Genomic DNA, 54219 nt, shown 5'->3' with positions numbered 1-54219 from the left:
CCATTCAATTGGACTGGGCAGGAAATCCCAGAATCCTGGAGGGATGTATCTGCCCCATCTCATCCATGAGTCATCCAGGATGAAGGGGTCACAATGGCAAAAGTTCATGTGTTCCCATTATGTACCCACACAAACATCTCTGAGCGAAGGCCCTGAGGCACGCGGCTCCCTGGCACAGCCCCCAGCACGATAACACCTGTTCCATCACCACCTCGGCTTCATTTCCCTCCCCTCTCTCTGCCCTGGCTGCCTCCCAGCCCCAAACCACCCTAAACCAACTCAGGACTGCACAGCACCACCCTTTTCTGCCACAACCCACAAGCACCACTGAACACCACCTATGTTTACAGGATAAGAGCCTGCGGCTTCACCACCAAAACCCAACAGGAAGACACCTCACTTTCCTGCACCGTTGCACCAGGTGAGTTGGGGCTGCAGGGACTGAGCGATGGTGGCTGGGGATGGCCACTCGTGGTGATGCCTTGGAGGAGCTGGTGTGTGTGAGCTGTGCCCAGAGCAGCTGTTCCAGGTGTGCAGGACCACCACCCGGCTGGCGGTGGGCAAAACAGGCTGGGTGCAGATCTGGCTGCCTGCACACGGCCTAACGGGCTGATGGTGGAAAGCGATGCCCTCAGTCAGTCTCTCAAAATAAGGGCAAAAAACCAGAAACGGCAGAAGGGACGGAACTGAGGGCAACAAAGGGAAGTAATGAGAGCAGGGGAGCGTGCTGCTGAATGACTCAGTTATGCTTTAAATGTCTTTTTTTTTTGCAGTTTACATTGTTGGAATGCGCAATCCATTGACCATTACTGAATGCTATTCTCTGCTCACAGTGTTGCAACTTGTATGTGAATTTTAATCTTGAAAGGATTCCTGTGCAGGGAGAGGGAGGTAGCTGGTAGTTTGGATTGTATTGCTAATATATTTAATAAAACTAATATAAAGTAACACCACAGAGTTTTACTGAAAGAACATCTAAACTGAATGAGAAATAGGAAAGCAACAGGAGAAGGAATTGTGTGTGCTCAGTTCTTCTCAAAGCTGTGCAACAGAAAGATGCTGAGCTTCAACCACTACATTTCAGTTTTATCTTCTGTGCAGTTCAGGTTGTTTCTTCTCACTTCTTTGGTTATGAGGGTCCCAGTTTATCAATAACAGTGGGGAATTTTGAGGAAATGTTGACTGTAGAAAAGCATATTTTTTATGGATAAAATAATGTGACATAAGCATACAGGCACACGTGCACATATAAACAAATTTTCAGATCTGGAGATGTAAATTGCTGTCTTCTGTGCTATGGATATCCCAATAAAACATATCAAGCAGCAGAAGAAATGGAACAGTATTACATGTAGTAAACCCCATAGATTTAGGAAAAGCACCATGGAGGACATGAACAATAGGAATGCTGAAACAGCAAAAGAAAATTCCTGTTTTCTTGTCCTCCACCCCTTAACCTACCTCTGTAACCCTATAAGGCAATGTCATGTTAACCCCTTACCCATTGGTCAAGCTTGGATCCTTTCCAACCCTATAAAAGAAGCATACTGTACCCCATTAGTGGAGAAAGAAGAAGAGCAGAGACCCTTCACGGACTTCCCCAAATAAAGCCATCTTCGTGGAACAGCCTGCGCCTTCTCCTTCTCCTCTCTCTCCGTCTGCTGCAGCCTCAAGCCCAGGGCACCACTACCTAGCAAGCAGAGCTGAAATCCTGAGAGCTTGCAATCACTATAGAGCTGATAATCACCATGCTTGCTGGATGGTAGCCCTGCGGCCTTGGCATGAGCGAGCGAGCTTTGGGCACCCGGTCCCTACCCAGGGACTGAGCTCCTGAGCCCTAGTGCTCTACATTATGATAAGGCCAAATAAGAGGCTTTATTAATTACAGGTAAAAATTATAACACATTAATGGTCTAAATTATCAGGAAAACCCACAGAAGCAAAAGCTTGAGGCTTGGAAATTTTAAAAGGTATTTTATGGACATACAGCTCCTCTCCTATTCAAAGTCTTATATTCTTAGGAAGAACCCCAGTCTCAATTCCAGGGTCCTCTCCAAAAAGGCATTACAATATTCCTCATTTTCTTCACTGATCATAAAGCTCTATAATGGGTCTGAGATCCAGATTCAGAGGGCTTAATTTCACATAGGTCTTTATTCTTCCTACTTCATGGACATCTCAAGAGTCCTAGCATGAATCAAAGAATAAGAGGAGACACATGAATTTAGATGGATGTTATAACCTCTGAATGTGGGCCTTGTCAGTGATCATTACTTGACTGACAGTGAACTGACATCTCTGGATGCAAATGACACATCTCAAAGTAGTGTCAAATGACACTAATTGTCAAGGCAAAGTTTTTTTACATGGCTCACTAAAGAGAAAATCAGCATTACAGTCGTAATCCTGAACTTTTTGACTCCTGCAATTTTCATAAAGCATGTGATTACAAGGATTGGATGTGATCTGCCAGGGTAGATAATATACAGATACCTGCCACAGCAACCAGATGGATGCCAGCTGTCTCTGCCAGCACTGCTTTATAAAGGATAATCCCTATCCTTGAGTGGAACACATTAACATGCTTTCACTTCATCAGATCAAAAAGCTGTCTCTCAGCAGGTACTTAATGCAGAAGAGACAGTTCCATTGAGAGAATGTCCTTCAGTTTCACCTGCCAGTATCTTCTAATGATTTGAAAGTCATGTCATCTTTAGATTTGCAGTCTGGACAGTGCTGAACACTAAAGCTTGGTCCAGTTAATGCATACACCCACACTGATCTCGATCATCAAACATGAGCAGTCAAGGCAACTCAATTGACTTAACTATGGTTATGTTTTTCTTGATGTACAGATTATAGAGCTCAGCAGAGAGGACTGAAACCTAAGGGAGCAGATATTAGTATCCAAGAACACATGTCCACTGCATCCAGGAATCCCTTTAGTACTCATTTCTCCTCTTTCGTCTGTATTACAGTCTAGGGAACAGCCAAGGAACATATTCCAGCTCTTTGACAGCCCCTGGAAGACAGTCTGTGTAAGGGTGGTAACAACACTGTTAAACAATTCATAAACACTGGAGAATGCTGAAGAGCAAAAGGTCTGAGTACAGATGATACCATCTCACCAAGTTGCCATATGCGTAATACTTGCACAGAGAGTACCTGGCCTCAGTTGGTAAATTAAGTATTTCAGAAAGTATCTTTGAAATCCTGTTTTGTTTTTATTTAGCTCAATACATGGAATAAATTAACATCAGCTCTATGAAACTCATGACTTATAGAAGCTGTCAATTTTTTGAGGAGCCCTAAATATTTGACTGAGTTCTATTAAAGCCAGTGGGCTTTTTTACCCTGAGTGTCTCTATGCCAGATAGAAAATAAGTTGTGCTGTTTTGAAAGTTCAGGGTAAAATTAATCCTAAAAAATGCACCAAATTTTATAATAATTTTTTGCTGCTTGCATGTTGCAATCTTTTAAGATCATTTTCCAACCCACATTGACTTCAGGAAGGTAAACCTCCTGAAATCACTGGCTTTTTGTTGTTATTGTGATAATCTGTATAGTTTAGATTTGGTACAACATATCCTCCAATATTGTTTTGCAAATTAGAGCCTCGTCCTATTTCATTTGAAGCTGGCTAGCAGAAGTCTGCTGGTTTCAATGGGAGGATAATTCCCTTTTGTGAATAAGGAAAAGCAGTTATGTAAAATAACACTGTCAGAAATTAAGAATTCCCCAGTGGTGTCTATAAACTCAAAGAATTGAAATTCTTACCAAATGTTTATCTCAGAAACAATGAAACACTACATGTTTTACACAGACTTGCTAAAAATTGAAAGGAAACATCTCTGTGTGTTGGTGATACAGTCAAATATATGTATACTTCTATGTTGATCATTATTTTCAATTATCATTGCTATTACACATGAGCACAGAAAGTTTCTTTTGTCCAATTCCAATTTACATATCTAATTTGTTCAATGCCCACTGGCTTCACATTTAAGAGCATGGAAATTTGAAAGGAAAAGTGGTATTTCTTATGTTACATAGTACCTGTGCTTATTGCATTACAAAATCAGCAGTTTTAATTTTGGAGTTTCTCGTAATTTCTATAAATCATTGCTATATATTGGGTTGTGATTGGATATCTCTCCAATCACAATCTAACATTTAGCAATGATTTATGACATATTTCCTTGAAACTGATGACTTCCATGAAATGATGATGTATGCTTCCAAGCAGCTAGAAGGGACCACTCCTGGGGACATTAACAATGCTCATGAGTACAACATAATGAAACCTCTTTTCATCATGGGCGTTCATGCTTTTCTGCTATTCAAGAGGTATAAAGGACCTAAATACAGGCTATACTGAGTTTCAGTCTGAAGGGAACTTCCAGACTGTCTGACGATCATAGCTGGACACTTCCCACCCTGCTGCCTCTGGGAAGCCCCAGCCAGTCCTGAGCTGCTCCTGCAGCAGGTCAGCTGGCACAGGTCAGAGCAGGACCCAGGCTGCTCCCCTCTTTGGTGGGACTAGGGCTTGCATTGGACATGCAAAACCACTAGGCAGTTGTCACTGTCATCTTGACAGACTACTGCACCCCTGGCACTCAGCAAGACCGGGACTCTGATTTAATCTACTTAAGTGAAGTTGCGCAGAGGTGAACACATGCCAGGACAATCTTTCACTTCTCCTGGCAGGCAGTCAAGGGCACCCTTCATGTTCCCTATGCTGCCAAGCCCCTCTCCTAGGCCCCTTCTGCCTCTTGCTGCTGCTGCATTCCCACCCCTGTGCCAGTCCTTACTTGCAGCAGGTCTGTCGCGCATTCCTACGCATGGATGTCTCTTGAGGCATCCTCTCAAATGTGAGAAGAGCTATATAAGTGGGTTTCAAACTGGCGGCATGGAAGTCAGCCAGGGCAGTAGCAGATGTCCCTCTGTCCCTCTCCTGCATGTTCAGGTAGCCCGGGCATTGCATATTCTGTGCCAGCTGGGGGAAATGCAACAGCACTTCAGAGCATAAAAACAACAAAAACCTGCAAGCTACAAATGTAATCTTGCTTCTTACAAAGAGAAGACCACAGAATTTTTGTGCTTTCCACATTTAGGATAAAGGAAGGGGTTACAGGAAGAAAACGTCTGCTTTTTTTTTTTTAAATGGTAACAGAGTGAAACTTCCTTTACCTTTTCTGCTTTGGAATAGCCACTTTCTGCATTCTGTGAAAGAGATGTTAGATTCCATGCTCCCAGACTTCGATCAATATCGGGCTTCCAAAGATCAAGAAGCCAGCATAGATGTTTCTTCTGAATGCTGCAGGATTCTTTCTGTCTTTTTCAACCCTTCTGGCATGGTGCTGGCTCCTGCCAGGATCAGGGTACTGCACTAGGCAGACTTGCCCTGAGCCAGCTGGACACTTTTGCTGATCCTAAAATGAAGGTGTAGTGATGTAATTAGAGAGAAACTTCTGTTTTTAAATTCAAGTCAGAGAAGCTAAGGCTGCAACCTCAGGGCAGAGTGTTCACAGTCTTAGGAAGAAACCTTGCAGAAATCCAGCTTTACACACAGGCCCAGTGAGTTAAGAGAAACCAAACAAGCATCCTCACCAAAGCTGGTACCTGGGTATCACTCCATCACCTTGACACTCCAGAGTTAGTTGCCTTTGACAGACCTGAGTCTTTGCAGGAGCCTGCCAGTAAAACTGTACGAGCACATGGATCAGCTTCTGTGCTAGCACTCCCCCAGAGGGATGGGGCTATCGGCTCCTGAAATTCTGTGCCTTAATATTGCTGTGACCACAAAGAGTAAGCCAAGATTTCAAAAGGTCTGTGTGTTATCTTTGCAGAGCAGACAACCGCAGCTGTAACCTGCACCTTAAGAACAGTCCATGGGGAGGAGACACTGAAGCAGGGCTCTCACTTGAAAGCCTTTGTGTTGTTCCAGAAAACTGGCCATAGTGGAGAGCTCCAGAATGATTCCACCCCACATAAATTTCCCATTTCTGCTACAAACGACCATCTGCCTTCTCTGGCCATGCACTTGGGGATGGCTTCTTTTCTAAAGGGAGCATATGATTCATCTTAACCTCAGTAAAATTTGCATATCTGTGTTTAAGTATTCAAGCTGTCTTTGAAAGAAATAACCCTTACTTTAAAATGAAAAAAGCGTAAAACCGATGCATTCTTTGTATTTCAAAGATCCCGAAAGCAGACACGAGGTGTTCCTCAGCTCTTGGCGCAGATTTGCAAGTGAACCACAGCAGGACTGGGCCCAGGAAGGTTTCTCAGCTGCAAAAACTTTGTGGAGCAGGCCAACAGCGCCTGCCCATGCCAAGGACAGGCGGCACCTGGGTGTGACTGAGTTTTTCTGCCAGCTCCACCAACATGGAAACCCGACAGGAAACCCTCGCCCGCTTCGTGAATGGGGAAAATTAGAGGTTTTCTGGAAAAACTTTCCAGACTTGTATTTGGTGTAGGCTTTCTCGAGCCCCTGCCCGTCGTCCCTGCAGGTGCACACACCAGACCCGCGGGGCCGGGGCCGGGGCCGGGGCCGGGGCCGGGGCCGGGGCCGGGGCCGGTGCTCCGCCTCGCCTCAGCCCGGCCCCGCGGGGCCCAGGGGCTCAGCCCGGGGCCGCGGCGGCGCGGGGCTCGGCCCCGCTGAGGCGCCTTCCAGCGGCCCGGGAGAGCCGCGGCGCAACCTCCGTGCCCCCGGCGGCCAAAGCAGTGCCCCTAGCAACAATCCCCGCCACTGCCACCCCGGCCCCCTCCGCGGCTCTCGGGGCGGAGCGGGGCGGGCCGGGCGGAGGAGCCGCCCCACGCCGATGCCGCCGCCGGGGCGGGCGGCGGGGAAGGGGCGGAGAGCGGGGGCGCCGCCACCGCCCCCCGGCCCGCCCCGCCCGCCGCGCCCCGTGGTGCCGGCGCGGGCGCGGGGCCGAGGCAGAGGCGGTGAGGCCGGCGGCGCGTTCGTACCGCGCCGTCGCCGCCGGGCATGGAGGGCGCCGAGGCGGCCGCCCGCGCCAGCAGTAGTTCCAGCTCCAGCCCCGCGCAGCCCCCCTGCTCCTCCTGCGGCCCCGGCCCACCCGGTGGCGAGGCGGCTGCGGCGGCCATGGAGGAGCCGGTCCGGGCGGCTCCGTCCCCGGAGGTAACGGCGGCGAGGAAGCAGCAGGGGGTGAAACGGCATCACCACAAGCACAACCTGAAGCATCGCTACGAGCTGCAGGAGACCTTGGGCAAAGGCACCTATGGCAAAGTCAAGCGGGCCATCGAGAGGTTCTCTGGCAGAGTGGTAAGGCAACAGAGCGGCTTCTCTCTGCCTCTTTCTCTTATATATACAGGTGTATATATAAGATCATATTCCAGCGCCGATTTCGAAACAGAGCTGGCCGGGTGCATCCGTCCTGTGTACGGGGCCGGCGGGTGGTGCCAAGGCGGGGACCCGCGCAGCATCCCACCCGTGCCTGCAGTCCGCGGCTTTGTTCAACCCTGCAGAGAGACTTTCATCTGAGAGGAGTGGTAGAGGCATTGTAGTAGCGCATTGGTACATTTTGGAGAAATGTATTATTATTGGAAAATTAGGGTGACTTATTTTTTTTTCTGGGGTTTTTTTCTTGTTTGTTTTGGTTTGGGGTTTTTTTGGGGGGTTTTTTTTTGGTTTTTTGGGGGGTTTTTTGGGGTTTTTTTTGGGGTTTTTTTTGGTTTTTTTTTTTTTTTTTTTTGGTTTGGTTGGTTGGTTGGTTTTGTTGTTGTTGGTTTTTTGTTGGTTTTTTGTTTTTTTTAACACGCGTGTCCACTATGAATAGTTTTTTGTCCAGTGGAAATTCACGTTTTGGAGAAACCTGTCACATCCCCTGGCTAACCAGCACTGCTCACAAAGTACTGTCAGAAGGGAAAACGTTTGCTTCTCTGTTAAAAATGCTGTGATTCACTCATACTTCTCTGAGCTGAACTTTGCTGACACCTAAAAAAATTGCAGGGACTGCAGCCCACCCCATTGTTTTTTATGATCCATTTCACCACTCTGGTGCTGGCTGGCTTGAGACTTCAAGCAGCCTGGGGATTGTCCATCAATAACTCAGCTTCAGCATTTCCTCACTGGTGCAGTGCTCTAGCTGGGCGCAGAAATGCAATTGAAGCAATGTACACGTTAGTCAGAATTATTGTCATTTTTCCTTCCCAGAAATACGTAACTATCCACAGAGGGCAGGGGAATGAGAGGTGGGCATTTTTGTGTTAAAGAGATAGGGTTTTTTTTACAGAGGTCTTTGTCCTGAAGTGCACTATATGAGTTTTCACTGGACTTCATCTAAAAGCGAGGCATTTCCCTGGTGATGTTACATTTACCTTTCCCTTTTGGTTGCTGGGGAGCTCAGCACGAACCCAGAGGCAGAAGGATCTGTAAAAGAAAATGAACTTTCAGATGCTATGACTTTAATAAGGAACACTTTGCAACTGAATATCTTTGTGTCGACAGTGAAAATGAGAGTTCCGGACAAGTTGTAGTCATATCATATATGCTTTCAGTTTATTAGCTCATTTGGAGGCTGGCTAAAGAGAAACTAGAGATGGACATCTCTGCACATGCTCACTCTAAGTCCATGATTTTTAAAGTTTGCTGTCTTGGCTGTTTTAGGACTTCAGGCTTACAAAAGCTTCAGGGCTATATTATATGCTAACTATTATTTTTTAAGTAGATTAGTTTTGAGTTGCATTATGTAATGTAGTAAATAAGCAAATAAGTTGAAAACATCTCTTTTCAAGGAGTTGAGAAATAAACAAAAAAAGGGTGGCAGTAATGTACCATGAGATTTGGCTTTGGAAAGAGCTCTCACAGAGGAACGGATGTAGAGTAGATAGATGTGTGTCTCATCTAACTTAACAACACGCTAGGTCTTTCCATATTTTGCTAACTGCCAAGCTCTTCAGCTGCACAGTTAGAGGATACTTTGATGTTGTTGTTAACTGAATTTGTATGGCTCATGCCATCTTGAAATGGAGAGAGTGAAAATCAGAATACCTATGCAATCTTAAATGCAATAAAAATATATCATTTGCTGTATCAGCTGGTATGTAGAAGCTGAACAAGTCCTTACCAGGGTGTGAGTTTTTTACTGGAGTAATGCAAGCCTTGGCGTGTGGCACTCCGTAATTATTGACTAGTCTGCAGGCGAGCTCTGGTGTAACGTGTCTATTTGAACTGTAACATCTGTGAGTGTATGTAAAATATCCAGAGTTTGTCTGCTTGCAGAGTAAAAGCTAGTTGTCAGAAATCCAGCCAGATCTCGGTGAATGGAAAATGCTTCTTGTTTTCTGACAGTTCCCTTGTCTGGCTGTTATTGATCACTGTGAACATTGATTCCTTTCCATGGGTGAGATAAGGGAACTGACTGGAGATGACTGATCAGAGAGGGGCAGTTTTTCTTTGCTTTTTCCACCCCTCTTTCTCTTCCCTTTCCCCTTCTCAATTCTTTTTAGGGGCAGTGTTTGTGTTATCCATGAGCAGGTTGGACCAGCTGCTGCCGTGTCCAGCAGGGGATGCGATGTGGCTGGCACTGTCTGTTGCACCATGTCCAATGCCAATCCTATTGCAACCAGCAGCAAGAGTCCTAAGGGTGCTCTTGTGCAGGCTGTTTGCTTCCTACCTTGTTACTGGTTTAGCTGATCACCACTTTCTTTACTCAGTGGTAAGCAGGTATTTGAAGCTGAATGGTAACAGATTGCAAAGTTGGACCTTGTGTTCCCATTCATCAGTGTTGTTCAAGCAATTCTTCTGTTTAGCCTTTCCACTTCTCTTGTCTGTCAAGAATTTCTTTAGCTGTATGGAATTTAATAAAGAGGTTTACATGAATAGCCAGGCTTTTAATATGGAGCACAATCTTTGAATTTGATGTCATCTGTATAAACAGAGCTCAGAAATGAAATAAACTGTTAGGTTTGGGTAAATAAAGTAAAACCAAGGTGAGAAGACAGTTCAGTGTGAAGTACAGATGTGCTTTAATGCTATGCCATTGGAAATCAGTAGCAGGATTTCTGTTGACTTAAATGAAATTGGTATTTGGCATATGTTAGCAGGTTACAGGTTTATTCAAATTGTTATTCCTCTTAACTTTAACTTTGTTGTCTGTAATGCAGTGGGACGTGATCATAAAGTTTCCTGCCATAAAGCTCCAGGGTAGATTGTATGATACATTTGGTTTGTTACTGGAAACAACTTAGGTGAATTTGTGCATTAGTTACCACAGTGACTACAGACAGTATTGCATGCTGCATGGAGCAGTTAAAATATTGCCCAGTATATGATGTATGAGGTGCCTAATTTTGCCAGCAAGGTTTCTTCATTAGTGCTGTCTCAGTATACACAGTTGTAACTTTCGACATTTTAAATTTAAGGCACCTGTTAGCAACACTCATGTTTCTGTGGGTGTTTTTTCCACTTGTCATCTTGCACATGTTAAACCAAAGAACGGAACTTTTGTTAGTGTTATGTATTCAATGTTTGTTAGCCAAGAAATCCAGTTATGCTTATTTCAGCCTTATTTAAGGTGCGTATTGACCACCTCTGGCTGATTCTGTGCATGGTGCATGAAGATGGTAAATGCTGCTGGATTCTTCTTTGGGTAAATGATTCCACTGGAGTAAATAGTCATTAGATTACAGATAGGTGTTTTCTGTTTGCCGTTTGCAAAAGCCAGGAAGTTTGTCTCCCTTTCTCTCCCTAGCCTGCACTTGGGAGGTGATGGGGAGTAGCTGCAGGAGCCTGCCTCCCCTCCTCCTTTATCCCTCTCTTTCTGCCTGAGCCACGACATCTTTTCTTCCTCCTCACCAGCAGGTGGAGGAAGCACTATTCTCCTCCAGCCGTTCCGGAAAGGAAATTATTTTGGGAATTGATGACAAGCAGCAGCCCAGCATGAAGAACAGGCACATGGTGCATATTTGGACAGCCATGTTATGTGTGGTGGCTGCCGTGTGTTATTTATCTCTTTTGCATAATAAGTGCAGGTAGAAGGATGTTGCCAAATGAAATTGGTTCCTGGATCAAAATCTTGTAAAAAACCCTCAAACTTCAGAGCAACCAAATTTTTTATTTACAACTGCAGTGCAAATCTTCACTTTGAAACAGGTCTGCTTCTTGACGAGTTTGAAGGGTTGCACAGGGTCTTTGAAACCTGGAACAGCAACAGATTACGTGAAAGGAGGACTTTTGCTTTGCTGGTTGTATTTCTCCATATCATGACAAAACCAAAATATGAATATCAACAATGATGGCTCTGTCATGTCAGTAATTAAGGCCTTGTTGGGCATACAACCATTTTTTTGGAGTGTGGTTTTTAAAAGTTCCTTATAACAGGATAAAAGTGTGCTCATGGGTCACTGAGGGCAGTGAAAGCCAGGTGAAACATTTGTTCTCTCACCTATGCTGCCAATATCACAGAAAATGTGAGTATCCCTCTGATGCATGTGATTTTTTTATCTTTAACAATATATTTCCATTTTTTCCCCTGAGAATTTCTTCAGTTAGCACTTGGGTCACTGCTTCATATTGATTTTTATCTTGGTTGCTCGGTTTGCATCTTCTGCAGGATAATGTCCAAATCTGACACAGAATCTGTTTATTTCTTTTGAGGTTCTTTGTTGCTCTTACTAAGACATCTTCCTTTGTGGCAGACACAGGAATAAGTATATACACAATGTTGATGTGATGTGAAGTGTCTGTACAGTACTTTGCTTAGCAGGTTCCTGATTCATGAATGTGGCTTCCACAGCTCTAATAATACACTTCAATTATAGTAACAATAGCTTGTGTTACTACCCCATTTTATGCATGAGAAATGAAAAACTTGCCAATTAAAGCCAAAATCAGCAGAAGTTTCAGCTAGTTTTGAGTGCACAACCAAGTACCTGATTTGTCCAGACACGTAGACCATGTAACATCAAGGTCCTGTGGATGACACCCTCCTCTTGCAGCACTCAGCCTGTCCTGCCTCCTGGCCTCTCTCTTTACCCGGGGCTTTTGTCCCTGTGTGACATCCAGCTTTGGTCTTCATTCCTGGCCCTTTTGTACTCCGCTGCCTCCCACTTTGTTGTGCATGCCAGCGCGATGACCCGCGCAGGGTGTGCGGCTTTGCTCCCTGCCCCCAGCAGCTGCCAGCAGGATCTGTGCAGCCTGTGGTGGCTGCTGTGGGCGCCTCTTCTGCCATGCTCACATGGGCCAGAGGTTCTTCAGGGCAAAAGGGATTCTTGCAAAATATGTAGCCTAAATCTTATGCATGTACGTATGTATTTATTTATTTATTTAAGATGTTCAGCCTGAGTTCCTTTAGGGACTCGTAATGTGACTAAATCTGGACGGTGTTTTCATGGTGCTGAAGGCATGTTAGTGAAACTCGGGTCATCCTCTACATGCATGGAAATTCTAGATCTGGAATGAATAGAAGTTGGAAAGAGTATATGGGCTTGAAAACAGTTTTGCTGTTAATTTGTTATTTTTTCCGCCCTTAACTATTAGATATGTTCTGAGATTGTGGTTAAAAAAAAAGCAGCAAATGGAAAGAAAACCACTGGAATTATTCTAATGTGATTCACAGTGAATATTGTGGGCTTTGTTACCATAGGAGTTACTACCTGGTTGTATCAAATTGCTGCAGTCTTCATATAAACACTTGGATAATTGAAATGCCAAAGAAGACCTTAACATTAAGGGGTGCAGACAGAAATAACTGATTACAGCATGAAGGTCATCAGGAGAAAGACACTAAAACAGATTACTAGTTTTCTGCACTGAGAATTTCTGTTGGAGAAGCAGATTTGTTCAGGGAAGTATGGGTCAGTGGTATGAAAGTCTGAATTAATGACTAGCCAGTAAGGGGTCATCTGAATATATTAGTTTGTCAAGTATTTTCCTAAATTAAAGAACAGCATGTTCTTTGAGCTTTGAGTAAAGATCAAGTGATATTTTCTCAATGATGTTGCACTTCCTTACAGGTGAAGAAATTAAAAGTTTCTAAGAGACTGTTGCCTTATTTTTTTTCTTCTGGATTTGATTGAGCAATTTTGGGCCGATAATTAACTTCCCTGTGTCTCAGTGTATTCCTTTCTGGAAGGGTTAATATGGGAAACTTAGACTAATGAACAGGGCACATTTTGGCTTGATGCATACATAGTGTGATTCCCTCTACATGTGAAATTTCACAACAGAATTTGAGCCAATGTTTTTAATGCAGCTTTCAGCTAAAAACACTATAAAATGCCTAAGTGTTTTTACAAATGGTTTCACAGCACCACGTGCTAGGTAACACAAGAGAATGGAAATTGCTTGTACAAAGTCTTTCATTAAATATTGCTAAAATGTACTGCATTTTTTAGTGGCATGTGTTCTAAAAATTATTATTAGTTTTTTAGGAACCGCAGTGTGGATTTGCCATGTGGAGACAGTTACTGTATATACTGTAGTTCGGGGTCATGCATGTTGAATGAAACTGTGTGGAATGTGCAGTTCCTGTGAACAATTGTTTATTCTTTACAGAACTGTAATTGTAGTTAGTCTGTGTTTTGTCTGGTAAATAAGTAACTGGAGAGCCTCTGCTGGAGTGAGGAATTGGGAGGAGGCACCCAGTGGCCATAGCAGTGCCAAGGAAGAATGACAAATGCATGGGTTGAAAACCAGCTCTGGATATATCAGCCCTGAATACCAGCAGGTGAACATGTGTATAGCCACGATTATCCAAATGTAGAGCCTATGGGACATGTTTTCAAAAGCTGTGTACCAGGCATTTAGAAACTGGTTGATGACCTTTGGTTTGACATGGGCATCTGCCTGGTTCTAGTCTCTCCCTCCTGTATGCACTCATGTACCCTCTATCTACATGAACTGGGATGCTGATGTCAAAGCACCTCCTCTTGCTTGCAACTGTGCTCCTCTCAGCAAGACACTGTTCTCCTTACTGATGTCATTTATGTTTTCCTCTAAAAAGCGGGACCAAACAATGCTTTCTGCTACAGCTCTGAAGGATTCTCTGAAGCTAGAGGTGCAGGTTTGCCTCCAGGCTTGGGGTGGGATAGGAGCATGGATAGCAAAAGCCATTGGTGGCTCCTCAGTGTGCTGGCCAGAGCCTTAGCAGTTCCTGACCTGGGCTAGGCTGGAGGCAGCTAGTGTCCATCTCGGGTGTTCTGTGTTGATGGTTTGCACACCATCAGTGATGGGCACATTGGCATGGGAATCTCTGACCTACAAGAGCATGTCCTTCTTGCCTGCTCCCTAAATTGCCCAGGTATGCACCAGACACTTTATAGAAAAACCTCGTCATTAGCACTGATGGGTCGATGCACTTAAGATAGTTGATATGTCAGAGGAAATGTCTCAGATAAAAAGGTCTCCAACTAAATATGTAAATGATATTTGTCAGTGTTTCCCTCAAATATCTTCCAGCAGATGTGAGTACCATGTGTATCCATTTAATAAACTAAACTCAAAATAATTTCCACTTTGCTAGATATATAAAGAATAGCTGGGGAGGGTGGGGAGCAAACTACAAAGCAAGGTAAAAACTGCATATGTGTGTTGTTATATTTGATGACCAATTCATTAAAGCCATAAGTGTATCCAGGCTTTCAATAGTGTTCTCCTGCTGTTGCTTCCTGTACTCCCTGGCTACAAAATCAGTCTCTATGGCTGTCATTCGTCTTACCCACATGAAAGACTTTGAGCATCTGCAAGTTATGATTTGAGAAGTATCTGCTTTTAAACAGAATATATTTTATCACCGTGTCTTCACAGGCAGCATTGTATGTTGTATAAATTAGGGGATCCTAGACCTTTGAACACTCAAAGGCTGGGTGAGGTACTCCGTGTGTGTACTGTGTCTGGCCATGCCCCTCAAACATCCTGGACCCACACCAAAAATGCCGCATGTTTAGTAGATGTGGAGGCCCTCCTGTAACCTTTACTGTGTGCTGCAAAGCATGGAGGGGGCAAGGTTGTAACCATCCCTTGATCTTCCATGGTTCTTGTACTCTTATTTGAGCTCCACAATTTCTCTATTTTCAACTACAGACCATGGGCCAATCCTCAATTCAGAGTCTGTTAAACTATTGCATGGTATAAGCTCATTGTGTCCCTCAGCTCTCCAAAGACGTATGGAACTTCCTTAGCTCTGATGGTTTATGAGCCAGCAGTCCTTAAGGCTGCCATTGGTCCATGATGTGATGGAAGTCCTGGGTCTTGCTCAAGTATGGACTTTTCCAGGCTCTATGCTTACCAGTGTAGGAGATAAAGGAACCACCCCTTGAAATATTTTATTCACTTGAAAAAAACCCAGTCACGGGGCAGCTGTGGGACAATGGGTTAGCATGGCTGGCCTGTGTGAAACCATCCTGGCCAGTTGTAGATGAATGTGAAAATCACAAAATAAATGCATGTCTTGTTTTTTATAAATATTAAGAAAACTGCAGCTGAGATTGCTGAGCTTAACATGCTCCTAATGTAACTCTTACTTTCTGGATTCCTCCTCAGCCTTCCCTTCTCACTGTCAGCATTTCCCACTTCACCTCACCACACCTTCAGCATGGTGCCTGAGAGCGCTTGCTGCTGGGTCCGGCTACCTCTGTGACAAAGCATTGGTGTTTGGCAGGCTGTGCTTCCCCTGTTGCCGCGCCTTCCTGGGGAACATTGGTGATCCCAGAGCCCCTCGGCGACTCTGGTGCAGCAGTCACCTGTGGGATGACTTAAGGCTGGAGCAGTGTCTTTGTTCTGAGGTCTGGCTGCTTGATGGACTTGCAATTATCTTAATGTCTGGCTGGGCCATGGAGCTGAGTCAGCGTGTTTGGCCTTGAGCAGCACTGCTTCAGAATGAAGACACTAGTTAAGGGACATTAGGCTTAAAAAAATAATAATTTATTGTTCCTGTGAAAAGATACCAAGTTCAGGGACTAAATTTAGGTATTCCTTGGTAGATCAGAAAAATTGGGGTCCTGCTGTTGCTGGGGTCCTGTCAAAGCTTTCATATCATGATTCCTGTACACAATAAGGCATTTAATCTCTGATGGTATTTCTAATCTCTATTAAATGCCTGATGGTGAAAGATATCTCCTTTTATTTGAGGTACATGTGTTATTTTAAAAATGAGTATGAATATTTTTTTAATCACGAAAGATAGCAATAGAGGTTGGGTAGAAATACTTCTTTGAGCTGTGTGGTAACTAAGCAAGTGTTTCTTTTTGTTTAACGGTGCTTTGTTGTTGACACAAAAAGGTTAAGTCTTTTGCACACAAGTCTGACAGGGGAAGACAGCAAAGCATTTGTTAAAGAAATAGCTTCCAAGGCATGTGTTCAGAGCTGTCACTTATTTGCATATTTTTGCCACTCTGCACAAATCAAACATTATGGCTACGCCAGCAGAGTACAGCTCAGGAAGGAGGAGCAAAGGTGCCCGGAGATGCCTGGGGACAGCTAGCGCAGTGGATTTGGCAGGGCAGAGCTGAGAGGTGTTGTTTTGGTGTGAGGAAATAAAATAGCCTTTGGGACAAGAAGAGGGGAGAGTGCAACCTTCCCATTTGGTATGTGCTCTAATGCCATGTGGTCTGGAACCTGCAAAATTCCTGTAAATACCTGCTGGAGGCAATGCAGGCTTAGCTGACTTGTGTAGGGATGTAACTGAGAGATGTTCACATTGGCCTCTTGGGAAGATACCTTTTTAATCAGGACTATACATGAGCAATAGCATCCTTCATGCTACTTCCTTTTTCATGTTTTTATTCTCTTCAGGGCACCAAAATGAGGTGAAACAATTAAATAGTGATCTGTGGGTTTAAGCTCCAATTCTTGTAGGAGCCAGCTGTTACAGCCATGCTTTGGGCTTCCAGGAGGGTGAGTGGTTTCCCTGAGGTTCATCCAGAAACTCTGCGGTGGAGCCATGGGGAGAGAGCTGAGGTCAACCACAGCTCCAGCACTGTGCTGAGCCATTCCTTGTGTGGGTATAACCATCTCAGGAAAATTGCTCTTAAAATTAACATCCTCTTCCATGGTTTCAGTCACACTTTGAAGGCATGGTGCCAATTTTTCAAAAACCCACCATCCCTTGTGCCTTGGAGACAGCTCTCACTGTTGATCACCACCTGATACAACTCAGTCGCCATTGTGTCAGCACAGCCTGGGAGGAATGAGGGCCTTTAGGCTGGACTGTGCAGTGCTTTTGCACCCAGGCCAGAGACTAGCCATCCTTTTCAACTATGGGGTTTTTTTCTGTGTACAGGTTGAGAGTTTTCTACCAGTGTTTCAGTAAAACAAAGTATTCCTCCATTCTGTCTGGCATTGTTTTATGTAAATGTGGTCTAAGGGAACCTGTGATAGGCCTTGTTTTGGGTTATGCATTGCTCACAAGGAATTCATCAGGGAGAAGGATTTCATGCTGTACTTCAACCTCCTTCAAGCCTTTCTTAGATGAAAGGAAAACTCTGCAACCGTGAATGTAACTGGTTATCATTATTGGATGTCATTACTCACTCATTCTGAGCGTAAGCCAAAAAAATTGCATCCCCTGTGATGTATGTGGGTAAAATGCTGCTCTCAGTTGTGTTAACACTTGTAAGCTGAAGAGTAGAGTTTGGCCCTTTGTTTTAATTGAAATATTTGTTTAACACAGGCAAGGACTAAACAATACACTTGAAAGCGATTTGTGTTATTGTCTGTAGAGCAGAGCTTGTATTTTATGAACTGGCTCATCATAAAGACAGCATAAATCATGTAGAGCATTCTCATTTGCCTTTTCTTTCTTTCTTTCTCTTTTTTTTCTTTTAGCAGATGGGGCTTGTAGAGTAGAGTTGCAGTCAAATGTCTGCTCCATGATATTTTAGTTGAACTGTGTGAGTCCATTAAACAAATGTAATGGATTTTTGGAAAGAAGAACTGCATGTTTCAAACCAAATGTTTTACATAGAGAACATCTGGTTAGCTCTGGATGTTTGTATGTAGAGCACATCAGACAGCAGCTGTAGTGAGTTCATCTGGGAGGTTGCCTGGGATGTAGTTGTAGGATATGACAGTTCAGTTGTTATGGGGAATAATTCCTATGAAGTATTGCCATAAATTGAATGCTTGGCACAAACAGCTGTATTTTTGTTTTACTGCACACCCAAGTTATTCTTATCTACCCAGCAAAACTCTAGATGCTGTTTAAATAACCCAGTAAAAGCTGGCACTTCAGAGCTGTATTAGAGCATGCCCAAGGAGGGGAAATGAAGCTTGCTCTGTGTTCAGGGAAGCACTATGGATTTCTGCCGTGGGCAGTGCAGCACGAGTGAGCAATAAATGCAGTATGTGCAAATGGTTTGTGGGGCTGAGTTGGAAACGATCAGTGTTCCACTGGTGTTGTGTGGTGTTTCTTTGAGCAACGTGAATATGCCAAACTGGTGAAATGCATATAATTAGCCTGACATTAGAGTTTATTAGGGCTACTGGAAGAACTTTAACCTGGGTAAATTAATAAGTCTGCTTTTATTTCACAGCATCAGAAATAATATATTTCCAGGAAATGTAGAAAAATGTCTTATTTGGGAGTTGGTTCTTAAATTATTTTTGCAGTTCAACTGAGGAATACGTAGTTCAAATGAGATTAAAGTTGTAATTTCCAGAGCAGCAATGCAGCTTCCCCTTTCAGGATTGTTTAACTAAAAAGTTAAACAAAGTGGGTTAGGCAGTCTCTTGGTCTGGTCCCTTGTGGACAGCAATTCACATTATGCAGCACTGCTTTAATAGTCCTGCTTGGTCTGACATGATTTGTGGTATTTGCTGAGATGAGTTTCTGGATCGAGCAGCATGAAAGGGAATTGCTCCTCACTCTGAGGAAGGGGGTATGTCCAAGTGTGTGCGAAGGTCACTGGCAGGGTGAAGTGGGAAGCCTGGGCTGCTGTTGTTACACTACCTAACAGCTTAGCTTCTGGCAAGGGGATCCCAGAAACATGGGTTCTAACTCTCTCATGTTCAACTGACTCCAGCCAAAACACATGCCAAAAAAGGTGTTTGTGCATGTTGAAGAAGGGGGCAACAGTCTTGGAGCTCATAGGGTCTGGGGGAGTTCTTAGGCAAAGCTTTCCATCCTGAAAAATAATTGCATTGTGCTTTTTCCCCTCCAAAGTTGAGTTTCCTCATAACTGCTTAGAAAAACTGTTTGCAGTTGTGAACTCCTCTTCTAGCAGGGAAAGCTGGAATTATGCATTTAAGGCTACAGAATAGCTAGATGGCCCGCCACTTAATTGTAGGAAAGTGTAATTCATTCCTCACCCTCTCACATTCATTCCAAGCCCAGCTGGCTGCAGGGAGCAAGAGTGTTCCCGTTCCTGTTTTACTCTCTCTCCTGAGCCATTAGGGTGGCCCTGGTAATTAACTTTCAATAAACAGAAAGGAACAACAGGAGGTTCCTCTACCTTCAGGGGTGTAAATATTTCTCAGAAATCAGAGACGGATGGGGAAGAAATCTTAGCAAACTCCTTTCCTCCCACTGTAGTAATTCCACCACATTCCGTCATAAATTCTAAGACGATCCCTTCCCAGAAGGAACCATTAAATAGGTAATGTCCAGGCAGAACAATGTAATACTGAAGCAGTGTGTTAACAAAAACAAATTTAATATTGCAAAGCGATCTGTAAGCCCTGGAGCAAAATAATCTGGGTGAGGCTTTGATACATGATTGCCAATCTTTTTGTATTCCAAGAGTATTTTTCCAGATAGGATATGGATTTATGGTTTGTTAGATTCCCACCAGGAAGTGGTGTTTATATTTTGATCCACCTTAGATCAGTTTAGCACCTTAGATACAGGTGCTTCTTATATTTCCTTGTCATTAACCCTTCCAACTGTGCTGTTTAAACACATCTGTGCACCCTCCATCATATAGTATCTGTGGCCCACGGTCTTTGCATAATGAATTCTTGCTCATCAATGTAAATCAAAAAGACTAAAGTCTATAAATTCAGCTTTAAAAATCTCTTCACACTTAAAAATTCCGTTCTGTTAATTAGGAATCTCAGGTGGTCAAACAGTATGGTTTTTGGTTTTAATGAGTGTTGTGGTGCATGAAAGTACAGACATTTCTTTTAAAAAATACTTTTCCCAAGTTTTTTCCTTGTACTACTGTAATTCTCATGGTGAAACAGCACTTCTCTTTTTTCTCTGAAGGACTGTAGGACCAGAGAGCAAAATCAAAAGATCCCCACAATACCGGCTGACTTCACATTTGTGGTGGAAGAGGCATTGTAAAGATGTGCAAAGCTCTCAGTGGTTCTGAGGTTTCTCTGAACTCACAGAAGCTTCAGTGAACAAGAGAGAATAATCCAAGTTACATTTATTTATCCACAACTTTCTCAAGCAGAATGTACCAATAAATGAAAATGTGCTGTGAGATGGCTTCTTGGGAAAAAATGGTTCTAAGAGTTCAAACAATGTCTAACCCTCTTCCTTGATTAATGTGAATTACAGCCTTGCACTGATGTAGTACCTTTCACCTAAACCTGCAAAATCACTTCAGAGACTCTGGTAACAGCTGAGGTTACCATTATTTAGCAGCACATTGTAACAGTTTGCAGCAGTTGCTTAGAGGGTGTGAATAACCCCATTTCCAATTTAAATTGGAATTTTAATTGGAGGAATTACAGGAGTAATTTTCAAACTGGAACTAGATCCAGGCACCAGGGCTTTATACCTGTCTTCTTAAGAAAATCATAAAGGGCTTTTTTTATGACACAGCCAAGATCTTGGTTTTATGTTTCATCCCCAAATTGATGCCTTGAACAGTGTGCACTCCTACTTTGGAGGATTACTTCTGTGTGGTTCACTGCTTATTCACAATGAAAAAACAACATTGAATTAAAGTTCCTCTCTGCTGCCTCAGGTTAGCATTTTGCATTACATCAGCAGCTGTGGTAGCTGTGAGATCAAGCCCCAAAATTACTGTGAAATCTATCTTCCAGGTTTTGGAGAGTGGATCTGTAATACCCATGTAACACTGAGAATAGTGAACTTGGGGCTTGTGAATTCTTTCAGTCCTCTTTATCCTGACTTGCCAGTAATTTAATTAGTGCTAAACAGTCTGCACACAGACTTGCAGAAATTAAAAGACTGACTGACACAGGATTCTCTTTCAGTGACTTTTCCTCTTGCTTATGTGCTGGATAGAGCTGTGCTGTGTTTGGAAGTTGATCAATAATGATTGCACAATTCTAACCTCATTTAAACTATGATATAAACAGACATGATAGAAACGGATGCTACCAGTTTTTTTCCTACTTAAAAGTGAAGTCAGCTTTTTTTTTTCTGTTTTTTTCCCCCCCCTCCTTTTTCCCCCTTTTTGGTTCCAACAAAATTGTAACCTGGAAGAAAAGCAATTAGACTTTGTGAAATCCCAACTCAGTGTAGTATTTGGCTTTGGTAGTTGTGGAAGCCAAAAATAAACATCTGCTTGGCAACTTCACTAGAAGTTAACTGTAAATGCAGTTTTCGTCTTTTGAGTGAATGTGGCATTCAGTGCTGGTTAACATCTCTTAAGGAGAATGATCCATAGTTGAGGCTGTAAAGCATTTTTTTTTCTTTTTAATTACAGTTATGAACATCCATTGCCTTGGGGAAATCCCCTACCCCAGTTTCTTTCCAGACCTAATTTCTTATGAGCCAAAGCATGAACTTTGCATGAAAGTTTGAAAGTAGTTGGATGGGATATTTGTGAGTTATTAGACATTGGAAAGGAGATGGTCTTCCATCAATCTGTGCATGATATGGAGTTACATTTAGAAGTGTATTAGAGAAAATGTAAGCAGTCCCACTCTTTTCTCCAGGAGGGTGAAGTCTGCACGTGACAGGGACTCTCCCAGGATGCCACACCAGCCTTAGGCTCCAGTTCTGATAGGACACAGCTGCAAGCATCTTTAATAACCTGGTCATGTAAGGTCTTTGTTTTTCAACAAATCTTCTGCAACCTCTGCTCCTACCACAGCAAATTTGTTGTACTGTGGGTTAGGGAGGATTGAAGTGAATGCAGATTTGTGGTAGCATGCTATTGGGACAGTGGGGAGGGGTGAGAAGGAGCAACTTGAGGCATCACTAAGGGAAACACATCATTATTGTTAGGGATGGTGGTTATTTGTAGGATCTTTCTTCTAGGACTGAACAGTGCTATGACTTAGGACTTCAGTAATGTGGTGTAAAAATCTTCTGGGAAGGGAGAAGTTTTTTGGTATATTTCTGACATACATTTCTTTGAGGCAAGGATTCTCAGCATTAAATGAAGAAAGGTCTGCCAGGGAAATTTGTCAGAGAATGCATGGTGTAAATGTGCCAGACTTTTTAGACATAGCTGAGGGTAGTGGGTACCAGACAATGAAGGGATGCAAATTTCCCAGTTAGGCAGTAGTTACTCAAAAAATGTGCTCACAAATCCTGATAACAAGCACCGTATGTGGGGGTGAGGAAAGAAGTGGAGGAAGGGTGTTGTATATTCCTTCTGTCACCCACTTTATATATGTACAGTATAAGTGTGTTCATCTGATACCTTCTACTGTTCATAAAAACTTGATTCCACAAACATCTTTCTCTGTGAATAAAGGGGGAACTAGAGAGAATATGTAATCCCCTTGCTAAGTGTTCGTGAATAGTTAATTTCTCTTCTCCACTTGGCGAATCATTGTTTATGATATGATAGCAGCAACTATATCCAGCAGAACCTGAAAAGGAAAATTAAACCTGAGGTAATCATACCTTCATTCTCCCAGAGACAGCAGCACATTGTCCCTCAGCTTATGCAAATAGAATTTTTATTTAGCATTTATCACACTGACTCAGGACTTCTAGTGCCTTGGCACAAGAGTGAGTTTCTCTACAAGTAGTGACATCAGCTTTGGTTTTTCGAAATATAATCTGTCTGGTACATTGTGAAGAGGGGAATGAAACAGGGAGACGCTGATGTTTGCTGTATGCTGTTACCATGCACAGTGAGGCAGCTGTAAAAAATACCTTCATGTCCCACAAGCACATGGACCTGAGAGGTGCATCGAAGCACGTGCATCATTGCCCTTTATGTGTGCAGCTGCTGGCTGGCAACAACAGTAATGATGTTTTGTTCTTGGTAACATCCAGGACATGAACAAACATGGTGGAACAAAGTAATGAGCAGAAGCTGAGATTTAAATCAGCAAAGGCTCACTTGGGTGCAGATGGCACCGGTTACTGCTTTGAGCAACTCTCCCAATTACTGCACAGTTTGCCAGCATATCAAACAATGGAGTGGGGCTGCTGATAAATAATTAATAAGGATTTTGTTGAATGCTTGTCTCCCAGGCAGTATCACCATGGAGATGATCTGGCTTTTAGGATGTGAAAACTAACAATCTCTGAAACAATGGCATTGTGTCAACCTTACTCTTTCCCTGAAAGGGAGAGCTCTGAGAGATGTGTTAGCAGGTTGCACAACATCAGGCACTAATTTTGCTTACACTCACAGTGGCCTTTTGTCAACTTTTCAGTGACTGCATGAAATGTTTTCTACGACCATGCAGAAGCTTGTTCTTAGAATTACATGTCCTGCATGATGCTTTTTAGTACTGCATCTGGCCCAGGGCTGGAATCTCAAGGTAACTTTTTTTTCAGCAAATGGACACGGCAAAGGTATGATCATGTGGTAGGAGGATTACAAAAAGAAGTCTTTATAAGTGTACCTTTTCAGAACCCTTTGGATGCTTCGTTTTCCCCTTTTCAGAACCCTTTGGATCCTTCTTCCCACCTGGAAGGTCCAGAGGCCAATTAGACAGTTATTCAGCCCACCCCCTGCCTTTCCTTTTTCTCCTTTGTGCAACCTCTGGAAGTGCCATTTCAATGCAACTGCATTATCAGCATTCCCCTCCTTATCATTTGATTGCAGCCACCTCAGGGACCACATAATTTTGTAGCTTTGTTTCTTTTCCTCTTGGGTTGGTGATGTCTGGGCTAAGAGCCATAGGCACAGGCTCCCCTGGAAAAAACATTATATGGTGCCAGACTTTCTTACTTGGCTCTTTGGAGCTGAAGAAAGAACAATGTACCTTTTCTGTCCCCACCCCTGAACATCCTCTGCTCTCCCTTTCTCTTCCTCCCCTGGTTGATCAACCTATTCTTTACCTCCACACCCCATTGGCACTTGGCACATTGCACTTCCCACCTTCGAATCTCAAAGAAAGGAAGCAGAGCTGTGAAACTGGCTGGGCTCACCCACTTCCTATTGCTGGGTAGGGATGAATTCAGTTCACAGCTTTCAGAAAGAAGAGTTTTATGTGTATTTAACCTTCCCCTCCCTCTTCACCCAAAGAAAATGTTTGTAAATAATTTTCTTTAAGCGTCTTTTCTGACATATTGCTCAGTGGCAACAAGCTGGTTTCCCTTTCTCAGGGAACTTCGCTCTCTGTCCTGATGGTGGTTTATTGACTCTCCATAATAGTATTGCTAGAGCCCATTGGAATTTGTTTGAGCATGGATGGTATGTACAAGTGCTGGAACCAGCTTAAAAGTCACAGCCTCCCTCGGTGGAAAAAACCAGTTCATATCTCACTATGGTCCTAAAAATAGCCTTGGTAGATAATAGAGAGTGGAAGATAGTTTTCAATGGGTCTGAATGTACTGCATGCAGAAATTGCTGTGGAAGGGTCAGTGGTTTGTGGCATTTAAGTAGTCAGGCTCAGCTACAGCACTCACCAACTTAAAAATCTGTGACTGCACTGTGGCTAGTTCTATCTTAATTTATATTCACACAACTCAGCTGGAAATGAGGCAAACTTAGGTTCATTAGACTAAAACAAACACATGAACCAACTTCCCAAAATCAATTAAAACAGATTTTCACTTTGATGAAAACACAGCTTTTTTTTTTGCTCAGCTGTAAATGATGATGCCAGCAGAGACTCAGTGGACATGAGACATGGAGATTTGATATGGAAATGGGCACCTATTGCCATGCCCTTTGCCAGATATTTGGACCTGGAGATACTTTTTTGTACACAGTGGTCTTGATCAGGCTCTGTAAAAATAAATTCTACCTGTTTTGCTCTGCTAAGCAGCCAAGAAGCTTGAAAAGGAAGAAGGACATTTCTCTCACAGATACGACTGAATGTGCAGAAATGTTTGCAACTGTCATACTTTTGAAGTATTTATAGTTCAATTCCAGTTATTTGTATGAAACAAAAGCAAAGAAGCATGAAGTGTATTGGAAAATACTTTATAATCTCTCTACACCAGTTCAGGGAGTGAGTATAACTCCTCTTTCCAGCAAATGGAAACCAGTAATTTATTGGAGCCTTGAAGAAAACAATTTATTTCTCTACGATTCCTGCCCAGCACACTCTGCAAGCTGACTCATGGAGGGATGGGAAGCCAAAAGTTCTGCTCCCTCTTTTCTATCTGTTTCTGGAAGGCAGAGCAGCAGTGAAGCTGGGGCTGTGCTTGTGCAGAGCAGTTTGGAGGTGCCTGGTTGTATTAGAGGTTCACACCCCCTGCCTGTACCATGCCTGTACCAGATTTTGGGGAGGGTATTCTCTTTACCTCCTTCTGAGCAGAGACTGGTACCAGAACTGGCGGTGCAGGTGGAGGCAGTTTCATCCCATGTCTGATGGTCTTTCTCTCCCCCTGACTCGTGTGTGGGACCATGCAGCCATCAGAGCCGCAGAAGATACTGGGGATGGTTTTGGTGCACACAGCCAGTAATGATCCCCAGAGGGAAACTTTGCATGGCCTAGTTTTGAGCTGTGACCTTGGTGCTCATGCATGTATTTAACTTAGCATGTGTGAGCTGTCCCACAAAAATCAATGGCCTGCTCACATGTGTGAAGTTAGGCATGTGCTAAAGTGTTTTGCCAGATTGGATACTGTGTCTATAGGGGCTTTGGGTGAACTTGAACCTGTTTTGTTGGGGTGAGAGGCTTTAGATTTCATGATTAGGAATCTGATACGTTACTCTCTCTGAGTGCAAGGTCTTGGAGTTATCTGAAATTCTCATTAAGACAAGAAGCTAGGAAAAATACAAATTCCTCCACTAGTAATGTTACTAAAAATACTATAATTAAATTATCTAAGGCTTAAACCCAGTAAAATATATTGAAAAGTGTGGTAGAGGTATAAGTAGAGTGTTTTGAGAGTACCAAAGGGACTAACAGCACTTTCTCTGCAGATATTGAGCAGGAATATTTGGAGTAGTTAATGTAGCTGATGTAAAAAGCGTGTTGCTTTTTCTGTACTCTTGATTCATAGGCTGTAACCCTTAATAAATTTTGATGTTGCTCACAGTGAAGCCACTGCTTTCAGAGAAGCAAGAAAGCAGGCTACAAAGAAAGAAAGAAAGAAAGAAATGAGCCTTAAGAATGAACAAACAAGTTCTTTCATAAGGTATTTTTCAATTTACCTTATTTCCTTTTATGCTGAAGTTATTCAGGTCCATCATGCAGCAGTCTTGTAAGTGGGGTCTAGAAAAATTTGAGCCGGCTCTGTCTGGTATTAAAAGCATAAGCGCTCTTTGAAAATGTATTTTCTGGAATATATTTCTGAAAGAAATAAATTTCATGAGAGAAGTTATATTATTATATATTTTAGAAGTCCTGGAAGGGAGGCTTGTTTTATAGTCCAATACCATAACATACAGCTAGGGGTCTTGTTTTGCTCAGAGATATGAAAACAATGAAACATGTAATAAATACCTGGAATGTGATTGTGATTTGTAATGTTTCCATGAAATACTGAATAAAACCCAACTGGGCTGCTTTCTTGTTTGTGTTGGTTTTTTTTCACATCAGTAGACTTGAGCACAAGAATTCTTGCTGACGTGGTCTGAGCAGACTGGTGTAGGTGAAAGAATTGACTGGCAGAAATCTGTTTCTTAGAAGGGAAGAGCTGGAATGAATGCTGTCCTGCTCCACTAATCCTGCTCTGGGATGCCACCTCTGACAGTGACAGTCTACTGGCACCAATCACTCACTGTTCGGCCTTTCAGACCAGGTCACCAGCAAGGCTGTGCATGGCTGATAGCCTTTGAAGTGTGGAACCTATCCACTTGGGGATTGTGCAGGCCACCAGGCAGATGGCATGGGGTGAAAAGTATTTTTTGAGATGCCTTTTAACCTTTCACTTTCCTGACACCCTTTTTGAGGAGAAAAATAACAATTGAACATTGGGAAAGGTATCAGAAGTCATCCTTTAATAACAAGATGGTTTGTTGAATAAGGCACTTCTGTGGTGTGTTGTGCAGTTTGGAGGAAGAGGCAGGCAGCAATTTCTGAGATGACACTGCCCTTGTTTCCTTAGCGTCCTTGTTTCCTTTAGGAGTCGTGTCACCTTTCTGTTTTGATTCCCTCACCTTCTGAAAGTGGATAAATTGTGCTGTTTCACCACTTGCTTATCAAGGTTTATCTAATAAATGGCTACAACTTAAGTGCTGTGCAAACAGACAGTGATACTACTTTGTGAGCATGTGAGTAAACCTCTCTTATGTGCGAGTGCTTGTACTGGTAATGTACAAGGGGCACTGCCTCCCACGCAGCGCTCTTGCTGTGTGTCAGGATTGCAGGGGATGGGCTGACCGTGGCCAGGTGGATGCTTAGAGCTGCCCTGGCTCCACTGACACCACTAAAGTAAAGATATTTCACACCTGCTGATTGTCTTTCCTTGTTTCCAAGTGCCGAGTGAGGGAAGTGAAAGTCTTGAATGTTAAAACCCAAGGGATGTGTTCAGCATGTATTCTTTCCTTATATTTGGGATAAGACATTGCAGCCTGGATGTCACTGACAAAATCCCAAGTACTTTAGCTGGGCTGTTGAATTCTACCTCTGCAACTGGGAAGTGATGCTTTCAGGAGAGCTTAAGTACCATCTTTGAAATTTGGGTAAACTTTTAGGAATAGCCTTTATAAATTAAGGTGCCTTAATTTTCAGCATGGCTTGTGAGACTGTAAACTCTCTGGTCCTGTTAAAAAATATGTTTCCAGGCAACACATCTGTTTGCATTAGAATAATGATCCAAATGTATACTTACAAAGTGCTACAACACTTTTCAATCATGTTTGCATTTTTGTATCTAAAAATATGTTTTCTTATATGGAATTATTCTACAGAGGCTAGTGGGTAGATGTGCAAAAGTCCTGTCTGTGAAGCACACAGTCAAGTTATCAGGAGATTGGCATGTCCTCTAGGATGCTGTTATTACTTTACCAGCCGTGAATAGGGAAGAATTTGCTCCCCATTGTATATTTGACAATGAAACCCTTCTTAAATTCTTCTCAGAGCCAAATACAAGGCTGTTTTTTAATAAAAAATGTGTTTTTACCCATGTCTGTATTTATTGCAGGAATGCACATACTGCTCCAAGAGCCACCCACATCCTTCTGTATACAGGGTGTATTTGCATTTGCAATCAGTCCCAGTGCAAACGTGGGAAGGGGAAAAATCCATTGTCATCTTTAGAGTTGGTTGCCTTTTCCATCTCTAGAATTACTTGGAGGCTATCTTGGTCACTCATTCAATTAAGATCTGTTGTATTACCTTTTCTAGAAATATGTGCCATGTAAAGAAGACTACAGCAATATTGTTACTTTAAAAGTCTCTATTCCAAATGTTTGGGTCAAGAGGAAAAAAAGAATTGTTTTGGGTTTAACATGCAAATCGTTTTTGATTTCTTTTTGTTCTACTGTCCCAAAGTAGGGGAGCCCATGAGCAAGAGCTTAATTTTAAGCACGTGCAGCAGTCTTTGGGAATTCAAGGGGATGAGGCATGTGCTTAATGCTTTTTTGAACAATGTTGCTTTTCAGAGTTGAAGGCTTTGTAGGAAACCTGATCCTTTAGAGTGGCTCCTGTTTATGTACATTTCAATTTTATAATATTGTAAGTTTTTCTCTTCTTTCTTCAATATCCTCAATGCTACATCATATAATGAAAACAATACTGGTCATGCCACTTGCAATTACTGAAGTAGGCAGTGATTTTTTTTTCCTAGAGTAACTGAGGAAATAACATAAATCATAGATTTACAAATGTTTTTCCAGAAGAAGTCCACAGTAGTTGGCTGCAAAGAATGACACAAGTTTGGTTTACCCATAAAAGGGTAGTCATCTCAGCAGGTCAGTGATGTTTTTCAAAGACTTATTGTTGATTTTAAGCTAGCTGATAATTTATTCCCTGAACTCTAGCTTAAAAAAACAATGCAGGGTAAATATTGAGTATAATAAAGACCGTGATGCCATTCAGTGTGCACAATGCCCTCACCTTCCCTCTCCCACCAGCTTCTCTGCATTGTTGCTTTCTTCATTTCTCATGAGATTACCTCCACAATTATTTATGGGGGTGTTCAGATAACACACAGGCAACACACATACACATACTCACAAGGACTATTATAATTTGAATTTATATTGCAAGTTCAGCTATCACTTCCTCTGTTCCCACCCTGCCTTTGGAAAGACATCCAGTCACATGATACGCTTGTAAAAAAGCTTGCTGATTGAGGAAGGATGCAGGAAGGATATGGTTTTGCAGTGACTGCATAAGTGTTGTGTAGGACCTGAAGGCTTGGGTTTATATAAGGACAAGTTTAGATGTGAATTTTAAAGATTTATTTATTCTGATTTTTGAATAAGTCACAACTCCTGAACAGTTTGCCTGCTTTAGAGAACCATGGACTAATCTTTGTTAATGGGATTGTTTATGTATTAACATGGATATCAATACATAATTGGCACCCTGAATTCCCTGCCTCTGTTCTATCAGAGATATCAAAGTTTTTTCAAATAAATTGTCTCAAAAGTTTCTTTTTGAAATTGTCAGATGCAATCATGTCTTAGCAAGTGTGCTTCCCATCAAAATCTCTTGAGGAGTTTTGCCATTTACATAAGGAGAGTGCTTAGGCTAGCACAGAAATCTTTCTGAAGGATGCTGTGTTCCCCCTCAGTAAAGTCCTAAGACCTGAAGAGCCCAAAACTTCATGTCACCCATTACATTGTCATGAGAGTGTATTTATTGTTATATAGTGAGGGAGCTGGAGCATGGAGGTTTGTATTTTAAAGGTTTGTTTTGGTCATTCCATGTTCTGCCAACATCTAACATCTGTATTTATTTTTTAACTCTTCTTAGTGGATTAGATGCATCTGTTCAATTCCAAGAATAACGCTTGATTTCCTGCATTTATAGGTTGCAATAAAATCCATTCGTAAGGACAAAATTAAGGATGAACAAGATATGGTTCACATCAGACGGGAGATTGAGATCATGTCATCCCTCAGCCACCCTCATATCATCACCATATATGAAGGTTAGTGAATGTGATTTTCCTCCCTGACTGCTCTGTTACGTTCTTGCAGACCTGATGTTCATGTTTCTTGAGATCGTGCAACCCTTACTCCTTGTGTAGCCCATCCCTTACCAATGAGACTGCCTTGTGCACTGCCTTCCCTCTGAGCTATCAGTGTTTCACAGATGCATAAACCTTTGCTAGGAAGAGCTTCTTCTTGTGTGAGTTCATTGTGTCAGTCGCAGGTGGGAGATGGTTGCATGTATCACCTCATGTCCTTGCTCCCACTGTACAGTTCAGTTTCATTTCACCCTCACTCATGAACCAGCCTGATACCTGTTTCTGTTCCCAGCCCCTAGACCAGTCCTTGTTTGCTTTATTTTCCCTGGACTACACAGGACTGCTCTTATCTGCTGTAGGACTTTGGCCCTCCCTTACCAGTCAGTTCAAGTTGCTAATTCTGTCATTGCAGCTTTTCCCCCTGAATCCCAGCATCCACTTCCTGTCCACCGCTGCACACTTTCCTGTCAGTCTGGTGGCTGGCTTATCATTCCTTTTTCCTTATCCTGTCTTCCTCCTCTACCTCCTTTCTTCCTGGGACACAGCTAGGAAGATTTGCCAGTTTGTTTATGTCCCAGCACTAGCTTGGCAGGTCATGTTATGTGCATGCTAAAAGATGCCAGTCAAAAGGCCTGTTGCTGCAGGGAGGGAGGCTGATGTTGGACGTGGGATGTAGACTCCAGAGGTTCAGAGGGACCTGGGTCAGGCAGTCTTATCCCTGGGGATCACCCTTTTTCCTCTGTGAAGAACAGGAAGCTTGAATGTAGCCCTACACATTTCCAGAGCTGTGAGGTAAATGAAGAAGGTGATGAGATGTGTATGGCAGCTCTGCTCTGAGAGTTGATACGACTGATTAAAACAAGGGCTGTCTTGGCGTACTGTTACACTATCTCATATTGAGTTATTCAAAAGCATGTTTTTGTACTTGAAAAGAGATGAGTATCTGTCATTTTATTGAATAAACTAATAAAAGGATCTGGGAACAGAAAAGGGGAGGGATGCTGTGTCAGCATGTGGGTTGCAAATGGAACAAAAGTTACTTCAAATATGGATGAACTCAGGAAGAAAAAATATTGAGCATGCTGTGGTTCTTTGACCAGTTGCCCTTCCCATACTTACTTAAAATAGTTTTTACTGAGTTAAAATATTTGTAAAAGTGAAAAAGATTACAGCATTTTTAGGAAGCAGACACTAAGTCCTGGGGGAGTAAAACTTCCCTCTCTGGCCCTGCGGAGACAGGAGCAATGCTTCTGCAGCAAAGCCAGTTGAGCTCCATGATGGAGAATTCATCTTGTCTGAGGAGGATGAGCACCCGTATCAGGTTCTGGTGTGTTTTCCAAGCAGTCAGAGTCAGTATTTGGCCTGTAGCAGCCAATGCTGTAACTTAAGATATGGTAGCACTGGGAAGATGTGTGGTTATGCAGCTGAACCCACAGGAGCTGCCCAGAGGGGTGTGACCTCAGGAGCCCTTGAGTGTGTGCTTCTCTTGAAGCTGAAGAGTACTTGTTGTGAAGTTAAGGGACTACTACATCAAGGGCTGAAGTATTTGTATCCTCTCAAAGTTGGACTTCAAACACAGGTTTTCCTCTTGAGTGATGCATAAAGAATGATAATATTGCTATCCCCTGACACAAAATGTTGAAGTCAGTAAATCCTAAGAGGTGGGCTTAATCTCACTAAAATTAAGCAATCCAACAATTCTGCAGTTGGTGTGTGCTACAAGTCTAGTGTCCCTCTCTAGTCAAGAGAATTCAGCATCTTCCTGGGGTGGTTGGCTCTCTCCTGGGAGACCTTTTTTCAGATAAGTGGGATAAATGACATATTGGAGGCTCCTGTTGGAGTCTAGTTGACTAACTTGGATCAGATTGACTTTAAGACTGAAGCCACCCTAGAGATATTTTACTCCTATCTCACAAATTTTTACTGCAGGTTTCTAGACTGGCACTGCACTCTCTGTAGGTGCCAGGTTGCACAGATGTACCATGGACAATGCTGGATATCCCTGTAATAACCTTTGAAAGCTCTTTGTACTGCATTTGCAAACGTGTTTTCCTTAAGTAGGATCTTGTTTAGGTGTCCTTTTGACCTTCCTGTTAATAGCAATTAACCTCTGAATTTGTCTACTTGATGTAAACACAACCTTATCTTTTTTAATTGATACCAAGCAAATTAAGATGTGTGCAAACCAAGCTTTCCAGTTTAGAGGTACTTCTTTGTAACCTAATCATAAGGCATGTACTTTGCCCATTACTGCCAGGGCAGATGCTTAGTTGTGACTAAAGAAATTACATCCTCTCAGCAGGGCTGTAATTCGCGATCTGTTGAGTGTGGTTATGAGGGAAGTGCTCCTTTAAGTGACTTTAAACTCCTTGAAAGGGACTGGATAAATGAAGTCGGCTTTGCTGGCAGTGTTCTGATTTCAGCACATAAATTTTAGTTTATAGAATAATGCCTCTGTCCATTCATCTGTCTGTCTCTCCCCTGCCACTCACCCTTCCTTTGCCCTATTCCTTTTTTTTGCCTGGAAAACTCCAGGATTTTGTAATAAAGCCTTTGAGAGCTAACATATTTTTCCAGGGGTAGCTTGAGTGCAAAATCTGCCTCATCTGGCAATACTTTATAAGAGTTAAACCAGGGAAGGAACATTCTGCGAACATTTAAACACATGTTGGGCCAATCATGAGGGTGAAGTTACACTTGATACATTTAGGAGTGAGCTCTTGAGTCTTTGTAGTGTGAAGTACAGTTGTCTGCATGACTGTTTCTGTGCTGAAAGAGTTGTCCTTGGTCAGCATAACCATACAGAAAAGTCTGCCCTTTTGCAAAATGTACTTAAAGGTTAACAGACTATTAGCTAACATGTCCGTAGAAATGGTTTACTGAAGATCTTCCCTGGAGAATGAATAAACATTAGGATCAAAATTTGGTGCTTGTGGAACATGATCACATTAATGTAAATGAGTAACTGAAGGAAAGTGTGTGCTGAAGTGCTCTGCTGAATTGGGGCCAGGATGCTTATAAGAGTGCTGCACACTTTGCATTAACAAGGCACAAAATACGGATCTCCCAAGTGCTTGAGGTAGGTTGCATGCTTAATCAGGAGACTGGTTCAGCTCTACTTTCAAACCTCAAAGGCCACAGGAGATAATCTGACAGTGTGTAACAGCAGTGGCATAGTATTCCAGGATACTCACTGCACTTGCCAAATACATGTTCAATCTCACGTTTTGTGCCAGACTTCATGCAGCAAAGCATAAACACACTTGGTGTTTCACAGACACATAGGCCTGTCTCCAGTGTGGGAAGCTGTGTCAGTCAAGTCATCATATCATCAGCAAAACCAGCTGCATTGTCAGAAATCTGCCTATGTGGCAGCTGTTAAAGGTGTGTGGACACAAGCCATTGCTGAGGAACTGCATCCCTGCAGCAGTGCTGGCTCAGACAAGTGTCTCCTGCCATCAGCTGTATGTGGACCTCAGGGTGGGACTGCAGCCAGGGGCCAGGGTGGCAAAACAGTCACCTATCTCCGGCTGTGACAGTTGAGAGCAATCCCAGCCCCTGTCCAAGCCTTTGCTATCTCCTGGTTTTCAGACATAATCAAAACAAACTTTGTTGCCTAATGACCCCACCCCTTCTGTGTGCAAAACACCTGGAAAAGCCACAAGTCCCTTTGAGCATCATGTGGATGATTTGGCTTTAATCAAGAATGTTGGAAGTTGGAAAGCTGAAATTATTCTTTTTTTTGGCCAAGAGAAAGTGCTTCAGTAGTGATACTGTTTAACCACATTTCTAATTGATTTCCTCTAATTATGTAGGCTTTTGAGTTTTGACTGCTTTATTATCATTGTTTTCAGTTGATAATATCCAAGAACATCAAGTAATATTTCAAGTGTCTGGAGATATTAATGAAACAAGAATAAACAAACTTAACTCTTTAGTTACCATACCCCAGCTTATGAATTTCCTGCCATTCAGGGTGATCACTTAAACAGACTTCATCGGACATGATATAAACTCAAATGTGTGAGATCACAGGCAGGTCCAGTTTAAATGTCAAACTGCCAGCAGCAATGAAATTTATTTTGATCTTCCCATTTACACAGTCCTAGCATAGTAATGTAAATATTTGCTTCTCTGAAGTTCCTCGACAGTTTAAATAATATTTAAATAAAGGGGAGTTAGTGCTTGTATTCTTTGCCGAAACAAAGACAATTAGTGTAACGTGTTATTGTGGCCAAATTAGTAACTGTCATCTTTCCTTCCTTCTAAAGAGCAAACCATCATAATCTGCATATCCTCAGTCTTGCTCTGTGAGAAACAACTTCACCAAGGATAATAGTTCCCATTCTGATTTTATCTCCTCACTGGGGAGGAGTAAATTATAGCATGCTGTATGATTTAAAAAGATTATTGCAGGATCTTAACAACATTCCTTTAATTTAAAAGGAGATTCAATTTGGCTGAATAAGGCCATAATTTAGAAAAAATAATTTAACACAAGTTTAGCATTAAAACACATACTTTATATCTTGATGTCTTCAATTATAGTTAAGCATATGCATAAATTTATGTGTATGCATATACGTGATTTTCTCATTGGATCTGGGATATTTTCTTGTCTGCTATATGCTCTGTTAAAAACAGTAATAAACTAATACTGCTACTAAAAACCAGCTAAATTAACATTATGCCAGGGGGCTGTAAAACAGTCAAAACCACAAAAGCTGAATCAGGCTGAATTTCCAAGGTAAAAGACAGTTTTCAATACTCGCATAACGTTTTGAAGAATAATTCAAGGCTTATTACACAAGTGAGGTAAGGTACATGAATTTTCTGAATGAAAAGGTTGTTCTAGTCTGCATCTCCAAAATTAAAAACAAACTTACTTGTTCTTTTGATTTGGCTGACCTTTAATAAAAGAGCATTTTGTAGCAGTGGAAAGGTACTTCTGTCTGCGGCTGTTAGGAGAGTAATAAAAATACCACTGAATGGAAAGACACCAGATGGAAGGAATGTCAACATACTGGAACTAATTTAGGAGATTGCTCTGATAGAGAGCAAAGGCATGAGGAGAATTCAAATGGTTCCAGCGCAAAGAGATTGGCTGCCCCTCTTAAACTAACAAACTAAAATCCTTACCCCAGGGTTACATGTAAACCAAATGGAATCAGCCCACAAGGAGATAGTCCAAGAATCCTCCACCCTCAGCACTCACTCTGACTTTAGTATTCTTTGAGCTTGGAGGAAGGACAAAAGCCTCCTGCCTTTTTATTATTTTGGTAGTAAGTCTGTCCAAAGTGAACTGTCCTAATAGAGAGGTATACAGTGTACCATTAAAACTTTCTGACTGATGTTTGCAAAACCGTGCCCATCTGGGCTTTCAACAATTTTATGGTGAAGCACATCTTAGCAGAGAAGAAATATAGTGAGTGTGTTCATTTGGTGTCTTGTCCCATGAGTTTCAGAGGAGGTGACTTTGGTGTAGCTAGAGGGACGAATTTGGCAGTAGGGTTGAAAAGGAGAATGCTGATGAGCAAGAGGTCAACCAGTGCTATTTGGAAAATGGTAGGCTGTAGATAGAAGCTGAGTTCATAATTTCACAGCCTCTAACTATAAATAAGTGGAGAGATTTTATGCAAGAGCTATTACTGTAGTAGAACAGCCTGTGAAAGAGGGACAGATTATTCATGTTACAAAATGTACTTTGTCTCAGATATCTCTTTGATAGTGAAAAATGAAATTCTTTCCCAATTTCACATTTATGTTCTTCAAGGAACTTTGAAGTCAGCAGATGTGGTTTCAATTATGAGCCTGGAGGTATAGACTTTTTCTCTGTCACTTTTAAAAAAGAAACAAACATGTTAAAGTAAGAAATCTTTGACCCACTGTATGTTAAGCACCCTTTGCTGCTTAGGTTCACAAGGCTTTTGGAAACCAAAACCAAGTGGTTTTTACCAGACCAAGCCCAAGCAAACTTGCAGCCCCTGGAAAATGCTGCTTCTCTGCGTTGCTGTGGCCAATGTTCCTCTCCTGGGGATACAATCACATTTTTCCTTACACCATGAGGTTCATGCTGTTCCTGCTCCTGCTTCCTGATGTGCTCTCACTCTGCTGTCCCTGCTTTCTCCCCTGTGGCCATAAAGTGCAGTCATCTCCACAGTCAATCCTTCAGCTGGCAGGCTCTGTCTGCTAAGGAGTAGTAGTGATTTGCAAGCACTACTCTGCAGCAGCACTTGACCACTATGGCTGAGGCAGTGCAGCAGCTCTCCCGCCACATCAAGGTCTTGTTGCAGCTCTCAGAGTAACTCAGAGTGGTGCAAATAAACACAGACGCTCAGAAATAGATGACACGCAGCCTGTAGCAAGCATTTCTCCTGCTGCTGTCCCCTCTAATAGATGAAGCTTGTGCCTAGTATCTAAGCAACCCCACTATCTTGATTCTTAATTGACAGACCATCTCCCCTGCTATCCATGTATGGGTGTTGGTATTGACAGTTCTCTGCTTATCTAATTTGGCTAGCCATTTACAGAGTATTGATGGTTTGAAAGAAGCTAAAGCAGCCCCACCTTACTCATACATGGTCTCCATCCCTTGACCTTGCTCAGGGCTGAGGAGCAGGCTTATATGACATGGCTGTCCCAGAAGCAGCAAGATTTGGGAAGTTCCTGGGGTTCAGCACCCTGCCAAAGCCATGCTTCTCTGCTGGCAGTAGGTGCAGCCAGGGTTCAGGCACACTTCTAGGTGAGGATGAGTTTCAGAATGAATATGCAGTAGGATGGCAGGTAATAAATCATTTGTAGCAAAAACAAAGAGTGAACCGAGCAGTCCCCAAAGCTATATGGAGACAACCCGTCCATCATCAGCCCACAAGTTACAGCCCAGGTGCTAACAGGGCATTATATTTATTACCTCATTATTCTTTGCAGTAAGTCAATCCAGCTTTAATTAATGCCCTCTTCTCTTCCTCCAGCCATTGGCCACGAGGCTTTCTTGAGCATTTGTTTATAAAACTACATGCTGTGCTCAGAAGGGAAATTCAGAAGTGCCTGTGTGAAACCTGCCTGACATCCTAAATACTACTGGGAAAATTCATGGTGTACTTGGCTGATGGTGTGAGACTTGCCAGAATACCACCTTTTCATCTGCCTGATAGTCTTGACCACTAAATTCCTCTTTAAGGCTATGTGTGTGTGTATAGACATAAATCCCACTGCCTTTCAACCTCCTCTTCCTTCAGCTGCAGCTCTCATTTTAGATTTTTCTGTCTGCTGTTCAGTTCCCTCTCTGCAGAAGATAGCTCCATGCCCACTCCTGAGGTTCAGCTGATACTGTGGAGGTGCTCTGATGTGAAATGACACAGTTGTAAAAAAATACCTCCCTATTCACCTCTGCTCCTGGGTGGAGAAACAATTTGCTGTTTAATTCTGTAATTGTCCAGCTATGATGATGGTGAGGAGGCCTCTGTAATGTCACCTAAGTTCGAGGATAGTTTCCCTCTTAAAATTTTCCCTCGTGAAAAAAAGTGTGCTGGTAAACTGAAAACCAAATATGAGTTTCTGGAACAATTCTGTTTCCATTCTAGTATGGTTTTGTGACGAAAATTTGAAATTTGGAACAGGGATTTATGCTTTCCTAAATTCAGCTTGATGGTATTATCTCAGTTTCCTAGAGGGTGTAAGAGAACATTTGAAATGGAAAGTGCCTTTGAATGCACATTCCTCCAAACCAAATGCTTTCCTCCTCATTTCTGTAGAAGTGTTGGAAAATACATCTGGATCAGGCCTTGTATTAATATGGCAAATTTGAGTCCAAAAGAATTACATTTTAGGATTTAAAACTTCAGAACATCAAGGACGATTTGAGAAGACTCTTAGAACTGAGTAATCAAGGCAAAACTTTCATAAAAACACTGCCTGGAAGAATGCTCTATCGTGGCAGGACTGTTGTTGCTGTTACTGTCACCAGGAGCACTGAACACCTGGTGGGGCATCAGCTTTTGGGGGAGTGGGGCAAGAAGAGCCAAGGGCAAATATGCCTCTGAGCTGAGGGTGGTCCTCAGTTGGAACTGCCTGGATATGTATTTCCATGAAAGTACACTGAGATCATCTCTGCCATGTGTCACCTTCACCTACATGTGCGTGATACATGTGTGTGCATGATACAATAACCCTTAAATCATGGAATCAGCTGGGGTTTCGGGTAATTTTGTTGTTGTTGTTGTGTGGTTTATGTGTTTGTTTTAAATCATATCTCTTATATGAGGGCATTTTCAGTGATTTGTCTCAGCTTGCTATTTCTTTTTGCCTTCTTAAAAAAGCCTGTACCTAACAAGCCTTTCCAAGCTTAGAGAAGCGAATGTGCGCATTACTGTTTTATTGGTAGCACATCACAGCACTTCCCTGTATGACATGGGGCATGTTCAGTTTTTCCCAGACAGTATCAGTCTGTCTTTCTTGGAGAGGGTTCTGTATGTATAATCCATCCAGAGACGGCTTTCCCAGTTTCCGAAGTTTATTGCTAATGAGGATGCACATAGGATGTAATCACTGGCAGAGGCCTCTGATTCGGGGTACAGTGAGGCCAGCAGACAAGTAAGCAGCCAATTTTATCTGGCTGTTTGCTCTCTCTTTTATCAGAGCTGTTTGGCTGGGATTCAGGGGTGTTAGAGTGAACTGCAGAGGCTTTGGCTTGTAGATTTGAGTGACAGAGTGTGAGAGGACATGAGACAAGGCCTAAGAGAAGTAAATATCTGTGTGTTAAGAGAGGCAGCTTCACATTTCACTGCAAAAGCTGAAGCTTAATTCTGTTTTTTTTTAATCACCAAAGACGACTGGCTGAGCTTTGATAAAGAGATACAGGAAGGCATCATTACAGTTGAGCTTGTCAAAACTAGCATCTATCTGTAATAGATCCTTTAACCTGATTAATTTGTATTTGCCTTGCTGCCAGTGTGACCAGGGCTGCCACAGATAAAAAGAAAGGAAAAATCACCATGTTTTCATATAGCAGTGGTTACTTATGGCAGGTGCAGGAAGTTTCCTGTGGGTTGCAATGGATTTTCAGTGAAAAAGAGAAGAGCTATTTAGCAGCCAGGAAATTACAGCAATTCCAGACTATTAACAGCCTGCTTTACTAGATTAAATATTAGTTATCTGCCACTCACAGCGAAGTCCTTGACAGCATGTGACACAGCATACTCTCAGCCCCGAAGAACAGTCAGGCTGTGACGTGGATGAGATGATTTTCCTTGCTCTGCTTATGCTGGCGTTGTGCATTGCTGCCGGCTCTGCACAAGTGACAGAGGATTACAGCATTCAGTCTGTGACATGCAGTGGGACGTATGGTAGTGGCAGGAAATAAGGACGCTTGAGGAAGAACTGTTTGCATGAGACGAGGTACAGAGCCACACTGACAAGAGCTGTACTGTTCTGGAGGTGCTGCAGCCATAGCAAGCTCAGGTGTCTATGCCCGCTATGCTGTCACAGAGAGTTGGGATGGAGGAGGGCACATCCATCAGTTGGATACTTCTTGGATTTGGGTGGTAGGTGAAAGACAACCAACAGTCATTGTAAGCCAAATGGCAATCCTGTTTCAGTTACTGAAGACAAGAATGTATTATGCCTTCTATGAGCCCTTTCCAAACCCTTTCCTGTCTGCTTGTCCTCTCGCCTCAAGTGGGCTACTTGTACAAGGAATTCTGTGCTGGAGCAGGAGCTGGTATTCATATATTACTGGCACAAGTGTCCACCTCACCTCACTCTTTGCCACCTTGTGACCCCATATTATTTGAGACAGAGAGGTTCATGTAGCCATATGAAAGAAAGGATAAACTCAATTTCCTTCTCTTGGTCTGAGGTGTTGTAATCTTCCTCTGGTAAAAAGTAGCTTTGGAACTTGCTTTTTGCAGTGGGATTTGTTAGTACATCTTTCCAGGCCTCAGTGGTGGTCTAGGATGTGATCAGACATCCCAAGTCTTCTTCACTCTTTCAAGTGTCAATTTTAAAATGTATTAAATCAACTGTGGTGTTTTTTTCTTTTCTTCTGTGCAGTGTTTGAAAATAAAGATAAGATTGTGATCATCATGGAGTATGCAAGTAAAGGAGAGTTGTACGATTACATCAGTGAGAGGCGGCGATTAAGCGAAAGAGAGACAAGACACTTCTTCCGACAAATAGTCTCTGCTGTGCATTACTGCCACAAGGTGAGCAAAGGATTTAATGGTAAAAAATGCTGTTTCAAGGCTGATTACTGGCATATATTTCAAAGCATGTCTGAGGCAACAGCATTCATTATTAAGTATCAGAATACATGATTTTATCAGTACAACAGAAGATCCTCATTAAAAGCACTACACTGAACTAGTGCCTTTTTAAAGACAAATGATGTTTTCCTGTGCTATGACAGATACCAGACACACCCTTAGTTTAGGCAAACCTTGCATTTTTGCCTTTAAAATATTTCTCCTGACATTTAAAAACTCAAAAATTACAACATCAACTAAAGAAGGCATCCCATATAACCTCTACAGCATTAATATTAATGCATTCAAACAAGTGTTAGTTTGCAATTTGAATACACTAGTAAACAACTTTAGAATAGGAGATATAATATATGAAAGAAAAAGCTAAGAGAAAGCTATGAGGTTCATGCATGAGCTTTAGTACATACTCATTCTGGATAAGTAAAAGTAACTTTACCAGATATAGCAGGAAAGATACCATTTGCTAATGACCTTACCCATCATGGTATCCACTTGGAATAACAAATCAAGCAATTAAACCCAAGGTAGCTGACTGGCTGTCATCATGGACCTTTTATTCCTGTTTATGAAACAACTGCATAGAGCCAAAACTTGTATGAGGCTAAAGGCAATGAGCAGCTAACACAATTTTAATTTGAATTCTTAAAACACTTAAGTCTCTACTTGAATTCTGATAAAAAATGGGATTTGTCGAAGTCCTCACCGTATAGTGCTGAAAAGCTGCAGTGCCATTCCTGATGCATTTAATTTTCTCAAGTTTCTGTAAAGAAGGCTCTGACCTAGACCCAGTCTGTTTGCTTCCATATCTAACATTTACAGTCCTTTGGGATTATAACTCCCCTGATCCATGATCCACATGGCTACTCATTGGAGGAATGGGGCTTTTATAGGGGCTAACGTCATTGACAGATATTGGTTTCTCGTGCCTGGGAAGAATATCCTGCTTTCACACAGTGGGGGCAGGATCCAGGATGAAATTAAGTTCTGAGAATACATCCCCCAGCCCTCTGCCCCCTCCCCCGCCCCCACCCCCTGATGTTTCAGAGTGTCTGTGGGAGGACAGATTCCAGTCATTCTTCCCTTAACCACACACCAAGTGACTAATACAGCGCCTGCCACTAGTCACTGGGCCATGAGTGTTATGACAGTGAAATCAGCCCTGAAATGTAGATGTAAAGACCACCCTGCCAGCTCACCTTTAATTTTTCTAATATTTTCTCACGCTCTTCCCCATTTTTTTCTTCCTTGTTTCAGAATGGTGTTGTCCACAGGGACCTAAAATTGGAAAACATTCTTCTTGATGACAATTTTAATATTAAGGTAAGATTCTTTTTCTCGATTTCTCAGAATGGATTTGCATGTTTTATAACATTTTTACCCAAGGCATTAGAAGAGCCATTGTTATGGTAACAGCTACTAAGCAACAGCATCTAGCAAGAGGCTGGAGGCTGGAGGTTGGGGGAAGACACCACTGATTGCCAGTAATACACACTAGATGAAGTTTTGCATACTTTGGAGGTGAAAGCCCTGTCCTGCCACACAAAGGCCACGATTCTAAGTGCAGTATCTACCCACTGGTAGAAAACAGCAGAGCATTTCGTGCAGTCGGGCTTATTGTACAAATGATATTATTACTGGCTGCTTCTGGGGCTAGGAAAAAACTGTTCTGGTCTACAGGGTTCAAGTGCCTCCTACAGAACAGTCTGAATGTTCTTTTGATCATGGCTGGAAAATAAGCAAATAGAGTTTCAAAATAAACCTAGTAAAGCACATGTGGTTCATTAGGAAATGGCCTTGGAACTTCAGACACAAACGTATACTTTGGGTAGTGATGTCAGTGATGTCATTTCCATGCCATTTCTCCCCAGTGAAAGCATGAGAGTGACTTTTTTTCCTGTCTTTTTCTTCTATTGTTTATAGCTGTAGCACAAAGCTAAATAATGCAGAGATTTAATTTCCAGAGTAATTTCCTATATATATATATCCTATCTGTATTCCTCTATAAAATAAGTGTAATTTCCAGGTGGCTGAACCTGTTTCACTTTCAACTTTTTTCCTTCTTGGGTAGCTGGATGTGAGAGTGGCTGGATGTGCTCATCCATGGACAAACAAGCAGAGGGAGGAACACCAAAGAGTTTCTGCTGATGCTTGAGCATCCTTATTTAATTAAACAAGTAATCAAGGAGCTACTTGTGTAGCCCAGTACCTAAATAGCCTGGGTCTTCCTTTTGTCTCTCCTGAAAGCCCTGGGACTGTAGGCACTGCCTTCTGTGCTTCACAGTGGAGAGATTGCCTTCATTTTGAGCTGATGTGCAATGGAAGTGGAAAGTAACATGTGGTAGTTGCCATCTGTGTAATGCTGATGACAGAAGCTAACTTGGATCAGCTAGTGGATTAAAGGCACATAAATACGTGGTTTCCAAAAATAGTCTTTTACAGAAGGCCCATCCAAGGCAATATTTGGGTGTTTTGCTGTTAGCATCCAGTGTTGGAGCAGACCTCCCCTCTCCTGTTCCAACAGGGACACTGTCTGCAGCAGCCAGAGCCGTTCTCAGCAGTGCTGAAAACAAAAAGTAGCCTTTCGAGGACATTGTATACAAATCAGGCTTCCGCAGGCAGGATGAGCTTTCTTTTCACATTACACGCCAAACTATCTTCCCAGCTAATCAGAGAATTCTTGAGAGAAATGAGGAATTTGTGGAATTTGCTAACTGTGGAGGGCTGGATCTCTGCACTGTGGTCCTCATATGCAAAACCAATCATTTCCTCAAGCCTCTGGGGAGCTGAGCTTTGTCAGACAGCTCTGCTCCTGCCCCTCTGTCCTTTATGGGAGTTGTTCTCCTGTGGGTAGAGCAGAAGGATGGGGCAAGGACAGGTGGCTTTGTATGGTCTGCACTTGGAGCTGACCCAAGGGCTTCAGAACCACAGATGCATTTCAGCTGCCATAGCGAGTGGCACTGCTGTGGAAGAAATTCAGGTGGCTCTGCCTCCTCACATACCTTCCAGTCATTTGGACATGCTTTTCTTGAGGGTTTCCCTTTCCTGACTTGTATTGTGTTTAAACTGCTGTAGGTGTTTTTCATATTTCCAGCCTTTCCTCAGCTACATCTCTTCACTGTTAAGGCTTCTGAGCAGGCAAGGCTGCCTTGGCATGGGGAGGTGGCTTCTTGGCTGTCCCCTAGTCACTACTTGTGCAAAGGGTCTCATGAAACTGAAAAACAGACTGAACTCAGGAAGGTATTGGTATTTCATACATCTTACAGTCAATATGTTTGAATTTGGATTGCTTCAAGAGATGCATAATGGTATGGTTTTTCTTTTTCTCTCTGCTCTCTTTTTCTGAACCTTGTGACTAAGGTCAGCTTTGAATACTTGATGGTAAACATACAGCCACTATTTCCCTGATGCTGAGGTTTTCAATATGTTGCTGTGGTTTCTGTGTTACTTGCACAGAATTTTACTTCCCACTTTTTCTTTGTTTCACTAAACAGTAACTGTTGGCAAGGAAACACATATGGAACCATAAATTATTTATTAGGAGTAAATTTATCAGGTCCGCATTCTGAAAGTACTTAGACGTGGTTTGTTCAGGCAGAAAAAAAATGCAGGAGTTTGGTATTGACTGAAGGCTTCAAATACTCAGGGGAAGGCATTTTCTAGAAATGGATTGATAGTCTTATCTGTACTTTCCTAGTATTTATATTTCATTCAGTGGATTACAAACACAAAATTGGCAGTTTGATTTTAAGAATGAGAAAATTAAAGGAATCTCTTTGTTCTTGGGTGCAATGTGCAATTAAATACATGTTTCTGATGAAGCCAGTGATCTATGCATTATGATTTAAAAAACATGTCATAATAATGTGAAGAAAAAATATAATGTTGTAAAAATGGATCCCTGTATAGCAGCTAAATAATACTTTTAAAACAGGGAATAAAGAGGACAAATAATCCATTAGAAATTATTATCCAACCTAAAAGGGTCCCGAGCCATCTTACTTGTTACTACACTAGCTTGGAAACCATTCTTAAGCTTTAGATAATTAAATGAAGGTCATAAAGGAGTGTGGAGACATAAGAAGGAGTTTGTTTTGTTTTTAAGAGCTGTGATGGTGAGTAAAAATCTCTGGAAGCAGAGTCATGTTAGAATACAGCAACAAGGAAACACCAGTGTCTGGAAGCACAAAAAGTACATATTTTGAAGAGTTCTGCATATCCACAGGCCAGTGATGGAGTGCAATGAGAGGAAAAAGTGATCCAATCTGTGGTGTATTACTGAGTTTTTTATGGACTTGTATGCAGTACTATTTCCTGCAGACTTTTACTGAAAACAACTAAATGCAGCAGACATAAATGAATCAAATGAGCTTTAAACGCTTGTGAGACTGAACATCCTTGTTCACAGTAGGGATGAGAACGGTTCCTAGGCTGGGAATTGCAGCTAAAAGAGTTATCTAGCAGAGGTTGACATAACCGTGTGATCAACCCCAAAGTGACAGAAGAGTAGAACAATGCAAGTATAACAGTAACATAATCCTGCTAACTGCTCATTCTCTTGGGCTGGTAAGGGGACACCAGTCAGACTAACCACTAAAAACCCCCAAGGGTTTTGTATATACAGACTAAATGTATGGAATTGGGATTTACTTTGCTGGAAGTCTCACCAACTGCCCATATATTTCATTTGCTTTAAGAGACGTAATTATTTCTCTATCTGCACTACAGAGAGACAGATTCTTAAGTGTCATAAAGCTGACAATTTCCATGAGTGTAAACTTCGTGGAATTTACATTCCACACTTCAACAATAACTTACATCTGATTTAACATAGCTATCAATAAATATGAAACATATACTCCTGAAGCAAGAGGAATGGAAGTCCACTTTTCTGCTCCTCCCAGTTTAGGAAGTTTTTTTGACTTTTTTGACTTAGTTCCATTTAAGTGTCAAGAACATGAAGTAATGTTGGCTTCTATTAATCTTGTTTTGGGGGGCATGACAATTTTAATGGGAAAAGCTGATAAACATCAGTCTGTGAGCATGGGAGTGGATTGTAACATAAATACTCTTTTCCTGAATGGTCAAAATGAAAGCACGAATGCCCAAGTCTGAGAGTTTCTTAGAGTGAACAATGGCATGTATCCCTATATGTGTGTGTGTGTGTATATATATATATATAAATATATTATATATAAATATATTTTATATATATATATATATATTCATGCACATCCGTATGCATTTTATACATTCCATGGTGTTAAGGAAATGTATTTTCATAAGGAATCACACTGTGCAGTGTTTGTCCTTGGCTTAGCTGCATCCTGAACGAAAATAAAAATCAATGACCAGCACGAATTTTTAACACTGAAATGATCCCATTCTTCCCCTGATTGACAGGGCAGACTTCATAAGGCTTAAAACTAACTTCCTGCTAGCCAGGCAGAGTGACTTGATAAGAAAGTGGAATTTAAGGCAATTAAGTGCAATCTGAGCCATGAGAATATGTTTGCAGACTGCAATTCTACACCAGCTGTTTTCAATGACATTCCAACCATACAATGAAGATTTTACAAACAGCATGTATTTAAGGGTTGAATTTTCTGCTGTTGGTTGATAATACGCTGTCTGAGGGACTGAGTGGATTCAATCTATGAATGAACATGTTGAGATGAATTAAAATTAATGAACAGAAATCAGCTGCTCTTTGATCAGGATGAATATAGATTGTCAGTGAAACACCTGCACAAGCAGAACATCAAAATAGGGAAGAGTGAAGCATGAAATCTCGTATCTGACTTGTGACTTTAAAAATTGTGTAAAAAGGATATATAAAAAGTTTGTATTTCTAACATGAAAGTATCTAACAACTATATATCTATTTCTGCCTGTTCGTAAAGCATATATGTGTTCCTGTTTTCATCTCAACTGTGTCTTCTGTAACTTCTGACACAGTTACAGTGTAACTGTACTAGTTGAGGTAGTAGAGACAAACACTTAACCTTTTCCAAGAGTTCACTGAACAATGTAATTCAACAGGTATTAGAGGCATAGATGATACACGTTTTAGAAAACCAAGAGTGAATGATGGTGCTGGCGAGTCCTTTTCTTTCCCACTCACTTTGTGTTTTCATGAATTTTCTCTGGTGAAAATTCCTGGGATTTAATTTCTGTCTGGTAGAAAAGACATTAATAAGGTGAAGAAAACCCAGAGAAAACTCCCGTCTTTTATATCTACAATACTTTTTTTATGCCTGTGCTTTATGGCTTTTATGTAGGCATTATGTTGATTGTGGGCAGTAATACAAGTATCTCTGGGAAGCAGAAACATTTTGGGTTTTAAACAAGATGAAAATGAGATGTGTTGCCTTGTGCTATGTTGTATTTTCAGGGACCCCCAACGAGGGAAGGAATGATAAATCTGACTCCATGTTCTTAGAAGGCTAATTTATTATTTTATGATCTATATTATATTAAAGAATACTAAACTCTAAACTATACTAAACTATACTAAAGAATACAGAAAGGATACAGACAGAAGGCTAAAAACATACTAATGAAAACTCGTGATTCCTTCCAGAGTCCTGACACAGCTTGGCACTGATCGGTCATTAAGTAAAAACAAATCACACGAAACCAATGAAACAACCACCTGTGGGTAAACAATGTCCAAACACATTCCAAAGCAGCAAAACACAGGAGAAGCAAATCAAATAATTATTGTTTTCATTTTTCTCTGAGGCTTCTCATCTTCCCAGGAGAAAATCCTGGGCAAAGAGATTTTTCAGAAAATCTGACAGTGACAGCGTAGAGAAACAAAGAAAATGCAGAGGTTGTGGGAGTATTTAGTGTTGCTGTCCTCAGCCTTTGTTTTGTAAGAACAAGAACAGAGAATTGAAGTAAATAAAATATTTGGACCTGATCCCGCACTTTTCTGGAATATTTCTGGAATATTTCTGGAATATTTGGCAATATTCCAAACAGTCCCGAGGGAAGTTTTGTTTGTGTTGGGCAAGCAGGATTTGGGCCTCTTGTTTCCAGTTAGGAACCAGACTTGTGTTTATTATCTCATGATAGACATCTCGTGATAGACATCTCGTGGGCTTAACAGCTTAGATTCCTCAGCCCCATGTCCCTGAATTTGGAGGAGTGAGTGACTGCCTTGCTTTGCCTCTTGTTCAGGCATAGCTGCATTCCAGATGATTTAAAAAATCACTTTCTTCAGTAATGCTCTAGCTTCCTGCAACACTCCTGCCTCCCTCCTCCTGTTGAATTTAAAGGTCGTGGCTTTTGGCTTGCATGTGTGTGATAAGAAGGGTGGTACTTTCTGCTTGCTTTCCTCTTGTATTAATGACTATACAAGATGAAGAGCAGTCATTGGACAGCAGGCTTCCCAGTATGAGATTGTCTTTGCAGGCATACGCAATTCATCCAGGATAAAATTACCAGCTGATGGTTGTGCAGTTGGTGGCCTCTCTGTGAATGGACCCAAAGCATCCTTGTTCCTAATCAGGAGGCCTTAACCTGGGGACCCTTCTTCTCTGAGGGATCTTTAGAGAGAAAAGTAAAACCCACATCGAGTTTTCCCTATGGCAGAGACAAATACAGCTAAGTCTTTCCTGATAAAGGATTTTTTGTTACTTTAAGAAATCATTAATATTACAAATGCCTTATGCAATTCTGTTTACAGATTGCTGATTTTGGACTCTCCAACCTTTATCATAAAGACAAGTTTCTGCAGACCTTTTGTGGAAGCCCACTGTATGCTTCCCCTGAAATAGTTAATGGACGGCCTTACAGAGGCCCAGAGGTAAGAAGGGTCAGTTTTTCTGTGGTGGTATGGGGATGTCTTTGATGATAATGTTCTTGAGAGGGAGTCTTAATGAAAATGTTACTGTACATGTGAGTTCACTTGGGTCTGTCCCGTATTTGAAGTTCTTAAGCTGCTTCACTTTTGTTTACATTGCCTATGGGTGGTTAGTGAAATTTAGATACCATTTTGCCCAGCAGTAGGTGCAGCTGGACATGATGCTGCTCTTGTGGTGCTAATGGCATTGAGAAGGGCAGGGATCAACTTTCCTGGGCCTCACACCTGTTGTGTCTGTATTTCAGGTTGACAGCTGGGCCCTTGGTGTATTGCTTTACACTCTGGTTTATGGAACGATGCCCTTTGATGGCTTTGATCACAAAAATCTCATCAGGCAGATCAGCAGTGGAGAATATCGTGAGCCAACACAGACCTCAGGTATGAAAAAGGAGGGAGAGCCACGTACTGAGCTGACAGCAGTTCAGAATGGAGCATTTTGTTTGGCCCCTTCCAACATGTTACAGTGTCATTTTAGAATGATGTACACCCCAAAAAAAATCTCATTCTCCTACTGAGTTCATCTGCTATAAATTCCATCTGGGTGCAGCACTTTTCAAAAGCTCTTTTGAAATTTAAGTTTTGTAGCAGATAGATTTTGTTTCCTTGGGGAGCTGTAATGGACTCTTTTAAGTAGATCTATGACAGTGGAAGGTTTGTTAGCTATTGCAAGTGGAATTGCTCAGACAAGCTGTAAACTTGTACAACATACTGGAACAGATCAGTCCTCTCACTACACTGTGGGCTACCACAAGCAGCGAGAAGGTGAATGGCCAGAGCAACACAGTCTCTTATTAAAGAAGGCAGGCCAAAATCTATATTAATGCCTCTGTGTTCACATTGGCTTCAAGGATAGCCCATTAAGTAGTCATCTGACAGAAGAGTAGCAGCTAAGTCTGGCTTATGGATTATAATGACTCCTTCCAGCCTTAAATATCTATCTAAACATTATATTTAAATTAATATTTATCTTGTTTTGGTTGTTTGCCATTCCTTTCAATTTTCTGTCTTCTCGCTCTCTATATGGAAATAAACCTTTACAATACACAGAAGACTACATTGTTTATGGAAAAAGTAAATACAGAAGCAATAATGTGTAGATAATTTAAAATACCCCAATGTTGTTTTCTTTTCCTCTAAGTTTTGTCATTAGAGTCAATAGGTTGGTGAATTCCTTCAGTAATATGGAATTATTAACTGTTTAATACAGTATAAACATTAATTTATTGGATAGCCCAGAGTACATTTTCCAGAGTGAATCATATTCTTCTGATAAAATAGTGCTCAGAGGCATTTTCCATCATTGACTGACAGTCAAAGCCTTGTTCCTTTTCACTTTCTCTGTAGTATGGAGCATTATTTTTGCTCATTTGATTGTCCTCACACTTCCATTTAAACTGACAAACCTAAGAATGCCCATGTTCTAAAAATGTTACATGCCATTCTTCACCCATAGATGCTCGTGGTCTTATCAGGTGGATGTTGATGGTGAACCCTGAACGCCGAGCAACCATTGAAGATATTGCCAACCACTGGTGGGTTAACTGGGGCTACAAGAGCAGTGTCTGTGACTGTGATGCCATGAGGGACTCTGAGTCCCCACTGCTGGCAAGGTTCATTGATTGGCATCACCGTTCTACTGGCCTCCAACCAGAGACTGATACCAAAATCAAGTGCCTTTCTAAGCCCAAAGGTCCTGAAGTCACACTAGAGAGACAAAGGTCTCTGAAAAAATCGAAAAAGGAAAATGACATTTCACAGTCCATCCAGGAAGGAGGAGCTGAAAATGCAACCAAACCGACCTCCAAGAGACCCAAAGGCATCCTGAAGAAAAGGAGCAACAGTGAACATCGCTCTCACAGTGCAGGTTTCATTGAAGGAGTTGTCAGCCCAGTGTTACCCTCTGCTTTTAAGATGGAGCAAGAGTTGTGTAGGACTGGTGTGGCCATTAAAAGTGTTGTAGAGGGAGAGGTAGCTGGCAAATATGGCACTAAGCAGTCTTCACTAATGCCAAAAAAAGGAATCCTAAAGAAAACTCAGCAGAGGGAGTCTGGCTATTACTCCTCTCCAGAAAGAAGTGAATCTTCTGAACTCTTGGACAATAATAAAGAGACAGTAAACAGTGACACTTCGCCAGGGGTCACAGAGCCATCCAGAAATGGGTCTTACAGCCATTCCTGCAGGCGTAAGGGCATCTTGAAACATAACAGCAAGTATTCTACCAACAGCATTGAACCTGCTTTGATTAGCCCTGACACACCAACGCTGGAGGCCATGGAAGAAATGGTCTTGCCTGTGGACGCGTTACCTCGAAGTTACAGTCGCCCTTCCAGCGTAATTAGTGATGACAGTATTTTGTCCAGTGACTCATTTGATTTGCTGGATTTGCAAGAGAACAGGCCAAACGGGCAGAGAATACGGAGCTGTGTCTCTGCTGAAAATTTCCTCCAGATCCAAGACTTTGAAGGACTTCAGAACCGCCCACGGCCACAGTATCTAAAGCGTTACCGCAACCGTCTGGGGGACAGCAGTTTTTCTCTTCTCACAGACATGGATGATGTGACTCAGGTCTACAAGAAAGCCCTAGAGATCTGCAACAAGCTCAACTAGCAGAGGGAAGATGGAATAGGGAGGGAAGGGAGTTACTTCTGTACCTTTATGATGGAGTAAGCCAGGTCACTGATTTGCTGACAATGGTGGGTTTTGATTCAAAGGAGCTGACTGTACCTAGTTAGCTGAACTCCAAGTAAAGTTACCCCAAAGCCATCTCACACTTCTCTAATTTTGTGTCCTCAAAATATTACCTACCTGACCAGAGAAAAACCTTTGGTCTTTGTATCTGTGATGAAAGCACATCAGGAGCTAGCAGACAAAAGCATCAAGACTTGATGGCTCAAAGTCAAAGCTAGACAGAATTAAAACTGGAAATGAGGGACACACATTTTGAGAGGTTTGTAATTAATATTAGATAAGCTTTTTGAAGAGATGAGCTGAATTCTTTAAGTCAGATTTGGATGCCTTTTAGAACAAGAGGCTTTATTTCCCTCTGAAGTTACTTGTCTGCGTACAGTGATTGCTCAGTGGGAATCTTTGGCTTGCATTATGCAGGACACCAGGTGAAGTGGTCATCATGGTCCCTTCCAGCAGAGTGACTTGAGAGGTTCTGAACATGTTCTAAGATAATTTGAGAGACTTGCCCAAGAAAAACCTCATGAGGTGTTTGTGGACAAGCAATGGAGCAGGCATTCATATCTAGACCTTCCACAGTGACCAGACCCATTGCTCTTCAGTGGGTAGAAAGTTCTAAAATTGTTTCCAACTACCAGCAAAAACAGAGCCACAGAAATGATAATGGCAACTGGAAGGAATGGATGTTATCAGCAGCTAAATGACCTTTTAAGGCATTTCAATCCATATGTTCAATCTGTGACTCTTTCAAAATGGCCAGCCAGATGAATGCCCAGAAAAAGATGGATCTGACAAAGGGTCCCAAGGGTTAACTGACCCTCCAGTCTAGAGTCGCTATCAGCAAATTGTGCCACCTTGCTGCTAGCTTGTAGTATTTGGGGGTGACAGTAGTTTGCAACCAGAATGTTAGGTAATGAAAAGGTTGTAGAATGTAGGAAATGGATAGAGGTCGGAAAGTTAATGGGAAGATGCCTTTCTGCAAATGAAAATGTGTCTAGGTTGGTGTTAACAGAGCAGAAAGAATTGAATGATGAAATGGTAACGGTAGATTTAATAACAGAGTTAGCATAAAGTTGTGGGCCTGCCTCTATCTAGTGTAGCTGGTACTGAGCGTGCAATGATACTAGTTTGAAAAAAAAGAAAGGATATGCATTTGTGTTCTCAGACATATCCAGCTATCCAGACCGTAGGCTTCAACTCCCATAAAGGTACCATGTGGGTCTACTGGATTACCTGAATGTAAGCCTATGTCAGAAAGGCACTGTGTGTTTGACAGGCCTGGGCAAACTGGAATCTTCAGGCCCATTTCAGTCTCATTTCCATGAGCACATAGCCCCTGGCTTTCTTGGAGGTGCACTGGTGTGATTAAATCACAGGTTTCAGCTGATGATGTCAAATGATCCAGAGCTGCAAAACTTGTATCCTCATACCCAGAGCAGGGGGGCATGGGACAAGTTCTGATCTCACTCCTGCCCTGTAACTGGAACTGAAAGCAGAGTTTGACCCACTGTGTCCCAAATTGTAGAGATGGTGCAGAAACCGAATAGAGTTCCTCTGGGGCTTCCTTGGGAATTGGGGATAATTCCATATATCAATGGCATCTGGGACCAGGAGCTATTTCACTTGCAGATTCCTCTTATTCAGTGTGTCATGGTACTTAAGTCTGCTGGTTCCTCCTAAAAATCAAGTGAGCTACCTAGCATAAAGATGAACCAGCTTGAGTTTCCTAAATCAATTAATCTGTGGAGAACCTTTACCTTTTACTTATCCACTTACACTGGACCAAATGTAGGAAATGGATAGAGGTCTGAATGATGAAATTTGACTCTGAAATAAACAGCATCAAAACCATGAAATCTCTGAGAGATGTACTCTCAGGTGGTCAAGTGAATCTGGCCCACTGTCATTTGCTCAGGAAGGGCAACTGCAGGTCACAGATGTGTACCTCTCTGTATGATATTCAGACATCTCATCTTCTTTCACAAGCCCTGCATGTGCTTTTTTACCCCATCCCAAACCAGCACCATTTTGCAGTGGTGGTTTGATTTAACAGGTTTGCTGTGGTGCATTTTAAAACAACTCAACACAGCCTCCATGGCCTTTCTGAAAAAAGGGTGGATGTGCCTTGCAGCCACAGCTTTTAACTCATGCCCTGGGATGTAAGAGCTGCATCCTCAGCTGGTGTGAGTCAGTGCTCTCCCATGCAGTGCTGTCCAATGCATCACGCCTTCCATGCACATCTAGCACTAAACTTTGAGTGGAGTTATAGAGATTTCAGGATGAAGGGAAGGGAGCTCAGCTGGCGGTGGTAGGGAAGTGAGGAGCATCCTGAAGGCTCCTATCTCCGAGGCTTTTGCCCAGGCCTGCTTCCTTGTGTACAAATGTGAATGAGTGAGTGACTGCTTGCTGCCAAACTGGAAATGTTACGTAGGGATTTACTGGCATGTTACTGGCATGTTACATGTTTACTGGCATGTTATCATTCCTAGAAGAGAAGAAAAAAACTTGACTGCACATTGTTACTATTAGTGTTGTGATTCTTATTTAATTTTTTTTTGTAATACAAAGTCAACTTTTTTATTTGAATTTGTCTTTTTTTTATTTATTGGTCTGAAAGCCATTTCAAAGTTATAATAATATATTTGGTGTAATTTAATTGGTGCAACATTATTTTACAGCTCCAGCCAAAATTGTTTGGTGTTATTTTTGGGGGTTTTTCTGTTTTTTTTCTCCCAATCCTTGGTTGGTTTGAGCTCTTCAAGGCACACAGGGAAAAACGCTGGATAATCACCCAAAGTGTTTGTATTTTTAATCTGATACTGTTTTTTATTAAATAAAATGAAATTACTGTAACTGTGAATTGTCTCTCTGTCTCCCTTTTATTTTTCACTGTATATCAGCATGAGCCAATGCCAAATGGTAATGAACTTGTCATGCAGAAATACAGCAGCATCTCAGCACTTTGTACCAAGTTGTTTATGCAAACCTCCTTGGCTCATTTGTGCATTTGAATGTAATGTGGGTGGCCACAGAGACTCTCTTCCTCTGAAGTACTTGGCACTGCAAAGCACAC

At 42.0% G+C, this 54219-nt stretch overlaps 1 protein-coding gene across 1 annotated transcript; it reads left to right on the top strand.

Annotated features, from left to right (window-relative positions):
- The first annotated feature begins 6991 nt into the window (after positions 1 to 6991).
- Positions 6992 to 54006, top strand: NUAK1 (NUAK family kinase 1). Its single transcript, XM_066550389.1, has 7 exons — positions 6992 to 7288; positions 30173 to 30293; positions 40383 to 40534; positions 41849 to 41914; positions 48285 to 48404; positions 48707 to 48839; positions 49915 to 54006. The coding sequence occupies exons 1-7, from the start codon at positions 6992 to 6994 to the stop codon at positions 51066 to 51068; spliced, it is 2043 nt and encodes a 680-aa protein (XP_066406486.1). The 3' UTR covers positions 51069 to 54006.
- The last annotated feature ends 213 nt before the right edge of the window (positions 54007 to 54219 follow it).

The sequence above is a fragment of the Molothrus aeneus genome, chromosome 5 (genome assembly GCF_037042795.1).
Source record: "Molothrus aeneus isolate 106 chromosome 5, BPBGC_Maene_1.0, whole genome shotgun sequence".
Classification (NCBI taxonomy): Eukaryota; Metazoa; Chordata; class Aves; order Passeriformes; family Icteridae; genus Molothrus; species Molothrus aeneus.
This window is presented reverse-complemented; position numbering and strand designations above follow the sequence as displayed.

Bases quoted from the DNA above. Each gene is read 5' to 3' on its own strand.
- NUAK1 (XM_066550389.1), top strand. From the start codon at position 6,992: ATGGAGGGCGCCGAGGCGGCCGCCCGCGCCAGCAGTAGTTCCAGCTCC. The intron at 40,535-41,848 runs GTGAGCAAAGGA...TCCTTGTTTCAG, and splicing joins CTGTGCATTACTGCCACAAG to AATGGTGTTGTCCACAGGGA. The intron at 48,405-48,706 runs GTAAGAAGGGTC...TCTGTATTTCAG, and splicing joins GGCCTTACAGAGGCCCAGAG to GTTGACAGCTGGGCCCTTGG.